Genomic DNA, 72,089 nt, shown 5'->3' with positions numbered 1-72,089 from the left:
AACGTCAAAGCTCACTGTTTTAGTGACAATAGCAGAGTAAGCTCACTGGTGTTAGTGACAATCTTGAGAAAGCTCACTGTTTTAGTGACGATAGCAGACTAGTCTTTTCTTTGCTTCTTGACTATTTATTTCTGATATACTGTGGGTTCGGAGGTCTCGGGAGTGCGTGTAGAGGGGCCTCTGGGGAGTTGCTGGAGGCGGGTGGAGCTCCTTTGGGAATGGGGGCTGCTCGGGCGTTCTTGCGCGCCGTGGGGTCGCGGGGCAAGGCCTGGCGCCTTTGGACTGGAGTGGTCTGGCGCGAGCTTGCTTGTCTGGAGGGCAATATCTTGTGTGGAGGATGGCAGATCAGGATGGCTGTGTAGAGGCTGCTCGCCATAATGAGGGAGCTGGGAATGGAGCTTGGAATTTAGAAATGCTGACTGGTACAGGACAGTTTTCGGGAAATCAAAATCAGATCAATTTTCCACCTGCAGTGTATTTGCAAACTGCTACTGCTGTCACTAGGGCGTGGAAAACCATACAAGGCACAGGTGATTTACAGGGTCAATTGTCAAAAGTTATCCAGCTGCTACTTACCCCGCACTCTTAACTACTAATTTATTATGTAACTCCTCTTAAAAGCACAACTTTTCCCAAATGTTTGAAAGTGCAAACTTGTTCTAAAAATATCACGTTTTTGCCTACTCCTGTTTGTATTCACCCCCCTTTTACGTTTCTTGTACATCTTCCAATGCCCTCATGGGGTGTTAACCCTAAAGGCCTGCTCCCCAATTATTTGTGGCAGATGGATGTGACACATGTTCTATCCTTTGGACTTCAGAGATACCTGCATCTGTCCATAGATACTTGCTCAGGAGTAGTAACGGCCACACCACTAAGAGGAGAAAATGTTTAAAATGTAATAACCCATTGTTTACGAAGCTTTGCATGCTGGGGTGTACCTAAAAGTTTAAAAACAGATAATGGGCCTGCTTATACGTCTAAAACATTCAAGAGCTTTTTAGCCTGCTATGGTATTCAACATAGCACAGGAATCCCTTATAATCCACAAGGGCAAGGAATAGTGGAGAGAGCCCACTTAACCTTAAAGACCACATTACAAAAAATAAAAAGAGGGGGAGTAGGGGAAGAATACACCACCCCCAGAGATCTCACCAATTTAGTAACATTTATTTTAAATTTTCTGACGCTAGATACGATGGCCTGTCTGCCGTAGAAAGGCACTGGGGCCAGCATAAGCAGTCACAGATGATGGTTAAATGGAAAGATATCCTTACTGGGATATGGAAAGGCCCGGACCTGGTGCTCTGGTGGCACCGAGGATCTCTCTGTGTTTTTCCACAGGATGCTGCAACTCCAGTGTGGGTTCCTGAGAGGCTCACGAGGATGGTGGCAATGGAGCCTGTGGATGATGATGGTGATGATCCTGAGCCAGGACAGCACTATAGAGGCGAGCCAACGACAGATGTGGGCGCTGGTGAAGGCCTGGCCTGTCCCGATGCCACTGACAAATGAGTCGGAGATCCTCCCTCCTATCTTCGCCACCAGTGCTACTACCGGCGTGCCTTGGGTGACAGGTGCTGGTTGTCTGAATGTTGGAACAGCTCGACAGGGGACTCTGCTTTGATAACAAGAATATCCCAAATTGTAAGCTTAAATGCCACCAAAGTGTCCCTGGCTTCTGTAGGAGACTGGGTAAAATTTTTCCAAAGCTCATTGTCCTTCTTGAAGGAATGGGCAGGCATAGGGGTATTTTGTGCCCTTATGGTGGGAGCGTCTATATTTATGCTAAGATACCTCGGCCGTCTAGGCCGCCAACAATGACAACAACGAGAAATGATTGTACAAGCTATGATGGCCCTCGAGGCTGGTACCTCCCCCCAAATATGGCTTAGCATGCTGGACCGGTAGTCAAAGACGGGTAAGACTGGTCCCACATCCATAGCAACCTAAGACGGGGCTCCTCGACCAGGGGGAGTACCCGATGACGGGTAAGCATGGAAGGTGAGGATCGGCAACCTAAGACAGGCACGGTCCCTGCCATATATATAAAAGAAAAGGGGGAGCTGTCGGGGGCAGCTGTGTACATAGCAGACAATATGGCGCTTGCGCCTGCGGCTAAACAGAGGACCTGTGCACCACCTGAAAGATGGTTGGCTATGCCCAGATCAGGTAGCCCAAGGACACTGCGTGCTTTTTATCATGCTATCAGGCTTCCTTTCACATGTACAGTCTGCTGATGGGAGGAGAGGGGATACAAATAGGGGTAAAGATCCACGTAAGAGGAGAACAATAAAGATTCACAAGCTTGTCACTCCGTGTCTCCTGGTCGTTCTTGCTGGCGAGAGCAACAGTAACTAAAAAAAAAAAAAAAAAAAAAAAAAAACACCTCACAAAGTAAAGCTGAGGCCCAGATGGCTTTATTGCTGAACTCTACCAAACTTTAAAGAACTCATACAAGTTTTTCACAAACTCTTCTCAAAAAATAAAAGGGGGCTAGACACTTTCCAGCCCCTTTTATGAGGCTAGTATTATCCTGAAAACAAACCAAACAAATATTTCACAAGAGAACTACAGATCAATATCTCTTTTGGTCCACAGATAAAAGACCCTCCAAACCATACTCACAAATTGGACACTATAACATTATACACACACACACACACACACACACACACACGTACAACATGACTAACTAGATTTACCCCAGGAATGCAAGGTTGATTTAACATCTGAAAATCAATTGGTGTAATTCATTATGTCAATAGAATAAAATCAATAATGATATGATCATCTCAATAAACAGAGAAAAATCATTTGACAAAATAGAGTATCCATTCGTGATAAATGCAAACAAACAAACGAATAAAAACACCCAACAAACTAGAAAGGGAATTTCCTAAATCTGGTAAAAATCCTCTACGAAAACCCTACATCTAACATCATAATTAATTGTGAAAGACTGGATATCTTTCTCCTAAGATAAGGACAATGGCAAGTCTGTCTGCTCTTACCACTTCCATACACCAGTGTATTGCAGGTTCTAAATAGGGCAATTCGGCAAGAAAAAGAAATGAAAGTCATCCAGACTGAACTAGAAGATGTAAAACTATCTCTATTTGCAGATGACATGATCTTATACATAGGAAATCCTAAGAAATCCACTAAAAAGCTTTTAAAACTGATAAATGAATTCAGCCAAGTTTCAGGACACAAAAATCAACAGCTAAAAATCAATTTTACTTTCATATATTTGCAATGAACAATCCAAAATGAAATTAAGAAAATGATTCCATTCACAATTATGTAAAAAAAAAATACTAAGGAAAAACAAGAAGTGCAAAAATTATACTCTCTAAACTATAGAATGTTGTTGAGAGAAATTAAAGAACTAAGTAGGTGGAAAAATATCCTATGTTCATGGATTGGAAGACTTAACATTGTTAAGATGGAATAGAACTGAAAATCAAGAAATAATACACCTACAGTCAACTGAATGACAAAGATGCCAAGACCATACAACAGGGAAAGACAAAAGACAAATGGAGTTCCAAAAGCAGAAGAATAAAGTTGGGCACCTACTGCATATTATATACAAAAATTAACTTGAAATGGACTAAAAGCATAAATATGAGAGCTAAAACCATAAACTCTTACATAAGAAAACATAGGGGATTATCTTCATGACCTCAGATTTGACAAAGGATTCTTAGATGTAATATCAAAAGCACAGGTAACAAGAAAAAGAATAAATTGGATTTTATCAAAACTAAAAAGTCTTACTTTTATTTAAAAAATGCTTCAAAGGACAGCATTGGTAAGATGAAAACACAATGCATAGAATGAGAAAAAATACTTCCAAATCATATGTCTGTTAAGGGACTTGTATTTACAATATATAGAGGGCTCTCACAACTCAACAACAAAAAGTCAAGTAACCCAGTTACAAAGTAGGGCAGTGTTTTGAATAGACATTTCTTTAAGGAAGCTGTACAAATATATATTTCTTGGTACATGAAAAGAGGTTCACCAGCATTAGTCATCAGGAAAATGCAAATCAAAGCCACAATGGTATACTACTTCATAATTACTAGGATGGCTAGAATCAAGAAGTCACATAATAACAATATTGGCAGACATATGAAAAAATTGAAACCTTTACATGCTGCTTGTGGGAATGTGAAATGGTGCAGCCATTTTGGAAAACAGAGTGGCTGTTCCTTAAATAATTAAATGTAACATTATCATGTGCCCCAGTATTCCACTTTTAGGTACATACTCACAGAAAATAAAAATATACAAATGTAAATGTTCATAGCACACTTGTTTATACTAGGCAAAATGTGGAAACAACCCAATGTCCATCAGTAAACAAAAAATAAACAAAGCGATCTATCCATACAATGGAATATTATTTGATCATAAAAATGAAGTATATGCTACATCATAGATGAACCTTGAAAACATTATGCCAAGAGAAGGAAGTCAGTCATGAAAGACTTCTTATTGTATAGTATAACAGGTATTCTGTGATTCCATTCATATGAAAGTCCAGAATGGCTAAATTTACAGAGTCCAAAAGTAGACTAGTTGTTGCTTAGGGCTAGGGTGGGTGTTGGCAGATTGGGGAGTAGAGGGTGATAGCTAAAGCATATGGAGTTCCTTTTTGAGATGATGAAAATATTATAAATATCAACTGAGGTGATGGTTGTCATATGCTAAAAACTATTGAATCATATGCTTTAAATGGCTGAATTGTGTGTTGTGTGAATTATATCTCGATAAAGTTGTTAAAATGCAAAAAAAAAAAAAGGATGAGTACTTAGCATCTTTTCGTATGTTTGAGGACCATTAATAAATACATTTAGAGAACTCTTTATTCATACCTATGACCATTTTTCATTTTTTGTTGTTTCCACCACCCCTTTCCCCTTCTAAGAACTCCTTTTATATCTGGGAGAGTAACCCTATATGGATATGAGCTGCAAAATTTTTCTGTTTGTCATGACTTTTGACTTTATGTTTTCCCCTTCAGGCAAGAGCCTGTAATTTTATATAGGTATATTAATCTATTGCTACTTTTATGTCTTCTAGATTAAAATCATAGAAAGGCCTTTCCCATTCCTACTTAATAAAATAATTCAATGATTACTCCGGGTTCATTTGCGGTTACGTTTCAAATTTGGCTTTATATCTTTAATGTATTTAGTGTTTCCCTAACAAAAGTACGATGTATGCATCCAGCATTCTTTTTCTTTTTCTTTTTTTTCTTTTAGGCAGCCAGCCTTTACCACAAATTTCAACTTTGTTCTCCTGACTTGAAATGCTATTTTCATTATATAGTAAATGTCCTAAAATATTTGGCTTTTTTTTCTTGGCTATCTATTTTATAGCATTGTTCTGTTTCATCACTTACCAGAGCACACCTTTTTAAATATAAATATATAAAATATATATTAATATCTGTCAACAGAGACACTCTTTATTACTTTCTTTTAAAGGGCTCTATTATTGCTTGTTTATTTATGAACTTTAAATTAGCTTTATAGTCCCAATACACAAACAAAAACACGCAAACTGTTAAAATAAGATACTATCAACACAAAAACATAAACAACAAAAGTTTGTTAGTTATTTTTTAAATATCATGTACAGTATAAAAAACTTAGGGGACTTGATATCTTTGTGATGTTAGTTCTTCCTATTTAAGACAGGATCTCTTCTAATTTGTTCAGTCCTTTTGAAACCCTCAGTAGTGTTCTAAAGTTTTCCTTGTATGAGATATGAAAATTTAAGCCTTTCACAAGAATTGTATTGTATCTTATTTATTTATTTATTGCTGTTATTATAAAAATGTGTTTTCCCTGCACTTAATCTTCTAGCTTATTTTCTGTGTACAGGGGTTCTTTCAATTTCTGAGTCATAGCTTGGTAACCTGCTACATTACTGAATTCTCTGGCTTTCAAGTTACTTGGGTCAAAGAATATAATCATATCATTTTCAAGTATCATGTATTTTGGTGGAAGAAGATATGGAAAGGGCATGACCACTGGCAGACCTCCAAGCTGATCCCAAGAACTGAAGGCTTTACGCCCATCTCTGTCCTTGGAATGTACAGTCGCCCCCCATTTCAACAGTGGGAGCTGTTTGAAGACCATAGCCTTGAAGTGGCTAAGTCTTGAGGGGGTGAGGTGATGTTGAAATCCTCTGAACCCTGTATGTAATTGAACTCCATTAAGGCCTCTTTTTCAACTTGTAAGTTTTCTGGCGGTGAATGTGGCAATCTATGTATGTCTTGCTTCTCCAGAAAGGAGCCTGGTATGTAAGTGCCTGCTTGTTAAAGCTGTCACCTACCAAGTAAAGCTGTCGCCTACTAAAAAGGCAAGTGGCTTGCCTCTTTCTTCAGTCTCTCCTTGTCCTATGAGAGAGAGGCTGATGTGCAAACCAGCACATGTTCTCATTTCCAAATTTTAGTCTTATAATTTATTTTTCTTTTTTGTGTTAATATAATGTTAAGTGAAAATATCTCTGCCAAGAATGTTTGTTTTGCCTTGAGTTTAATACAAATTCCTTTTGTGTGACACTCTTAAGCATGATGGTGGCTTTTGTGCTGAAATCTATATCCCTCATAATTATGGTTATGCAATGCTATGTCATCTTACCTTACATTATGTGACATTATATTACGTTATATTAGATCCTATTAGATGCACCAATTCATCTTTTATTTAGTGTTTTTTAATTAACATATAATGTATTATTTGCCCCAGGGGTACAGGTCTGTGAATCATCAGGCTCACACACTTCACAGCACTCTATTTAGTGTTTTTTAATGAATTTGTTCAAATGTTTAACTAAATATCATCAATTGATCTTTTTTCTTAGATCTATCAACATGATATTAAGATAGCTGTTGATAATTAAAGATCTTTGTATTTCTGGAATAAATCCTCTTTGATAATGATATGTTATATTTTTTAATGTACAGGTAATTAAAATAAATTTTTTACAGCTATTCTCTTGAATTATTATACTGAAATTAGAAAATGTGCTTTGAATTATTTCTGCTTTGAAGAATTACTGACATTCTCTATATGTCTTCTTAGTTTCCTTGAATAAAACCTGAACAATTAAAGTTTTAGCCTTATTTTTTAGGAACAAAGTTTAGTATATATCGATCAGATACCCCTTTGATTATGTTACTTAGGTCTTCAATACTCATCTGTCTTGGATTAAAAAACAGAAATTAAAGTCTCTTACTTTAAGTGTGTTTTAATCCAATTCTGTATTATCTGCAATTTCCACTTTATGAAAGCTATAATATTATTTGACCTATGGATATTCATAACTGAATTCATAGTAATTTTTACTCTTTAGCATCACATACTGATCTGCTATGACAAGTTTTCTACTCTTTGACCTAAAATCACCTTTGTCTGATGTAAACCCATATTTTTCTTCTCTGCTTTCGTTCAATATACCTTTGTGCCTTCATTATTTTAAACTTTCTGAATCACTTTCTTTAGGCGTGACTCTGTATGTGCATGTGCTCACAGGCTTCAGTGTGAAATCTTTTTATTTAAATGGGTGAATAAGCTTATTTACATTCATTGGTATTACAGATATATTTGGTTTTAGTTTTGTAATAATTTTATATTATGTTTTGTTACATATTTTTAAGTCTTCTGAACTGTTTCTTGTTTTTTAATTATAACTCTCCTATTTAAGATGGTTGTGATTATTTTTCTCATAATTGCCTTTGTAACTATATACTGTAAAACACTCCTAGTTCTTTAAGTGTCTACAAAGTATATATTATAGTTTGCATTCTCTTTCTCCCAACTATAGTCAATAAAGAAAGTGAACTTTTCCAATACAAAGTTTTTGACTTTGTATTGGAAAAGATGCCTATTCTCTTGCTTTTCTTGTCACTTTATTTTTATGATTATTATTTTTTTAGATAGATAGATAGAGAGAGAGAGAGAGATAGGTTGGGGTCGGGGGAGGCAGAGGGAGAAGGAGAGAGAATCCTAAGTAAGCTCCATGTCCAGCATGGAGCCCAAGGCAGGCTCGATCTCATAATCCAGAGATCATGACCTGAGCCAAAATCAAGAGTTGGATGTTTAATTGAATGAGCCACCCTGTGTCACTTTAGTTGTTCTCTCTTGAGTCCCAGCTGCTGCTGGAGAGGCCACCTCCTATCTTTGCTCAAATTCTATTTTCCTTCCTACCTTCCTCCTCTCAAGTTATGTCATTGCATTTTTTTTTCCCTACATCATCAGCTTTTATAATGATCTTCTGCTACCAACTCCTAACACTTTAAAACTGTCTTCGTTTTGCAGTCAAATATCTTCTGTTTCACTGACACTCCTTTTACATTTCTCTTGCCCTCTCTTGGTCACCTAAAGGTTTTCCTTCAGTTGTTTTGTTCTGTTCTGTTTTGTTTTGCTTTGTTCCTGTTTCCCCTAGGAAGTCTCTTGGGATCAGCTGTTAGTCTGTTTCCTTTATACGCTTAGTCGGATGGACTGAAATTCCTTTGGTCACATTTCATTTCCTTGCATTAGAATGTTTCTTCATCTTCTGCTCTTGAATGTAGCTATGGAGTAATCTGAGACCATCGTTTCTTTTTCACTTTATTAGCAACTTGAGCTTTTTGCCTGACTGCCCAAATGTTTAAAGTCAGATAGTTTCTTTAGGAAATAGCTCAGTGTGGTGGACTCTCTGAGTCACTTTTCCTTGGAACATGATTTACTCTCTTAATATGTAAATTGAAGCCCTCTTTTATGCCAGAAAAATGTCCTTCCATTGTATTTTAAAATTTTTGTTCTGTGTCATTGTTTCAATTTTTCCTTTGGAGACTAAGTTATTTTTATATTGAATTTACTTTACCAGTCTTCTAAATCTGTTATTTTTACTCTGTTCCATGTTTCTTTATTCCATCCTCATCCCATTCTATACCTATCATTTTTCACTCATTATTTTAATCCCATTTCTTGATTTGATTTTCTTCTATTCACAATTTCTCTACTGTGTTTTCCACAGTGTCCTTGTTCCTTGTGCTTCTGCCCATCTGGCAGCTTCTATTTCCCTTCTTCCTCTTATCTTGCATCTTTCCTTAATTCTTCTATTTCCATTTTGTGATCTTCCTTAGTAGCCACAATTGCTTTATTAAAGTTTTGAATTTATTGATAGATTTTGGTTATAATTTTCATATGTTACATGACTATATACCTTCCGTGTGCCTCCTTTATTTATTTATTTATTTATTTATTTATTTATTTATTTATTTTCTGACATTATAGTATCTTTTATCAAGGCTCTGTCAGATCCTCTTCTTAGGATATATGGTTGAATGAGTTGAAATTTCCTGGTGTAGCTCTTTGCAAAGGTTTGGGAAGGGAGAAAGAGAATACTGCAACCTTCCATGATTTGTCTCTCAAACTCTCCATCCTCAACTGCAAATGATACCAACTGTTTTCTTCAGGTGGAGCTCCCTGCGGTTTTGCTGCGAGGCTATAGCTCCTTGACTTCTCTTAAACAAACTGGTGGGCCGAGGAGGGCTTCTTCCTGTCCTGGGCCCCCCAGCTCCCTTGCTGGTTAATGCAACCAGGGGACACAGTTTTTGTCTAAGGGACATGACTGACCCACCTACTGTAAGAAGCTGTGTTTTTGTGGATCTTTCTGAATTATAAAGGCTAAACTGTTATTATCCCTTTACCTTTTTCCACTTTATCACTGCATTTCACCCCATATGTAGGTTCAGTCTGATCAATTTCATCTCATCCCTGCTTAAAATATTTACCTCTCCAAATCTTTCCCATGGGCTTCTGACCACCAGGAAATGCATTTTCTTCTGACTCTCTCTGCTAATTTCCAGCCCATCTGGAAACTTGGTTTCTCTTTAATGTCCCACGGCTCCTTATGCCACTCTGTCCCATGGAGCTAAGGACAGTTTCAGCTGCTTTAGACTATATTTTTGAATTTGTCCATGTTTTCTGTGTCCTAGTTAAACTAAAAATGGGATTTGCTTGATTTCCTTCTTCCTCTGTCCCTCCCTGACTTTATCTTCCTTCCTCCTTTCCTTTCTTCCTTCTTTCTTCCTTCCTTTGTTCCTCCCCTCCTTTCCTCCTTCTCTCTCTCTCTTGTTCTTTCTTGAAATAGGTTTAAGATGAGAAGGGAGAAATATTCAGGTTAAAGCTAGCTCCATATTCGTAGTTTGGTGTCCAGTGATTCAGTATAAACGCAAATTAAATCTGGAAGTTTTAAATGGCCTTTCACTATTCAGCACATGCAAATGTAGCCTTTACATCAACCCTAGAGATTTATTACTATTTTTAGAAGGGCTTCATAAGCCTGCAACTAGTGCAGCTGCACAGGGTCCTGTGCTCAGAAAGCCCTGCCCTTAATGTTTAATGTTCTGAAGTTGGTTCCCATCTTGAAATTCTTGATAATTTGATATTTGTATTTGTGTTTGGGACAATGGAACCTATGCAGCGGGATTGGGGTCTGGACACATGCACTGCCCTGCTCCCCAGCACTTCCCCAGCCTCTCTAGGGCAGGTTCTTGGCTGCTTCCTTCTGCCTCAGACAAACCACTGCCCTTTGCCCAAAGACCCCCTGTTGCTCGGGGGGCTGCATTCCACCATTGCTTGCCACTAATAGAGCATTGGACAGGCAACTTATTAAATTCATCCCAATGTAAAAGTTTCGGTTCTTTTGGGGATCAGCCATTCACCACAGGTTGAGTAACAAGTCCATGGGAAGAAGAGACAAATCAGCCCCTCCCTCCAACCTAAGGATCTTGCAGTTGCATTTTGTGCCAACCTTCCAAACGATGTAGCCAGCCCTATTTATCTTTTGCAGCTCAGAACGCACATCCAATAAGGTCCTGGGCTAGGATTCTGCAGCTCTTAGCCTCTGTACTCGACTTCTCTCTAAAGCTACCAGACAGTTTACACAATCGTGATAGAGCACTTGCAAGACAAGTGCAGAAATTTCATTGAATTTGCTCACTGCAAATGATGTGTTTTAGATCTGTCAATGTTTATTGATCTACAATTGTGTACTTGGTGATATATCACCAAGGTATATATTGGTGCTTGAAACACAGTTGCCTTTTGTTCTTGAAAAAGAGACTAGATATTGTGTATGTGGAGGGCTGAAGGAGGTAGAGGTGTGGCAGATGGTTAGGGAAGAAGAGTTGGTGAAGGTAGTAGAGATGAGGTTAACTCTACTACTGGAAAAGTTAAGTTAATACAAAGTGCTAATCAAAGTTCAAAAAAAGTAGAATTAAATCTTTTAAAGAAATTAGATATGGCATCCTTCAGACATTTGACCTAGCTTTTTACAGATAGCGAAGATTTTGACATACAGAGAAGGAAAGCATAAGAACCAGCAGCGAGAAGAGTGTGCATATGGATGCAGGAATAAGACATTCTGGAATGTGTTCAGTTACAATGTCTTTCTGATCAAGTGAAGAAGGTACCTTTAGCTAGAACAATTGTATTTTCATTGAAGCATCATGAGGTATCATCAGCTGAATAAAATTTACAGCACATTATAGTCATAAGAAAAACATGAGCAGAACTCTTGGGTGATTCTCAGAAATACTGACGTAAAAAAGACTCTCTGCAGGGCATGGAATTTCCTGTAGATATTAGATCCTCAGAACTAATAAGATTCAGTTATTACATAATAGGATCTTGGTTTTACCAGAAACATGGTGAAAACTGAGACAGTCAGTACCATTTAAATTTAATAATCTATACCCATTCATTTGACACATATTAATTAGTATGTGCCAGATTTTTTGGAAAATACTATAATGACCACATCTTGCCATCAAACGACTATAATCTAAAAAGGCAGATAAGAAAGGTACATAAGCATCAAGAAGAAAAGTTTTAAGTCCCTTCTAAGATATGGATAAATAGCTACATAATTCTAGAGAATGAAGACATTCAAGACTTCAAGAACATCAAAGAAATCTTCATCCAGTGTTTGGCACTTAAATTGGACTTTGAAGGATGGAGATTTCACCATACAACTATTGAAGGAAAGGATCCTGATGTGCAGGAACATCATGAGCAGAAATAGATAAGTGAGGGACAATACAGTGGATGTGAGAAATTCAGTTTGATTAGGATAGCAGTAGAGATTATATATAGGGAAGAGTTTTGTATGGCAAGAGAAATCTCAGGGGAGGTGTTTTTACAAAGAGTATTCATCATAGAAATCTTTTCTAGTGATGTCAAATTTATAAACATGAACAATGGCAGAAGGACAGAACAATGGAGAGCCCTACATAAGGAAGCATGAAGCTGCTTCAGAATGGCTGTGAGCTCTGGAGAGAAAATACCACTTCTTTTCTCAGAAGACACTAGTGTGACACTGCTCTGAAGAAAAAAGGAAAGGCACTGATTCCGATGACTAAAATTGCATCTTGTCACTTTTCCTTTATTTCAGTGGCCATACTGCTGGCTTTAGATACAGACTTAGGGGATAACTGATCTAAATTCTCAACTATTCATGTTCTTGTCTAGAAAGAAAATTCCTGAGAGATAACATGTCCATATGGGTAAAGAAATAAGAAATAGTCAATCAATCCAAACAAATTAGGTTATAATTACAACCTCTATCTCTAATATTTGGTTAGAGGTTAAAAATACTATCTTGGGCAAATGAAGTCAATAGTGTTTTTTTAAAAAAGTATTATTATGCAACTATATGAATTAATAAGACGCATATATTTTGTTAGTCTTTTATGGTTTTCAAAGTAGGTTCACATCCATATGCTCAATTACATCCTCAAAGCTTCTGAGATTATCAGGACCTGGAATTTCAGCATCCCCCCCCTTTTTTTTTTAATATGAGGAGACTGAGAATGAAATATTAAATAGCTTTTTAAGGAATCAAAGGCTTTTGAAGAGACCAAACAGCTAGTCCTATCTTTTCTGTTGCAGATACAGAAAGAGATCTATAGAGGTGGTTGACCCTCCCAAAGACTCTGAGCTGGAAGTGATGAAGTTGGGTCTCATCCCTGCCTTCTAACTCTTAGACCAGGAAGCTTCCTGCCACACGTTACTGCTTCTTAAGTAAGAGCTTTTCTTTTGATCATTGCCTCCATATGACTCAGCAAATACTCAGGTTCTATTTCACAAGAATGTAGTCCATTCTATTAAACTTCCTGTAGCCAGCGTGCATCTGCACGGTTTGTTCCATTCTGCACTCTCCTAAATGAATAAATTCTTCACCTACAGAGGAGTGACATTTAAAATAAAGCCAAATAATTTTCTGTTTTTGAAAATGTCAAAGATGATCAGGGATCACTTCCAGGCTTGGAGCTATGGTAGCAGTTTTTTCTCGAATGACTCTGCAATTTAAACACATACGGGTTGATACAATCTCTGGGCCTCTTCTGGTCAGTTGCAGTTTTGAAATTCAGTTACTCCATTGCTATCTTAGAATCAGTATCATGCCCTAGATGGGCTATCCAAAGTTTAGTGTTTATGGATATATATATATATATATAAATCATTGCAGGCTACAAATCAGCAGTGTACCCAAGTGCTATCTAACTGCTGGGAGAATTATTTCACAGGATGAAAGAAACAAGGGAAAAGAACACTTTGGTGCTTTACAGGCTTTAGATAGTCCAGATAATTTTGAAAATTCTTCCAACAGGGTAAAATAACATTCAGTTACAGACTTAAAGAAAGGGCTTATGACTAATTATTTATGATACACAAAATGTTCTATTTCCTAATAGGCATCACATGTAGACTATAATTTGGATATAGAAAAGATATGTTCTGTATTTCTGCCTTCCAGAGAAGATAGTAAGTGCCTTAAGGGCAATTGGAGCCATAGTTTCTTTTTCCACCCTCATTTTGTGTGCTTTTGGTAAAATAGATAAATAAGTAAATAATCTTTATGGTGCTTCAGTTTACCATCTTTTTAAAAAGGTTTATTTATTTATTTAGAGAGAGACCAAGCAAGCATGTGAGCAGAGGGAAGGGCAGAAAGAAAGAGAAAATCCCCCAAGCCAACTCCCTGTTGAGCACAGCACCTGACCCCAGGGCTCATTCCAGGACCCTGAGATCCCAGGAGACCTGAGCTGAAATCAAGGGTTGTACATTCAGCTGACTGAGCCAGTCAGGTGACCCTTAGCATTTTTTATTGTCTTTATATATATATATGTATATACATACACACACACACACATACACACATACATATGCATATATACATACATATATAATATATATAATTTTATTGTATAATTTATTGTATAATTGTATAAAATAACATATTTTTATTGTGTAATTTCTGTTTTCAACAAAAGTTTCTTCAGGACCTGCCAGATGTTGTGTTATAAAAACTTTACATCTACTCTTTGGTTAACAAACACTTGCCTTATGATTTTGGAAGATAGCAAGTTTTCTCTTTTATACTGTTTTATATATGTGCACAACTGCTCCGAAATGCAAGTCAGTCCTCTAAGTGACAAGATAAGTTTGTAGGCAGGGCTCACATAGTACAGGACTAAAAGCCAGTCAGCAGAAAATGGTTGAAGGCAGCACCCTTTCCTCAAACCCAATGTTTGCATATTCCCTCATCAGGCTTATAATGTATTTTAGCTTATCGGTTTATGAAATTTTCTTTTGTGGGGAGCATGGGATTTTGCCTTCATTTCATGAAAGTATATCTATAAATAATTGAGAAACTTCAGTATTTAGAAATCACAAGCTTTCTTCAAAGGACCTGGCATCAGGGTCTGGCCTATAGATAGCATGGCTCACAGAGGCAGAGGACTATCGTGGCAAAGTCCAAGTCAGACAAGGATTTGTTTCTTTGAGGTTTTAGGACCCTCATAGTGGCAAGTGATTGGCCCTTATCTAGAAGACAGCTGGAGTGAGAAAACTTTTGGGGGTCATTTGTAATAGGCTGGTGCTCTTCAACTTATAGTTCATGGATATTCCTTAGAGCAGATGAATTCCATGGAATGTTAAAAAAAGAAATCTATTCAAGTAAATTCAAAGACTTGATCTCTCAAATAGTCTCATACTATGGCAGAGCATAGCATAAAAATAAAATTTCCTCACCTCACCTCACCTCCTCCCTGCAAATCCACAGCAAGAGGCAATCTCTTTTACCTTTCTTTGATTTACAGTTTTCTGGTGGATACCTGGTATCTACCCATAACCACAGTAACTCATATAGTAACATAACGTAGTAACCATAACGTTAAGTGACCATAAACATAGTAATTCCATTTTTTTTGATTCATCAATGTTTAACAGTAGCAGTTGATTCCAAAAACAAAAGATGCATTTGGCTCATATATAAATTATTCTTAACTGTCTCCCCTTCTTCTATCCCCATTTTCTAAGGAGTTTGCCATAACTTTCCATGGTTTATACACTTGAAAACTGTATGATTTGTTTATAAAGTTGTAAAAAATAAAAATAGTGTTTACATTATTAGGATTATGTAAATATTACTACTGCAGAACTAAGTTATGTGATTGGATCTGTAGAGAAAAGGGAATGTAATCCTAAAACAAATCTGAGTCACTTTCAAGAGAATTTTCTGCAAGTCAAAGCCAAATGAGTTCTCTTTTCTCACAGCCCATTAATTGCTCAAAGTCATGCCATATTTTAGATCAATTCATGTCTGAACCATGAGAAAATAAGTCTTTCAGAAATCTGCCTGGGAGACTGAGGAACCTTTTTCAGATTTAAGGGGAAAGTGAATAGGTCAGCACAGTTTGAGCAATGAGGTTTTAGATGTCGGAGCAAAGAGGTCTCCTATAGACTTCATCTAGCTCCTAGAGAGGATGTGTACAAGTAAAATCTAAGATAATTATTTTTACAATTTCTTTAAGACAGTGTATAGGGGAGCATTGCTTTGTTAGTTTGATAACTGAATAATATACAAAAAGAGTACTGAATATTTATAGAACTCTGACCCAAAGTGAAATCTCTAGGACTTTAATAATACTTAGTAATATTGGCAATAAAACCTAATGGAAATTGTGTGATTTGATGGACATCACAGTCTGTAAAAATAGTTGGTACATGACAGAATGTAGTGAAAACAGCTACAACATAAGCTGCAGATGTGGACCCAGCAAAGGTGGTGGTGATCAGAAAGAGCTATAGCATCTACTAAAAGCAATTCATGCCGGGAGAAATGGGTAGCACTCACTAAAGTGGTTGTGCTCAACAGATAGTAACAGTTCCCAGAAAAGACACTTTAGTTTACAGGATGGAGAAGAAATGGTGGGATTTGTATGGAAGATGAACAGTTTGCTCATGAAATCTACCTGAGGACATAATTAAGAAAGAGGAGGTAGGGAAAAAGGCTAGTCAAAAATCAGTTATGTTCATTTGTTGTCTTTTATAGGCTCTTGATAAATATCATAACATCTGAATTTATATTTATACGAAGATATTTACCTATAGCAATGTGACATCATGGAGAATATTTGGTCAAAAAAAACTATATTTGAGGGGATCTTGCACAATCTCTGTAAGATGATCAGAGCTTCATGTATTACTTTATAGTCCACACTGTCTTGGCAGAATGTTCTGCGGTGAGAGTTCAAACCCCTCACTCTCAACCCCTAAGTGAATGTAGATAACCTAGATTCGTTAATAAGCCTCTGGGAATTGTTGAGAAGTTTGAAAGGAAATTCGTGTTTGTTACTCTGAATTATCATTTGTATTTTTCCAATATTTTCTTATTGGGCTTTTGTGGGGTTATAAATGTGAGTTATTAATGCAAGGAAAAGCACTAGAGTAGCATTCATAAAAAGAGGAGCTCTTTCTCTTTCTGTCTGCATAATTTTGAGGACCCATCTGCCCCTCTGTGAGCCTTAGATAGCATCTCAAATAAATTATTTTCTGTTTCTACTAAGGACCTGTGGTATGGGGGACAGATGCAACTAAGTGGCAAGATTGCAGCATCGTGAGTCAGGATCTAAGCTTGCCGTTTCCTCTGGGGTTTTGGGCAAAACTTTCATCCTTTCTGAATATCAGGATTTTGTTTGTTTGTTTCAATTGCATAAGGAGGGGATCTTTGTACTCATTCTAGAATACTTGGTGTTTTTATATTTTAACTAATGTGAGCATCTGTGCTGGGTAGAGGAATGGTGCCCCAGAGATACCTGTCTTAATCCCCGGAATCTGCAACTATGTACTTTTTAGGGCAAAGGTAACTTTACAGGTGTATTAAAGACTTTGAGATGGGGATATTATCTGTGTTTATCCAAGTCAACTCAATCTAATCACATAGGTCCTTAAAATCAGAGCACCTTTCCCAGCTGAGTCAGAATGAAAAGGGGTGCTTATGGAAGAAAGACACAGACAAAGAACATGGATTCTCTCCTAGAGGCTCCAGAAAAGAATACCACTCTGCTGACATCTTGGTTTTTGCCCAGCGAAACCTGGGTTAGACTTCCCATCTACAGATCTGTAAAATAATAAATTTATGTTTTATGCCACCTATTTTCCCATAATTTGAAAAGGCAGCTATAGAAAATGAACACAGCATATGTATCACTCATGTTATTAGCATCTATTTAGCTCCAATATGTACTAGGTGCTGTAGAGGACCTGGTGAAGGTTCAGACATGCCCAAGGATCTTTAGTTAAGCAGAAGACATGCATATTATGCAAAACTGTGATTCAAGGGTAGGGGGAAATCCAAGTTGAAAAGATAGCAAATGAAAGCTCCTTGGAAATTCGGAGAAAGGGGAAGAGATCCCTGTCTGGGGGAGGGCAGAAGAAGAGATGATTAGAAAAACTTCCACTGAAGTCATACTTTTAGAACTCAACCTTTAAGAATACATAGAATTTGAACATGCAAAGATGGGGCTACATTTGAAGTCACAGGAATAGCAGATGCAAAGATTCTGAGGCCAAAAATCACGGCCTGGGTGTAAGAAATGGTGAATAAGTACCATTTGGCTTAGTTTAAGCCTGAGAAATTGAATGTTAAGCGGCCATTTTACATTATAATGACTATGAGGCAGAATGAGAAATGTTTCCTATTATGCAATGTAAAAAAGCCAAATGTAAAATTATATCGGAGCTGCAACTTCAGCTTTGTAAATTATGTCTGCACATGAACAAAGGCTGGAAAGAAATACCAACCACACCAACATTTATTAATAGGTGATATTAGGGTAAAAATGTTCCAGTTAATTTTTCTTCTTTTTTAATTATTATTATGTGAGCAATACTTAGAAATGCATGCAAGTAGTTTGTGGAGGGTTATATTTTGCAAATGTAAGGGTTTGGGATGCATATACATAGCTTAAAATAGAAATAACTTCCACATTAAACTTGGTGGTCATTGTGCCATCTTTAATTTCTAGGAACTCTGCAAAACAAAGACAGTCAACAGCTCTCTTTTCCCTTCTCATAATTATTAGCATTTGAAAGGAGGCATGAAATATATGTGCAAGGTGTTCCTACCCACAGATAAAGACTTATCTAAGAGGCAACCATCTGATAGGAAGGACTGATTTTGCAGCAGGACATTGTGATGACAAAGCTTAGCTATCTGCAGAATAAGTAAAATATGGGTTATTATTTAAATTAAAGGGATGAAATGCAAAGATTAAATAACATTTCATACAAGCCAACTTGTACTCAAGGGACTCACTTATTAGGCAGTCTTGTGATAGAAAGTAAAATATATCCATCTCTCTGAAAAGCAATTTATTGCCCACCTCACTGTCTTGCCAACCTCAGCATTCTCTCAAGGTAGCTGGAAGCAGAATTAGTTGCAATAATACCCATAGGTGTATCCACCTCTATCTTATTGCCAAGATGAACTAGATCTGTTTGCCTAAAAAAAAGGAGATGTTGTTAGTTGGCATGATTTATTCTAAAGCTACGTACTCATTTGGAGTTTTTATTAAATTAGCTTTTCTAATCATCAAAATGTGTGTGTGTGTGTGTTTGTGTATTAATATCTACTGTAATGTGTTTGACTTCACAGATGCCACAAACATTAATTAGAGTGCCTTACTTGACTAAAACATTAAATCCTACATCAGAATGAGAAAGATACTCACAATCATTTATCAAACCACCTTATTTTATGGACTGGAAACTGGGGACCAGAAAGGGCAATGTTTTCATGAAATTTCATAGGAAAAGTTAGTGGTAATGCAAGACTAGCAATAAGTCTTCCAATTCCTTGTTTCATAGGATTTCTAAGTAACATACCACATTCCCTTTGGAAACATAAGATTGGGTTAAAGGAAAACGATTATAATCATGTTCTAGAATGTTCAAATGGGAAACTAAGTTTGACTTTGGCGGGGGAAGAAATTAGGTTTACCTCCCTTTTAGGTGGGTGGTAATTAGCATCTTGCCAGATGGTGGAAACAGGGGGCACTGTTGGAGAGTGATATTTGGCTGGTGGCGTCTTTCTTTTTCTTATGGTGCTTAGAACAAACCATAGCACGTGGAAGTTACTCACTTATGTTTACTGAAATGATGGAGTCAATTAATAGTTAATACTGAAATCATCTATTGCCTTTCTAAGGACACTGAGCCTGGCCAGAGGCTCTGATGGGCTATGACACCATGGCAGGTCCTTATCCTTCCAGAAATTGATATCTAGTTGGAAGAATAGAATTTATAAATCAGCAACAGATACTGCTGAGAAGAATTCACTTAATTGCAAGCTTATCTGGGATAGTTACTAAGAAAAGGGATCAGAGACAAGAATGATGGTAATGACCAAGAGTCATGATTTCAAAGAAAATGGGAGAGCTGAGCTGGATTTTAAAGACAAGAAGGCCTGGGGGTGGGGTGGGTGGGTGTTGAATCAAAGAAGATAATGAATCTCTTGGAGTTTTTTATACCATTTACTTCTGGGGTTCTTTTTACATTATTGCCTGTTTTCTTGTTTCCTTTCGGGCCCCTTAAATGTTGGTGTTAATAGGATCTCATTTTTCTAGAGGTTCTATAAATTCCCTTATTTCTTTAGTTTGATTTAGGTTAACTGTCATTTGTAACAGAACAATTGCTAACTCATCCATTGAGTTTGTCTTTCTCTTTCTCTCTCTCTCTTTTCTTTTTTCTTTTGTAACTTTAAACATGGTTTTCCACTGTTAAGATTTTACAATTACCTAAAAAGTGATCCCCAAATCTATTTCTTGAGTCTGTACTTTATTCCTAGACATTTGGCTATGTCTAGAGACATTTTTGGTGAGCAGGAGAGGGGGATGCTATGGCATCTAGTGGGTTGAGGACAGAGATGCTGCTAAGCTTCCCTCAAGACACAGGATACCCCCTTATCTACCACTTCCAACACAGAATGAGGCAGTCCAAGCCATCACTAGTGATGAGGTAGGAAAACACTGTCGTAGAGCCTTTGACTGCTACAGCTCCACCATACTACACCTTGGAGATCATCAACTAACCCGTTATGTTCTATAGTTGAGAAGCTAGAAACTTGAGAGACCTGGAGTAGCTAAGCTGAAGTCACATGGGAAACTTATGCCAGGGCCAGAACAAAATCCCACATCATGAAATTCCCATTTCAGTACTGCTTTATTTGTAGAAAAAGACCCAGAACCTGGCCATGGTGTGCTGGAGTGGCCTTATACTGATTTGTGAGAGTCAATTTTAAATATTCAGAAAGTGTTCCCCTCATCAATCACAATGACTCCCTGTGCAAGCATCAAATACTGATACTATCAGGAAAATGTAGTAAAAATTTAAAATTGAATTGCTATAAATGAGTTTTCTTTTTCTATCAGTTTTGTCTATTACAGATTCAATTTTGAGTCTGCATTCTTCTCTGAAACAACTGTTAAGTTGGGTTGAAACAATTCCTCGTTTTTACTAGTTTGTTTTTTCCTTCATCATTTGTGCTTTCTCCAGTAAATAAAACATTCTTGTACCACTAATTTTTATATAATTAATCCGTTTCTAAAAAAAATGACCAATTTTTTCTTGATTTGATCTCTGTGGTATTTTGGCAATGCAGCATGAGTTTGATGATGTCACATCTGTGAGATTTCATGAAGTGGCAATCAGTGTAGGAAGTGAAGAATGTACTTTTTTATGCTGTTTTATCTAAATAGACATATGCTCCTATTCTTTATGCCATAAATAATTTGCTGGCATCTGTGACATTCAGATATTACCCTAAAGCCTTTTTTTTTGGGTGAAGTATAATGAAGCCAAAGGAATAAGCCAACTATATGTTCCCTCTTTCTGGTCTAATATAAATTTTCTGCTTAAAAGACAATTTTTCAGGAGAGACCCCGAATTGCTAAGGAAATGTTGAAAAACAAAAATAAAGCTGGGGGCACCACGTTATCTGATTTCAAGCTTTATTACAAAGCTGTGATCACCAAGACAGCATGGTACTGGCATAAAAACAGACACATAGACCAGTGGAACAGAGTAGAGAGCCCAGATATGGACCCTCAACTCTATGGTCAATTAATCTTCGACAAAACAGGAAAAAATATACAGTGGAAAAAAGTCTCTTCAATAAACGGTGCTGAGAAAACTGGACAGCTGTAAGTAGAAGAATGAAACTCGACCATTCTCTTACACCATACACAAAGATAAACTCAAAATGGATAAAAGACCTCAACATGAGACAGGAATCCATCAGAATCCTAGAGGAGAACATAGGCAGTAATCTCTTCGATATCAGCCACAGCAACTTCTTTCAAGATATGTCTCCAAAGGCAAAGGAAACAAAAGCGAAAATAAACTTTTGGGACTTCATCAAAATCAAAAGCTTCTGCACAGCAAAGGAAACAGTCAAGAAAACAAAGAGGCAACCCACGGAATGGGAGAAGATATTTGCAAATGACAGTACAGACAAAAGGTTGATATCCAGGATCTATAATGAACTCCTCAAACTCAACACACACGAAACAGGCAAACATATCAAAAAATGGGCAGAAGATATGAACAGACACTTCTCCCATCAAGACATACAAATGGCTATCAGACACATGAAAAAATGTTCATCATCATTAGCCCTCAGGGAGATTCAAATTAAAACCACACTGAGATATCACCTTACACCAGTTAGAATGGCCAAAACTAACAAAACTGGAAACAACATGTGTTGGAGAGGATGTGGAGAAAGGGGAACCCTCTTACACTGTTGGTGGGAATGCAAGTTGGTGCAGCCTCTTTGGAGAACAGTGTGGAGATTCCTCAAGAAATTAAAAATAGAACTTCCCTATGACCCTGCAATTGCACTCCTGCCCTGCAATTGCACTCCTGGGTATTTACCCCAAAGATACAGATGTCGTGAAAAGAAGGGCCATCTGTACCCCAATGTTTATAGCAGCAATGGCCATGGTCGCCAAAGTATGGAAAGAACCAAGATGCCCTTCAATGGACGAATGGATACGGAAGATGTGGCCCATATATACTATGGAGTATTATGCCTCCATCAGAAAGGATGAATACCCAACTTTTGTAGAAACATGGACGGACTGGAAGAGATTATGCTGAGTGAAATAAGTCAAGCAGAGAGAGTCAATCATCATATGGTTTCACTTATTTGTGGAGCATAACAAATATCATGGAGGACAAGGGGTGTTAGAGAGGAGAAGGGAGTTGGGGTAAATTGGAAGGGTAGGTGAATCATGAGAGACTATGGACTCTGAAAAACAATCTGAGGGGTTTGAAGTGGCGGGGCTGTGGGAGGTTGGGGTACCAGGGGGTGGGTTTTGTAGAGGGCACGGATTGCATGGAGCACTGGGTGTGGTGAAAAAATAATGAATACTGTTTTTCTGAAAATAAATAAATTTAAAAAATTAAAAAAAATAAAAGACAAATTTTCCATTATCAAAAGATGAATGAAATGGGCCCGCCTGGGTGGCTCAGTGGGTTAAGCCGCTGCCTTCGGCTTGGGTCAAGATCTCAGGGTCCTGGGATCGAGCCCCGCATCGGGCTCTCTGCTCAGTGGGGAGCCTGCTTCCTCCTCTCTCTCTGCCTGCCTCTCTGCCTACTTGTGATCTCTCTCTGTCAAATAAATAAATAAAATCTTTTAAAAAAAAAAAGATGAATGAAATGGCATTGGATTTCATTTTGTTCCTTCTTTTTTAAAAGTAGGAAATAATGTAACAATATGCAATGGGCCATTTTCCTTGATTATGAATTTGACACTCACAAAAGTTAAAATGAATTAATTTAACTAAAACTATCTGTTTCTTCTTAATTTCCTTTGTCGTGTAGCCCATGACAGAACCATACTTATGCATCCTAGAAGGCCAGAGCTGAGTCACCTTTTAGGTGTTAGAAATGAATTTTTTGATTAAGTATTTGGAAAAACAGACTCAAAGCTAGCAAACGACTTGACCAAAATAGTATAGGAAGGGTCATGCTGCTCTTCCCACTCTGTCCCTGGACCTTTTCGGACTTATAGTATTGGCTTTTTTGATAACAGCAACATAAAACTAAAAAGCATTCTCATCCACCTTGCATACCCCATATGCCTTACTTTTTTGTTTTTTTTACCTGTTTATACTGAAGAGCCACCTGTCTCACCTTTTCTTCTCAGCAAACTTCATGTGAAAATTTGATCACACTCCTCTCTGCTTAGATTTAAATGACTTAAGATATAAGTGACTGGTAAAAGATAAAGGAATACACCTTCTAAGAAGCATTTGGATTTTCACAGATATTTGAGAGACCTTTAGATTTTACTAATAAACTTTTTATTTTAGAAGGGTTTTAGATTTACAGATACATTATGAAGATAATAGAGAGTTCTCATACCTCCACACCCACTCCCTTCTATTGTTAGTCCCTTCCATTGGTATAGTGCATTTATCAAAATTAATAAATCAATACCAATATGTTATTATAAACTGAAGTCTATTCTTTATTTTTATTTGCTTAGTTTTTACCTAATCACAAAATTCCATGCTGGATAATATGCTACACTTCTGTGACATGTCTTCTTAAATTCTTATTGGTTAAGAGTTTCTCAAACTTTGTTTTTGAGGGCTATTATAGTTTTGAGGATTAGTAGTCAGGTACTTTCTAAAACATCTCTTAATTGCTGTTTGTCATGTTGTTTTTCTCAAGATTAGACTGAAGTAATGGGTTTTGGGAGGAAGAATGCAGAGGTAAAGTGTCATCCTCATCACATCATAGCAAGGATATATATTCTTAATTTGACATCACCATTGACATTAAACTTGAGCACTTGCTAAAGTAGTTTTTATCAGGTTCCTCCACTGTATTGTTACCCTTTGTTTCCACACAGTACCCTTTGCAAGGAAATCACTATGTGCAATGCACATTTAAGTAATAGGCACATGCCTCATCTCCCTTAAGATAGAATATCAGCATAAGTCTGCACACAGATTTCTTCATTCACTCATTCATTATTCATTTATTGTGTCATATAGACTCATGGGGTATAATTGAACTTCACTAATTTTGTTGTTCAGATTATCCCAGAATTGGCCACTGGGAGTTCTGTTGGCTTCTGGGTACATTTGACATTCTCCCATTATTGTGTATTTTGAGCATTTCCTTATTTTCTGGCAAAAGTAGTTGCTCCAAGTTCATCTTATGTATCCCCCTTCCCAGTCCTAGAATCAGTGATTTCTTGAAGGAACCCTGGTATCTTTTATTGGAAAATGGCATTTAAAACCTTTTAAATTTGTCATTTAAATAATATTTAAGACCATTTAAATTATTTAAAATTTTATATTTATTTACTTATTTATGTATTCATTTATTTATTTACTTTTAAGTAGATTCTGTGCCCAACATGAGGCTTGAATTCATGACCTTAAGATCAAGAGTCACATGCTCTGTTGACTGAGCCAGCCAGACACCCATAAGACTTGATATTAAAACCAAGGTCTGTGCACTAATTGTGTTTATTGCTACGAGGCCATCATTGATTCTAGGTTCTCTTACCTGACAAAGCAAGGAAATATGTATGTGTGTGCTAACCAATATACATCTTTATAAATATTACTGTGTATAACCAGCTGTGTCTATATAAAGCTAAACATGAGTTCATAGCATTGTCTCCAACTCTATTCTACTTTCAATGGATCATTCTAGCCTCCTACTCCTGATTATCTATAACTTCCTACTCTAAGAGTAAGACACTTGGCTCTCACCATCCATTATCCATATACTTAATTGTTAAATTGCAGTATATATGTGCAATGGTTTCAGAACTGCTAATTCAACCCATGTAAGAAATGACTTTTGGAATAGAGTACAGTGCTTATGGACAGTTCCTTCTGACTTTCTCTTACAGAGCACACTCATTTCCAGAGTTACTCAGGTCAGCACCTTTCCTCCAGCCCCTTCAGTGAGGTTATTTCATAAATTTGTAGCCCAGTTAGATTTTAGTCAGAGTCTGCACTCTGTCTTGGGATTTTTCAACCTCAAAAATGCTTTTCTTGAAATTTCACACATTGATTCACACTTTCTAAATTTCCTTTGGGTTTGACAAATGCATAATGCCATGTATCCACCATTACAATATCCTACAGAATATTTTCATTACCTTAAAAAATTGCTTCTGCTTTACCTACTCAATCTTCTTCATCTTGCCACTCTACAAAACCCTGTCAACCACTGATCTTTTACAAATATCTTCTAGTTTTACTTTTTTTTTTTTTCCAGAATGTCATGTAGTTAGAATCATAAAAAATGTAGACTTTTCAGACTGGCTTCTCCCACTTAGAAATAGACATTTTAAATTCATCTGTGTTTTTGCATGGCTTGATAGGTCATTTTTTTTTATCATTCTGTAGTATTCCATTGTATGGATGTACCACAGTTTGTTTATTCTTTTGCCTTTTGAAGGACATCTTAGTTGTTTCCAACTCTTGGCAATTACAAATAATGCTGCTATAAACATTTGTGTGCAGGTCTTTGTATGAGCATAAGTTTTTAAATCAGTTGGGTAAATGCTTCAGAGTGAAATTGCTGAATAATATCTTAAGACTATATTTAGCTCTGTAGGAAACTGACAAACTGTCTTACAAAGTGGCTGTACCCTTTTGCATTCCTATCAGCAATGAATGAGAGTTCCTATTACTTTGCCAGCAATTGGCATTGTAATTTTTTAGGTGTTAGCTATTTTAATAGGATGTAGTTGTATCTCTTAGTTGTTTTTTTTTTTTTTATTTTAAAGATTTTATTTATTTATTTGACAGAGAGAGATCACAAGTAGGCAGAGAGGCAGGCAGAGAGAGAGGAAGGGAAGCAGGCTCCCTGCTGAGCAGAGAGCCCGATGCGGGACTCGATCCCAGGACCCTGAGATCATGACCTGAGCCGAAGGCAGCGGCTTAACCCACTGAGCCACCCAGGCGCCCTCTTAGTTGTTTTAATTTGCATTTCCCTGAGGAGGAATTATTTATGCAGCTCTTTATATGTATAATTTCCATGTGTATATCCTCTTTGGTGAGGTATCTGCTGAAGCTTTTGCCCAGTTTTTTAATTGGGTTGTTTGTTATTGTTGAGTTTTAAGAGTTCTTTGCATGTTTTGGATAATAGCCCTTTATCAAATGTGTCTATTACAAATATTTTCTCCCAGTCAGTGACTAGTTTTCTCATTATCTTGACATTGTCTTTCATAGAGCAGGAGATTTTGTTTTAATGAAGTTCTAATTTATCAATTGTTTTCTTCATGGATCATGCCGTTGGTGCTCTATCTAAAAACTCATTGCCATAACCAAAGTCAAATAACTGTTTCCTCTATTATCTTCTAGAAGTTCTGTAGTTTTGCATTTTTACTAAGTCTATGATCCATTTTGTGCTAATTTTTGTGAAGGGTGTAATATCTAGATTCATTTTTTTACATGTGATTGTCCAGTTGTTCTGGCACCTTTGTCAAAGAGAGTCTGTGCTTCAGTGGTGCCTTTGGTGCCTCTGTCAAAGATCAGTCAACTGTATTTATGGGGGTCTATTTCTGGGCTCTCTATTCTCTTCCAATGATCTCATTTTCTATTCTTTGGCCAGTACTACATTGTCTTGATTACGGTAGCTTTATAGTAAGCCTTAAAATCCAGGATGGGGAGCCTGGGTGGCTCAGTGGGTTAAGCCTCTGTCTTTAGCTCAGGTCATGATCTCAGGGTCCTGAAATGGAGGCCCGCATCAGACTCTCTGCTCAGCAGGGAGTTTGCTTTTCCCCTCTCTCTCTGCCTGCCTCTTGCCTACTTGTTATCTCTTTCTCTGTCAAATAAATAAATAGAGTCTTAAAAAAAAAAAAAAATCCAGGAGTGTCAGTCCTCCAGCTTTGTTCTCTAATATTGTGCTAGCTCTCCCGGGTCTTTTGCTTCTTCAGAGTCAGTTTGTTGATATCTAGAACTCCATTAATCTGTGAGGATTAGTTCACAGATTAGTATGAGGATTTATTTAAAACTGGCCAGGAGTTGAGCTGTGTTTAATGTTTGTTTTTGTTGTAGGTACCAGAGGTTTCAAATGCCTCATGTGTCCTTGTGTTTGTCTCTCCTCCTTACTTTGTGGTTTCCCCGTGCACTCCTCTAAAGGGAGAGCTTGTGTTTCATAGGTTTTTCTGTTGTGACCAGTATTATTATACAGAGCCCTGTTGGTGTGGCAGTAAGGTATGGTGGTGGGGGAGTGTCCTATAATGATCCAATTTAGATACACTTTTTTAGTTGGCCTATGCACTTGGTTATGACCTCTATAGGTGATTTTTCAGTTGGGCTTTTTTTTCCTCCAACTTCAACTCCTTTCCTTGGCTGCAGAGTTTACAATCTATTCCTTTGAAGCCTGTGCATTACTGACTGATTTCTGCCCCCCTTGGATTGGGTAGGAATTCTAGAGAGGATTTGAGTGGAGAGAAAGTCCATTTCCCCAGCTTGGATATGGTTTCAGAACTGTGCTTAGGCAAAATAAATTCTCCTGACATGTAGGACTCTGTTACAGAGATAACTCTGGGTATGGTTCCTAATGGTTCTTCTCCCTTTCCCCTACCAAGACCCAATATTTTCTGGAATCCTCACTGTTGGAACTTTCTGGCTTTCCTGGAGGAAAAGCCCAAGACAGCATGGAGCTCCCATAGGACTGCATTCCTCAGATTTCCTCACTGTCATGTTGGTTCACAGTCAGCTTCCAGTCGTTTATCAACATGACCATTTAGGGCTTTCTACCAGCTTAAGGTCCAGTGGCTTTGGTTCCAAGTAAGCAGAATTGGTTGCTATTACTTTATGGATTTGCCATCTCTCCAGATTTTAGGGGTAGCAATTTGCTCTACAACATCAGTTATCTGATAAATTTCAAAAGAAGTCATTTTTTTTTTTTCAGTTTGTCCAGCTTTTTTCTTATTGACAGCTTCTAAAGGCTTAACATGTCAAAGCTGATCCCAGATGATCTCTCTAGTATATTTTTGGAACTCTTGGTCATGAACTAATAGAGTTTCTATTTGAGAGTGAGCAGGGCTTTAGGGTATGCCAATGATTAATGTTACTGATCCATTCGTGTTTAAATTATTCTCAGAAGGAAAACAATGTCTCTGAGTCCTCATTTCCACAAGTTAGAATGAGAGTTGCAATTTTCTACCATTAAGGGGGCTCTTGTCTTATATATTAAATCCTCAGATTCAGAATTCTCCTCTGAGGACTTAAAGTCATATGATAATTCATTGTTTCTCTCTAATGTTTGGTTCTGCCCAGAATTTTCAGGTATAGACAGGCCCTATTCTGGTCCTTCACCATCAGGCTTTCTACTGGCCAGGAACAACATCCAGTCCAGCTTCAAGGGACAGGTTTCTATTGCTTTGGAGTCAGACAATGGTATTACATCCCACTGAGCTGGAGGAAGCCTGAACAATCTTCCAGTCCATATTCCTTTGGGAGACTCAAGAACCCTGTCCTTCAAGGATACCACTTGGAAAAGAATCAGCTGCTTTTCCAATCTGGCTCTTATAAATGTTTTATGGCTTTACTACCATGACCGTTACAAGCTATTATTTCTTGAGCTCATGCCATGTATAGAGCAGCATTATATGCTTTACTTACATTAACTCATTTACTCTGCATATCAACCCTCTAAGTTAAATGGATATTTAGTTTATTCATGGGCTGGTTATCATTTTGAGGGAATAACTGGCTCACCTTTCTACTGATTGTATTTAGGTGACCTGGGATTTAGACTCAGGTCTGTGTCACTACCAGGCTTGGGTTCTTTCTCTTTAGTAAGTCATATGTATTTTTCTTGTAGGCTTAAATTTGCATGTTTGATTATTTCCTAACTTCAACCAGACCATTTCTTTTCATGTGATCTTGCATTCACATTTCACAACTCGGAGGATTTGTTTGGTGGAAATATCATCCTTTATAACTAAATAAATAGAATGTCCTTCTGCTGGGTATTGCATGATGATACTGAAATAAAGTGTCAAGAGATATGAGTTGTAGTTTAGATCTTCTAATTAGCTGTGTGACCTTGAGAAAGTCACTTTTTTGTACTACCCACCACTTGCCAGATATTGTTCTAAGTGCTTTATATATTTTAGCTAATTTTCTGTCTCAACAACCCTGTAAGACATATAGTGTTCCTAATGCAATTTTACAGTTGAGAAAACTGAGGTACAGAGAAGTTAAACAACTTGCCCAAGGCACATCACTTGGTGGCATTGCCAGGATGTCACCCTAGCTAGGATGGTTCCAGGATCCAAATTTTTAACCATTGTGTAATGCTGTCTTATTTATGGACCAATTCATTATTTCCACAAAACTTTTTTAAAAACCTACTGCACTGATGTTGTGTTAAATGCTGGGAACATAGCAAAAAAATGAGTCTTGGTCTGCCCTAATGGAGCTGATGGTCTTCTAGACCCTTGCTACTGGAAATGCTGATAACCACCAGCAGCCCAGCTGCACTTGGGAACTTTTCAGAAATGCATACGCTCGGGCCCCACCTCAGACCTACTGAATCTCGTGCTCATTAAAATTGAAGAAACACTGAGGTAGAATCTTTGGACACTCTATAGTAGGCTGTGGCCTTCTGTGTCTTCTTCTGGGCTTTGGTTTTTTCACTTATAAAAGGAGGATGGGCCTGGGCTCTCATATTCCTTCATGACACCCTCCAGGTCATAGGACAGACTGCTGCAAAGAGGCAGTGACCTGGGAGAGGGATGCCAGTCGAGTATCACTCTGTGTGTGTGGGCTTCTACCTGGGCAATGGAGTGGGTGTCTTTTGCAATAGAGATCAAATATTGATCCTGGGTTTCCATCTTTCTCCTTGTTTCTGTAGGCGGATGAGGAGATTAGATTGTGTCCCAGCAAGCTGGGTATGGCCTCCAGACAATTTATATGGCTTTCCTATTTATTTAGAGAGCAGGAAGCCTCGCCCAGCTCCTGCTGTATGAGGCAGTGACATGAGAATTTAGAAGGGCTGTTTCATTAATTTTGGAGGGAATTTATTGCTGACAAAAGACTGCATTATTGATGGTGGGAGGACAGCCCCGCCTGGTCTCCAGCGAGCTGCGGGAAAGCCGCCCCCTCTCCCTCCCGCAGCCTCCCGGCGCTGCAGCCGGCGAGGGAAGCCCTGCGCGGGAGGAGGGAGTCCTGCTGGCGCCCAGCCCACCGGGCTGCGAGGGCACAGCCTCCCTTGGGCTGCACTGCTGCTGTCGCTGAACGGGAAGGACAGTTAGAGGTCGCCCAGCTTCATCCCCGCCCTGCACAGCCCGGGGACGACACCCAGAGAGGGCAAGCTGATTGCCCCACATACCAAGTCAGAACTCAGGTAGAAATCAGGTACAGCTGCATAGCTTTGTCTCTTTGCATTATTTTGTGGAATTAAAACTGCTTCCTAAATGACAGGGACAGGATGTGCGTGGGCAGCTTCCTATGTATTCTTTGCACAGTGCTTAACTTTGTTTCTCAAAGAATGACAATAACATTATATTTTTACATACTTCAAATCATGTAAAATGGGATTTATCTCTCACCCATCTCTTTGAAATTTGAGGAATGGAAAGGGCCTCCTGGACATTTTAACAGTTTCTTGGCACTTGTGATAGTCCATGCTCTGGGGTAGATACTTGGTACCTCATCATCTTTGATAAGGACCCTGCCCACATGTGTGTGGGGTGGGCCTTACAGTCTTCCTTTACAGAGGCTCAGTAAGATTGGAGAGCTTCCTCAAGAGCTTAAAGATGGGAAGTTTGGGAGGGAGAGACTTCTACCAGCTGTATTTTTGTTTGTTTCTTTCTTTCTTTCTTTTTTAAGATTTTATTTATTTACTTGGGAGAAAGAGAGAGGGTAAGAGCATGAAGAAGCAGGGGGACGGGCAGCAGAAGGAGAGGGAGAAGCAGACTCCCCACTGAGCAAGGAGCCTGATGGGGGACTGGGTCCCAGGACCTTGGGATCATGACCTGAGCTGAAGGCAGATGCTGAACCAAATGAGGGACTGACAGGTGCCCCCAACTCTATCTTTCTAACAGACTCATGAGCCTTTGGCAGTTCACCTTCAAGGACGGCAGAATGAGGTGTTGTAACAGGTGTTCATGCTGAGTTCTTGAAGGTGGGATGGTGGGTCTCTGTTGGGAACAGAGCAGGTATGGCAGCAACTGCCGTGACACCAGGGGATGCCCCCGGTGTGTGTGGGAACTAGATCAGCTCTGGAAACATCCAAGCAGTCTTCACTGATCTGGCATCTCGGGCTGAGAATGAGTGTGGGAGATGAGAGGAATAGGCTTGGCTGAGTGAGTAATGACAGAAGCCACCGCCTCCTTCCAACTTTCCGCTGCCAGGACAGAACCTGTCAGGGCTGACTAGCAATGGTCTGGCAGTAGAATTGTGGTTTCATCTTTCCTTGGGTGCAAATCACTTCCTAGCTTTAAGATTTTCTGATTAAATCATTTAGAAAGTGAGTGATTTGCCTACTCTGGGACTTAAGCTCTCTAAGATATTGTGTCTGGAGGGAATCTTAGACCCCCAAATTCAAACATTTGATTTGGAAGATGAGGACTGAGCCCAGAGAAGGAAGAGAACACTGCAAAAGTTAATGGCAGAGTCAAGACCTAGATTCATGTTGCCAAAAACTATTGTAAAGTTCTGGGTACCACAACATGAGTTTTCCTTTTCATATTTTATATGTGTGTATGTATATTGTATATTTATGTACACTTACAATGTATACATACATCGTACATATACATGTGTGTATACACACACACACACACACACACTTATTCCCCTCACCACCCGCACATTTATTTCACAAACTATGGTGATTTTACACCTACCTTGAATGCTTGAATGTGGTAAAAACAAAATTACCACACATACTCTGCAAACGCTCTACTGTAGAAACTTTAATTAGAAAAGTTATAATGATTGTAGTCAATAAAGCTGTGCTTAGAGTGCAGCTGTGCCTGTTTTTTCCCCATTAAGGATTTTACCCAAGGAGATTTCGAAGTTGGAGATAATTAGATTTTGGAGGTTGAAGGTCAGCGAAGAGGAGAGGAGAGATATCAACCCTCAGAACTCCTAAGCATTTTAGGAAAAGCAGTCTGGTTGGAACCGAACATTAGTTACCAACAACAACTAAATTACCATGAGGTTGTTTTGAGAAGACACCAGGATAATCTGCTTTAGTAGTAGGGGGAGAATTTCACTGGGAGTCAGAAGACTTGGGTCTTATTTCCTTAAGTGACTTGTTGGAGGCAGATGCCTTAGAAGGGCTTCTGTGTACCCATCTGTAAAATGAGGAAGTTGGCATCAATGATTTTATGGGCCAATGTCAAGAACTAACTACTAGTATAGTCATTTCAAGCTGAATTTTTTTTCACTGTGTTTATTTGTTTAATAAATATTTATTGACTGTCTAATATGTGGGAGATACTATGCTAGGTCATGGGAATACTGTGGAGGATAGAACATAAAATTCCATTAGGAGCTCAAAAGTCTTGTCAGGATATTCTTAATTGTTATGCTTTTAAGTGTTCCTTTTGTTCTAGACATTAACAGACTGTCCTCTCATCTAAAGTCAGACAGTGGGTAATAAATGAATATTGTACTGAGGTATTCAGAAGACTGAGCAACATACAAATAAAAGAACAGCAGATCCAGGGCCAAGATGTTACAGGGAAAATATGATAAAAGAGGAAAATTAACTGATTAAATGGAGCTGGGTATAACTCATGGAGGCCAAAATACTCAAATGGTAAAATGAAATGGTACAGTCAGGCCAGTGTTCTCAGAGTGTGGCCATAGATTAGCTACTTTAGAATTATCGAGGGGCTGGTTGAAATGCATGTTGCAAGAATCTAGCTTTTCTCTGGAATCAGAATCTGGGGTTGGGAAAGATAATCTGGTTGGTAACAAATAGCAAATACTTAGATGTTTCTCATGCACACTACACTCTGAAAACTGCTGGAGTAGGTAATTGTACATATTGCAAATAATTAGAACAAGAAATGACATTTGGCAGAATATAATTAGCATTGATGAGTCTTACTCCTAAAATTCAGAAAACCAACTTCAAAATAAGTAACACAACATCCGTAAATTTTCCACTTTCAATTTGTAGAACAAGTATTGATTGGGATACTAGATAATACACGAACGATTTATGTTGCTCTGATTTATGCCTGACTATGGGAGACTATTAGAAATGAATTCCCTGACCTTCGTTTTCTCCATTCATTTGCAGAAAAAAATACTATCCTTGTATCTTAGAAGAGGCAAGACAAGAGCTTAAAAGAATACTGAGAGATAGAAAAAGAAGATAAATATTTTGTCTGAATATAAAATTATATTTAAGTATAATACATAGATTTCTGTTTCATGTGGCCTTCATGATTAATATCAAGATGATTTAATTATGCTGAGAGGAAAATATTGAAAATGAGAAGAAAAATTCTCCAAATTGAGTTGCCTATAAACATACATATATATTATGAAGGAACGATCTACTAAAAAGAAATTAATTTTTAAAACAATTTTCTTTAATGAGCTTAGAAAAGCTTGTTTTATGCTTGTTACTTTGGCAAGCCAGTTCCCTATTCTCTCACAAGATGGTGCTGTAAAATATGACTTCCCTTTACTGCTTGAAATACAAGGTGCCTTTGGTAAATTTTGGAATAATTGCAAATTTAGCTGCCAAACCCTCTGGTTACTTGCCAATTAACAATAAAGTATTTGTCGGTGACTTTCTGATCACTTGTTATTGACCACAACAGAATGTGTGGGAAATGAGAAAAATATGACATCTATTTTACTCAAAAGACAGGGAGTGAAATCCTTACTGTCGATGTCTGTGTATCCTGAAGTGACAACTCTCTAGTTACAATTCCCGCAAACACAACAGTGTGGCACAAACATGAGGACAGAAATCCTCACTGTGCTTGACTTATCAGGACCAAAGCCAGATTATTTCTTGTCTTTTTTTCTTCTCCTTTCTATAGTTTTGAATATTATAATAAAAATATATAAAATCTCTCAGAACCGAAGGCTAATATTGTGTTAGATTTGTAAAAATCTAGCTTAATGTGGTGCTTTGGGAATTTGTGTTTGTAGTTGTGACTAAATTGTTGTGATAGTATATCATTATATACTTTTTGCTCATGAATATGTATATATATTTCTGATTGTTTACTTACCTTCAATGCATTTTTGTTAGTCCTCTCAAAAAATATGTTTATTCTATTTATTTGAATTACCCATGGGAAAACATTTGCTATTATTTGCAGTTTAAGATAGAGTAAAATCTACAGAGAAGTCAGAATTAATGAGATTTATAGTTATTTTTTTTTCTATTTCTCTTTCTTTCTACCTAATCTTGGGAAATTGCATTAACATTGAGAATCTTTTCTTTTTGTGATAATGGTAAGGAATGGAGCCTAACCATTTTTACGCCATTTTTGTGTTGAGATTCATATAGCCCTCAAACATCTATACCAAAGTAGTTTTGTATTCAGTGGTACATAACTTGACTTTAAAAACTGAAGTATAAAGGGTGCCTGGGTAGCTCAGTTGTTAAGCATCTGCCTTTGGCTCAGGTCGTGGTCCCAGGGTCTTGGGACCGAGCCCCAGCATTGGGCTCTGTGCTCAGCAGGAAACCCCTCCCGCTTGTGTTCCCTCTCTCACTATCTTTGTCTCAGTTAAATAAATAAGTAAATTCTTCTTTAAAAAGTTACAGAAACTGAAGTATAAATAAAACTTAAGCAATAGCAGAATGTTTAGAACTAAAAGGAACATAGAGATATATCAAATTGATTGCCCTTTCTGATACAACAAAAATACACATATTTATATTTTGTCCCTGGGTCCTGGCACAGAGCTCCTAAAACACTTGGAATTCCCTAGTGATAGGTGTTTCTTATTATGTATAAGGAACAGCTTCTGACCATATCTGAGTTTATGCTGATGAAGTGAGTCTTGGGAGACACTCACAGAGCTTCAGGATGGGGCTGGTTGCTGAAAGAAAAGCCAACCACTAGAATAGAGGATTAGAACTTTGAGGTCCACCTCCATCCTCTCAGGAGGGAAGAGGGGCTAGAGATTGAGTTGAATCATCATTGGCCAATGATTTGATCAATCATGTCTACATAATGAAACTTGGATAAAAACTTTGAAACAACGAGGCTACGGGAACTTCCTAGAGAACACACGGATGTGCTGGAAGGCTGGTATGTTGGAGACAACATGGAAACTCTGCATACCCCTACTTTACTAATACTTTCCCCTTTGCATCTCTTCCTTGTGGCTGGTTCCTGAATTGTAGCCTGCAGTGACTCTTGAAAAATTGCAGGGGTTTGCGGGACCAGCCCTCTGCACAGCTAAGAATTGGCATACAACTTTTGATTCCTCCAAAACTGAACTACTAATAGCCTACTATGGATAGGAAACCTTACCAATAACATAGTCAATCAATCTACCATATTTTCTATGGTAGATGTATTATATACTGTATTTTTACAATAATATAAGCTAGAGAAAAGAATAGGGTAAAAAAATCATAAGGAAGAGGAAAAACATTTATAGTACTGTACTGTTAAAAAAAAAAAAAAAATCTGTGTTCAGATCCACACAGGCCAAACCCAGGTTGTTCAATGACCAAACATATAGTGTTTTCCTAAATTTTGTTGAGTCATTCTAGGAAATTTTTGAACTCTGATGAGTGCATTATAGGAACCCTCCTGAATTTATAGTTAGCTATGGTGAAATGCAGGTAATCTAGGGACCCTCTCTGTAGCTAGCATCTGAAGTGCAGGCAGTGTTTGGGACAAAGTCCTTTACCTGTGGGGTCAGCACTAGCTCCAGGTAGTCAGTTCCAACACTGAACTGGACTGTGGGGCATACAGTTGGTATCAGAGAAATATTTGTTGTTGGAAAACCAAGCACCTTTTTTCTAGTCTCATCAATGATAGTGGAATGCTTCAAACCAAGACATGGTGGGTGGCACCTGAATTCATGCTGCAGACTGCACTGGGAAGTGGCAAAACCAACAGGAGCCTCTAGGTCTGCCACCTGTGGGTGCAGTGATCTTTTCTGTACATCAAACTACCTCTCTCTCCTACACACTTATTTCTGTATCTACTTTGATACATCAGTAGCACCCAGGCTTCTACAGGAGGTAAGAGTTAAGATAATTGGGAAATTTATAAGGCGGAAGGAATTATCTCTACTTTTTAAACTACCTATGACAACAGAGGGTTGAAAGAATCAAATGATTATTCTGGATCCCCAAATTATCAGCAGATCTCCTAGGATTCTCAAAGAAACTTCTAGTGAGTTCTAATTTGGGAGGGGAGGATGCTCTCTTATAAAAAAAGGCAAGTGTTTAAGAAAAGAGAGGAACTGGGTGCCTGGGTGGCTCAGTGGGTTAAGCCGCTGCCTTCGGCCTCAGGTCATGATCTCTGGGTCCTGGGATCGAGTCCCGCATCGGGCTCTCTGCTCGGTGGGGAGCCTGCTTCCCTCTCTCTCTCTCTCTGCCTGCCTCTCCATCTACTTGTGATCTCTCTCTGTCAAATAAATAAATAAAATCTTTAAAAAAAAAAAGAGAGAGGGAGAAGATAGGAACTGACAAAAATGCCTAATGATTCAAGAAATGTAATTTTATGAGGCTCTATGTTATCCATTACCTACTTTGTTATTAAGAAAACCATGAGACGAATGAGTGGCATGTACTTTGAGGAAACTGAGGCCTGGGGGATGTTTAATGAAACAGTCTACCCAAGGTGAAGAGCTTTGAGTCCTCCACCGTAGTATTATAATTCATACCATCAGCATTTCCTGAGTCAGCTCTGCACTGGATGGTGGGGGCTAGGGAGATGAGTAAGATGTAGTCTCATTCTTCAAATGGTTTGTTGTTCAGTGTAGGTCACTGACCCGTATAATAGTAGAATCTCATACAGTGTGATAATTCTGTGGTAGAGGTTCATTCAGAGGGCTGCAGAAACAACGTGATGGTGGCTCTGTTTCAGTTTGATTCAAGCCCCCAGGAGCTGGTACCTGAGCTACTAGCCTAACGTTCTGTCTCTTTCCCCTTCTTTGCTGTGGCTCTGCCACTCTCCATTCTCCTTACAGAAATTGGAGTCATCCTCTAAAATGTAAATTAGATTGTGTCAGTCCTCTATTTAAAATCCTTAAAAGGCTTCCCATTACTGAATTTGGAATAAAATTCAACCCCCTTTCTGGAACCTACAATATCCTGTAATATCTGACCTCTGCTTCTCATTCCAGCTTTCTATATTAGCACTTTCTACTCTGTTCACTATGATCCAGCCACATTGGCTTTCTTTGCACTTGTCAAATATAACAAGCTTATTCCAACTAATTTCCATCTTAGAGCCTCTGTGCCAGAAATATTCTGGGCCATTTGCTTTGGAATGCTCTGGGTTCATATTTTTGCCCAATTGTGTTCTCTCTCTTACTCTGTCTCTCTTCTCTCAATTTATTTTTGTCATTCAGGTCACAATTCAAAAATCCTTTTTTCAGAGAACTCCTCCCCAATGACCTTAATTACAGTACCCTGCAAACCTGAAAGTCTTCTATTGCATCACTTTATTTTCTTTATATCACTTAACATTCTCTAAAATTATCTGCATTATTTATGTTTATTCATTTCTTTCCTCCCCACACTTTACCAACTGGTCCTTGCTCCCTTTACTGAAATAAAAGCTCCACAGGATTTGAGGACAAAACATCTTATATTGACAGTTGTATCCCCAGTGTTTCAAGTTCTGCCTGGCACATAGTAAGCGCTTGATGTGTATTTTATAAATACATATTTTTCCTAGGAGGGTTGGGGGAAAGTTTTAATTAGGAGGTAACATTTTGAAAAGCAAAGCTCCAGCCAGAGAGGCTTCCAAGAAGAGAAAGAGTTCGCCTTGTATATTGAATTTAAAATTAGATATTCTTAGGACATTATTCATCCAATCCCCAAATCTGGGACGGAAATCCCCTTTTCCGGTAAACATGCCACCTAAGTATAAAGTAAGTTTTCCACTTTGGCTTCTCATTATTTTACTTTCTTCTGCTTGAGATGTAAACGAGAGTCTGTTCAAATAGGACATCTGTTAAACCTTTGAAGGAATTGTTGCTGATTTCACAACTAAGTGTTCAGTGGAGGAGTGGGCTTGCTGTGCTCTGTTCTACCTCTGGGTTGCTCTCTCCCAGCTTCCTGATTCTCCCTCCATTCATCTCATCCTGCCCACCCCTCCCACCACAGCTCAGGTTGGCCAGTGACACCTAGAGGCTATCACTCCTGGAAGCTTTCAAGGACTATGCCTTTGTTGCTGTTACTGAAGGAGCCCACACACTGCAATTGTACCTGCCAGGTCACCTAAGTTAAAGCTAAACAGAGGGTAGAGGCTATTATTCAGGCAATTCAAATGAAATAAAGTGTTTTATTGCCAGGCAATTTTGTTTCTTTCACTGCTTTGTTCTGGCTATGGGGACAGTTTGAACTGAGCTTCTGAGAGAGCCCAAGGTACCACTGTGGAACTACCAGCTGTTCTTCCATTTTCTCTCCTATGCCATCTGTGACTTGGTAAAAAGAAAAGAAAAAAAAAAGTCCCTAGGTATATGATGGGGTGGGAATGAGGGTGATGTGAATGAAAGTATTCACTGCACCAAGCTGGCCCATATTTCTGACCTTGCATTAATGAAGTCAGGCAGTTTTATTACTGTAGAAAAGCACTGTAGCATATGCTCCTAAGTGTATTGGTATGAAAATACTGAGGCATCTTCTTAAGGTTTTATAGAGGTTTTGAAGCAACACTTATTGAGTACTTGTTATTATTAAAACCCCATGCTATGAGGAATGTGGAAATGAGTAATTGAATCTAGAAGAGATATGCAGGGCATGTGTATGTGTGTGTGTGTGTGTGAGAGAGAGAAAGAGAAAGAGAGAGAGAGAGAGATACATGATATGGCAATATTTTAAGTAATCTCCTATAAGGAATTTAAAAGAGATAAAGATCTCAATATGGTAGTTGTTGCAAAATAAGAAATCAGCAGCTTCGGGACTGAAGATTCACTTGAGGTGGGTCTTATGTGATTCACTGAAGTTAAATAGGATAACCCTGGATTGGGAAAATCATTGTAGCCTTATGGTAATGGCCTGAAGGTGAGAAAATTTGGGGCATGTTCCAAAAATTGATTGTGGTACCAGTTCAGAATTGTGTGAAACGAGAATGAAAAGATAGAAATGAGATATTGCTGAGTTCTGTAAAATACAAGGAAATGACTATCTTATAGATAATGGGGAATCCAAGAGTTTTTGAGTAGGCAGTTGACATATTCAGAGGGAATGCTAAATAGATTAGTTTAGTACACTCTGCAGGCTGCCCTAGAAATGGAGAAGCCAGAATAAGACAGTGAAACCACAGAGGGTGTTTTACTTATGTAAAAGTAAAGTATTTACTTAGGTAATAATACTTTGGCTCTGGACTGGACATGAGAAAGAGAGTGGATCAGGAGGACCCAACCTTAGAGAGACACTGTCTATCCAGGCTGCCCAATTTATGGTATTTAGAGAGGGAGGGGACTCTCTGGAATCTCTGGATGGTGATAGCAACCAGAGAAAGGCAGAAATCATGACAAGGTGTTCATCTGAGGGTAAAATGGCAAATCCACTAAAAACAAAGACCCCTGGTAACTTGCTGATGTTCCATCTTGTCCTGAGACCCTTTCTACTGAGTAAGTAATTTTAAAAAGACTGTAACCAGTTTTTAAGACACGACCTTGTGTTCTGGGTTGCATAATTAGATCATACTGCAACCCAAATGGTAAATATAGTGAGAAAATTCATTGACTTGGGATGGAATCCATTGTTTGTTCTACCTCTCAGGCAGGTCTTAGTACTAATGAAACTAATAAAAAGTGCATGTGCTTTCGAGTCATGGACCTGAGTTTGAATCTTGGACCTGCTACTCAGTTGTGGTGTGACCATGAGAAAATCAAAGAAAGTATGTGAGCCAAGGCTCTTAAGAGTTTACTGCATATGATGTCTTTCTCCATTTATTTCACAAGATATTGACAATCTTCAGTTTTAAGTACAGTAGACTTTAGGTAGAATGTTTTGTTTTTGTTTTTAGTCAGGCTTTTATTGCATGTGGGCTTTTTTTCCTGCATTTTGTTTCCAAAGGATATGTTCTTGAGATGCCAAGATGGTCTTGCTATAAGACTATCTTCCCTGGAGCAGCCTTATAGCTGATAACTACTTTTACCAAAAGTGACCCATGTGAGAAAACAGTGTCTAATCATGGCACCTAAAGAAATCAGAGTTAATGAAAATCAGGCTGATGGTTTGATACATTTACTAAAATGCTGAAATACTTCATTGAAGCCTTTGTTGTTGGAACCTGGAGATAATGTGTGTGTTGGAGGAATTGGAATGTGGTGCAAAGTTATCACTGACTCATAGACTGCTCTTATGAAATATGGATACTAGGTTCATAATTTAAGAAAGAACCTGGTATTTATAGAGAGCTGGGTATTTGTTCATATCGGTATTTGTTCAAATGAACATTGTTCAGGTACTTGGACTGATGTAATAGCTTTATCACATGAGTGTCACAATTTAAGACTAATAGCAAGAGTTATATCTAACAAATGATGCCTTGATTGGACAAAAAAATCTAACTATGGCAGCTTCCCAGACTTAGAATGAAATGTCTAAAAAGATACTGACTCACATTTAGTTCATTTGCTGGTTTGGTTGTAAAAGAAAGTGTGTATTTAGTAAAAGAAGGACTAATAAACTTCTAAGGACCTTTTCATGAATCGCTTGAGGAAAGTGAGTTGCTAGTAAGACTTGAATGATAGGAAAAGTCTGGTCCTTATCCTTAATCATCTGTTTGTGCTTAAATTTACCTTTAAACTTCAACTAAAAAAAGTTGTTAGGTCTTATGGTTTAACAACTTTAGGAGATAGTCAATAAAATTATCTACTGTTAGGTTAATAAATGCCAATACATCTATTTGCAGTTAATCAGTTCACATTTACTTAATATTCCCTGTCTCATTAGATATAAATTAAATGCATAGTTGGGAAGCTAAGCTGAAAACATTTTCCAGAATTTATACAAAGCATGAATACAAAATATGTTAATGGCAGCTGGAGGCAGAGCAACTTCAATACTGTGATGTTTAGTAAAAAACATGTTGCTATGTTGGTGAGCAAAAACCAGAGTGAAAGACAATTAGACATCTCTATTAAATGTACATTTTGTTATTCTGTGGAGAAAACATCAAAGGCATGTGTGGCATTGTCATGGCAACGATGGGATTTTTTTCCATCTATAATCACTACATGCAGATTTAGTAACATTGATTTCATTTTGTCTATTTCTGGGGCTATAGTTCAGGATATTTCTGCCTGGTTAGTTCAGAGATCATTAATGTAAGTAATTGAAGATACAATATTCAGAACTGAATTGTGGCTAGAAAAAATCCTAAAGCTAAAAAAATATGGTGGCTAATTTTCAGAAAAGGAAAGAACAATCAACACATGTATACCATTTATTTCTAAACTTGGAATTTGAATTTAAGTGAGATGTTTTTTCATGAACATGGCATTTTTGTGACCATAAATAAGTGCAGTCTGTTGGGAATTTATTAGGGTTCTTATTTCATACTAAGTGCCTAGGGTCTGCAAAACAGTCAAGTATGACTTCTTCAACACATGTAAAGATTTTCTTCTAAATTTTCTTTTTAAATAAAGAAACAGTTTAGCAAAATGGTTCCTCCTTACTTGGTCTGCAAGATTTACCCAGTAATTCCCTATGTTTTTGCTACCATGATTCTCTTTTTCTCCCTCCTGGTTTTCCAGGATTCCCAGAGGAGTGGGCGGCAAAACTGATAGCAGGATATTTCCTGCTTTCCTCATAGACATGCTCATCCTTTGTATAAAGGAGTTTTCCTTAGAAATTTTGAGAATTCTTCATTTGAAGAATTGAAGAACACAAAAGATTTAATTTGTCATCAACCTCCCATGTTGAACTCATTATTCAGTAGGTTTTTTTTTTTTTTTTTTTACATTCTATTTACTTATTTTAGAGAGAGAGAGAAAGAAAGCACGTGAGCGAGCTGGGGGCAGGGGAAGTAGCAGAGAGAGAGCAAAGATCAGACTGCACACTGAGCACAAAGCCCGAAGTGGGGCTCAATCCTATGACCCTGAGATCATGAAATCAAGAGTCAGATGGTTAACCTACTGAGCCACCCAGGTGCCCCTATTCAATATGTTTTATATTAGTTTATTTTTTAAAGATTCATGCTATTTATTTTTAGAGAGATAGAGCATGTGAGCATGGGGGCGGAAGGGGGCAGAGTGAGAGAGAAGCCCCAAGCAGGCTCTGTGTTGAGCATAGAGCACAACTTGGGACTCCATCCCATGACCCTGAGATCATGAACTGAGACAAAACCAAGAGTCTGATACTCAACTGACTGTACCACCTAGCACCCCTATTCAGTAACTTTTAGAAACATGCTGGGACAACAGGTAAGAAACAGAATAATTTTAACATTGAAGGATTAATTTCACTTGGGGTTCTTATTTTAAGAATATTGCAGTCATGAATAGGCTACAGAGTCATTGTGAACTAATACAATTTCTGGGACTAAAAATAGGTCCCCAGTAAATTTGACTTAGCATTTATAAATATGATAAAGATTCTGGATTTTAGATCAACTAGAATCATCAGGTGATAATGATCATACCAGTTTCAATGATTAGATGGCATGCCCTTGGTCTTATCACTTGAGAAGATTGTTGCTTATCTATTTTCTAGATTAAAGTCATGACCTGGATTCAAAAAGGAAAACCAAACGAGGGATCAGGATAGAATAATAATAGAGTTCAGAGACTGGGCTTCTCTTCTGAGGGTACAGTCAATATCTTTTAGAAATATTCCTATATGTAGAATTATTGTGGATGTAGGTATTGACTTATGTGAGTAAAGAGTAGTAGATAAGAAATGGCGATAATTTGCAGCATTGAAATCTTTCCCTCATTTTTCCCCTCCTTCATTCCAGTTTAGAGGTCATTTGAAAGTACAAAAGAAGATGAACCAATGTTAGTAAGTATGCACAATGGGGGTTTATGAAGGCAACTTGGGAAAAAAAAGTATTTTGTCAGTAAGTTAGCAATTTGATTTTTAAAAATATTTTATTTATTTATTTTACAAAGGGAAAGAGAGAGATAACACAAGCACAGGTGAGCTGCAGTCAGAAGGAGAGGAAGAAGCAGGCTCCCTACTGTGCAGGGAGCCTGATGTGGGGTTGGATCTGAGGATTCTGAGATCATGACCCAAGCTGAAGGCAGATGCCTAACTGACTGAGCCACCAAGGTGTCCCAGCATTTTGATTTTATCTACCATTTTTATAACAAGAAACTCATACAAGACTATCTTTTAGCATCAGCTTCTCTGAAGGGAAGAGTAGAGCACAGAGACTAAAGCAGCCACCTGGAGGATGTAATACAAATCTCCGAAGTCCTCAGATAGAAGTGTGAACACCTGAGTTTTTGTCCCTTATCTGTTCAGGTTGAGTTATATGAACTTGGGTAAGATCTCTTACCCAAGAGATCTCAACTCAAGTTGAGTTATATGAACTTGGGTAAGAGAGAGAGAAAGAGATCTCTCTCTCTTTCTTTTTAATATTTTATTTATTTATTAGAGTGAGAGAGGGAGAGAGAGAGCACAAGCAGGAGGAGCTGCAAATAGAGGGAGAGGGAGAAGCAGGCTCCCCGCCCTGACACAGGGGCTCAATCCCAGGGCCCTGGGATCATGACCTGAGCAGAAGGCATGATTCTTAACCCACTAAGTCACCCAGTTTCCCCAAATCTCTTTACATTTCTGGTTCTTGGGCTTCATGTGTATGAAATGGTTTAGTTGGAAATGTCAAATGATTTGGTTGGAAGTGTCACCCACTCTGGAAACACAGATGACTATAGTACATAGTACTATAGTACATAGGTTTTGATATGTCTTTGCTTTCTTTCATTTCAAGGGAATTTGTTTGTATTACATTTTATAAAAGTATCAATCTTTGATTCTTGAGAAACCCTTACAAATGCTGGCTTCACTGTAGATTCATTGAGAAGCATTATTCTAGATGATAATGAACCAGCATTATTTTGAGTTCATGTAAATTTAAACAAATGATGTTTCTTCTTAGTAGAGCCTTTCAGGCTTCCCCAAGTCTGGAATGTCAGAGGACACCTGCCATATTTGACTAACGTAATTTATCTTTTTTGTACTCACCAGTCCCTGCTACTGGACCCCAGGTTCCTCAAGGGCAGGATCATCTCTAAATGTCCCCCTTTCAGTAGTGTCGTTCATTAAAGAGACATATAACTTGATGCATAAATCTCTTCTTAGTGATTTATTAGACACTTGCCTTACCTAGAAAAGAATAGGAACGAGGAAGATCTGGGATATCTAGTGCTAGATGAATTGGCAAAGACAATGAGTCATTTAAATTTTTAAATTCCCTCACTGGGGGAAGGCAGCTCCCTTCCACATCCACTTAGCAGATGCTCAGTTGCCCTTCTTTGTGCTCTGACTTTGATGAGGGTTGCATGGTGTCTAAATTTAAATCTCCAATGTGTCAGTTATTTAACTTACAAGGTGGGGGGAAGTATCACTCCCATGACAGAAATATTTTGAGGATCAGCATTTATAAGTGCAAGATTCTGAAGTACTTAACTTGGAAATGCCCTTATTTTGAATGTTCTACTACTTCTTGTTTATTCAGCAGGTGAGTATTTTCTCCCCATTGTGTGGGGGCAGAAGAGACAAACAGGAGAGAATTGGAATAGTTAGTATTGTAGATAGAGAAGATGAGAAGACCCAGAGAGAGCCAGTAATTTTTTTTTAATGATTTTATTTATTTATTTGACAGACAGACATGACAAGTAGGCAGAGAGGCAGGCAGAGAGAGAGAGAGGAGGAAGCAGGCCCCCTGCTGAGCAGAGAGCCCGACGTGGGGCGATCCCAGGACCCTGAGATCATGACCTGAGCCGAAGGCAGAGGCTTTAACCCACTGAGCCACCCAGGCGCCCCGAGAGCTAGTAATTTGCGTGAGGTCATCCACAAAATCAATCATAGAACTGACACCAGCCATAAGGCAGTCTCCTTCCAGTTGTGAAGTTCTTTGCTCTATGCTACCCTATTTATCTGAAGTAGTTTCAAGCCTCTACTTAGCATGCTGTGTCTAGTGTTCACATGATCCTTTTCTTAGAAATAGCTGGGAATAAAGAAATTATTTGATCTATTATCAGAATTGGAACAGTTTGTTTGTGATACAGGGACTGAAGATCACCATATAGATGAGAGCACTGTGTCACGCTCTGGGTAAGCAGCATCAGAACTGAAGAAGCATCTTTGAGAGATAATCACTATCTGTTATAAAGTGATGCATTTATGCCAGCATTATTTTAATTCCTTTACCTACTTTACCTTATCCTCACAACCATCTTATGGCAATTACTATTATTGTCATCATCCCTACTTTGCAAATGAGGAAACTTACCACAGGGGGTAAGTAATCTGGGTAAGGTCACACAGCTGGCAACAGCTTAAACTAGAGTTAGAACCAGGTGATCTGGCCCCAGTAGCTCTGCTCCTTCGCACTATGCCCTGCTGTCTCTCAATAGAAATGTTTTCTCTCTTTCCTTTTTTCTTTCTTTCCTTTTTTCTTTCTTTCCTTTTTTCTTTCTTTCTTTCTTTCTTTCTTTCTTTCTTTCTTTCTTTCTTTCTTTCTTTCTTTCTTTCTTCTTTCTTTCTTCTCTTTCTGTTGTTAGGAAACATTTAAAATACAAAAAAAGTACAAAGAAAATAAAGTTCATTCTATCCTCCCCCCCAGATGTAATTGCTGTTAACAATACTCCACAGCAAATCAAGGGACAGGAAGATATAAGGTAATACATTTCAGCAGCCCTATAATTGAATGCTTGAAGCTCCTTTTGAGTTCTTGTCATTGAATTGTTAATATATCCCGGAGCAAGGCTGCCTCAGATGGGTTTGGGCACCGTAAGGAGCTTCAGTTTGAAGGCTTACTTCCTCTTACCTTAGCCCCACACCGAAGTGCTTCTGGCCCCATTGGTGTGCTGACAGTACAGATGGAAGTGGGCCTCCTAAATGAAGTCCTTACCACTAGATACATGGAAGCTTCCTACTACCTGGTCCCCCTTCAACCATTACTTAGGATAAAGGCAGGTGGGGATTGATGCGTCAGAGCTGGGGACACCCTAAATTAATGTGTCTGATGTTGACAAACATAAAGTTCTCTAGAATTTGTAATCAAAGTGGCTTTCCATACATTAGCAGTAATGTCATTGTTAACTGATATCATGGTGATAGTAAGTCCAAAAGGAAGCATTTAAAACATAGACAGCCTTTTCTAATAATATAACACAAGCAGCTTCAAACACGTTAGGCTCACTCTTCTGAGTTAGCTCAGTAAGGTATCTGTTGATGGGAATCAAAGGAGCTCAGAAAAACATCAATTCTTAGTTATGCGGGAAACAGGCATTTCTAAGATCTGGCTTGAGCATCTGAATGTTAAGTGTGGGCTTCCTTACCAATATTCAGTGGCCTTGCGTCGTTGTGTCACTAAGGAGAAAGTTTTGGGGCACACAAACAAAATTTATTGTGCTTTCTTTTTCTTTTTGTCTCAGGAAAGAATGTAATATAAATATGTATAATCTCATGAGGAAGTAAAAAGGGGAAAGAAAGTTCTGATTTCAAATGCCAAAATCTTTTGGAGTCCAACAAAATACACGTGGCCTAAACATTACAAATCAAATTTCTTTGCTGAAGTTGTGATATTTGTGATTCACACATTGTCTTTTACTAGTTTATTATACAACCTGTTTTTGAGGAGATACTACTGAATTCTGTGGAATAAATTCAGTGTGTGTGTGTATGTGTGTGTAGAATCCTAATATAATCCTTTTCACTTTAGCTTTCTGTAAATTTCTAAATAATCTGAGAGGTAGAATCTTTTGTTTTTTTTTTTAATTATATGCAAGTAGACAAACTTCTGGCATTTATTCTCTAATTAAATCATAATTCTTACAGCCAAGTTATGATGCAGTCATTGTGAGTTACATAAGAAAAAAAGAAAACGAAGTAAAGTAACCACAAATTTAATAAGATATTTCTAAATGGTAATTCTGGCAAGTTAAAAATGCCAAAAAAAAAAAAAAATCTATTAAAATGTTTTTGGAGAAGGCCAGAGCTTGTGCTGGAAGTGGAGAGGAAACAGACTTCCGTGAGGTAACGATTCACCCTCATGGAACTCCTGCCCTGCTTGGGTAATGAAAAATAAACACATAAGAGAGAAGGCTAAACTCACAAATTACAGTTCTCATAAAATATAATTTTATGCATACAAGGTAAATTTCCTTGCTATATGATTTTAATTTTTACTATTGCCTTCAGTTATGAAAGGATCTCAAAGAATTTTATAATTTGAAACTAGTATTCCCATTTTGGGGACTGGGAAATTTCAGGTGTTAACAAATTGAATAACTTGCCTTATCAATGATGAAGAGAAGAAATTTCCTGAGATTTAGGCTTCAAGTTTTCATTCACTTTCCCATCATTTGCCAGTCTAAATAACACACTTTATTTATCACAAAATCACAAGGCCGCAGTCCACCCTACTTGACACCTGTGGAGTCACCTGACCCTTCTTGATAGAGGGAAAGCATTAATGCATGACTCTAAATTAAGGCAATAAAATCATTTCCATACTCTAAAATGAAGGAATATATGATGTAGAGATACTGTAGAACATATTTTCCCTGTGGGGAGCTATACAAAGAGACTATGTAGACTTTTTTTTTTTTTTTTAAAGATTTTATTTATTTATTTGTCAGAGAGAGAGTGAGCGCGAGTGAGCACAGGCAGACAGAGTGGCAGGCAGAGTCAGAGGGAGAAGCAGGCTCCCCACGGAGCAAGGAGCCCGATGTGGGACTCGATCCCATGATGCTGGGATCATGACCTGAGCTAAAGGCAGCTGCCCAACCAACTGAGCCACCCAGGAGTCCTAAGACTATGTAGACTTTTAATGTAGATACAAAATTCACTGGAAGACGGGGAAATGGAACTGGCTGGAAGACATTCAAACCACTTTTCAACCTTACATGTTTGTGGTTTCTTTAAGTCTCCTCTATAGTTCCATGAGTCTGTGAGCTAATAGAATACTACTATGTGGATAGAAACAGAATTTTTTTCCTTGGCAAATCTTTATGAAGGTGAACCTTTGGAAAATGATTTGATTTGTTCACAATATTCTTTGCCAGTGGTTATGACATGTAATGCTGTCTTGCAACAAAGGCCGAATTTCAATCCTGGAAAGGACACAACTAGAATAGAACTTCAGCTGACATTGTTTGATATTCCTGCCCCAAGAGGAATGGTTACCAGTGAGGCTCTGAGTTGGAGGAAGAGGAGAAATATAAAAAGGAAAGTCTTTAGCTATCTTTTTGAAGGCTTATTGTCTACCCACTCTGGTGTAGATGCCCAGTGCTTGAACCAAACTCTTACTTACAGATTTATGCCATCTTCCTTCTTCACTCCCATAATATGTATTCTTATCAAATTCTTAACTTCTTGTCAAAATCTTATCTATTTTAAAGACATTTTCCAAATGTCATCTCCTTTTAAAGTCCATTCTGATTAGGATCCAATCTCCCTTCAGTTGAGCCTGTAAAGCACTCAGTATTTTCTGTATACCTTGCATTTCTCTGACTTGCATTAAAGTCATTTATGTTTGGCTTTCTTCATTCTTCTAGGCCCTGAACTTTATGTGCAGAAGCTATCTCCTACTTCTTCTATGTCTTTCTGTATCTTCTCAGTTGCCTAGCAGAATACCTGGATCCTGGCAGGTGCTCAAAAGTAAAAAGTGAATAAATTTTTTTGCATTGAATTAAGTATAATTCTAATGAAATCTATCTCCATTTTGAACTTAAGGGATGGTTCACTTAACAGGCTAGTAAATATAAGTAAGTATATATTATTTACCACAAAAGATAGTGTTGTATGGTTATTAAGAACTCAGGCTTTGGAATTAGACAAAATACAATAAAAATCTTACCTCTACAACTCAAATTACTTAAATCAATCATGCAGTCTCTCTTTTCCTTAATTTTCTCATTTGTAAAAATGGGATAATGATTTTATCTCTCTCAAAGGTGGTTGTCAGATAATCCTGGTAATATTTAAGGTATAATTTTAAACAAGATAATTCATGGAACAGATTTTATTTTCATTGTGTCACATGCCAGGGATATATTGGTATAAAAATAGCAACTAGTGTCCTCCAGGATCTTGCAGTTTGGTTGAGAGGACAGAGAAGACCAGAGACAGTTGGGTTCCATTGCGACAGGTCTGTGTTTAAGTGGTTTGCTGACAACAAGCATTTTCTCTTTAGCTGCCAGTCTCATATATGCTTGCCAAAATAAGCTGATCAGTCGGATAAGGAAGATACCTGTTTTTCTGCCCATCAATTTAACAGCAGTCTAAACTTTCAAAGAGGAGCTCTGTAGAGGCTCTGAATTTATATTAGCACTAAATGAGTGTAACATATAATCCCATGGTCAGAGAAAACCATTTCCCCTAGACTTTTAATGTATTTTATGAGCAGGGGGGGTCATAAAAGTGTTTTACTTAGCAGTTCAAGAGTCAAACTTCTGTTAAAAATTTTCCTTAAATAAAGCAATCTGAAGGAAAGTGATAGTCATAGAACCATAACAACTTTAAAGCTTAGGGTTAATATTATCCATGTCTCACTCTGCAGATGATGACAGAATAACCTTTAGAAGGAAAGTGACTTGCCCCAAATTCTACAGTTCCTAGCTGGGAGAGCTGAGGCTCTGAGGACAACTTATATGGGCTTTTATAATGTCTTAAGGTAAAATCTATACCTTTAGTTTGTTAAACTCAAGAAAATTGCATTTGTTTAACTTCTTATACAAGAATAAATTACTTCAGGCACCTGTAGTGGATAGCACCTATCTTATGATTTATCACGTACAGTGGAGGGGAACTTACTACTTTTCTAGACCACTTTCACGATTAGACAGCTTTAAATGGTAAAAGTTATTTTTTACTTGTTCAACCCCTTCCCACCTCCATGTACTTAGAAGCAATAAAAATAAAATATTGTACTGTTCAAAATGACACTGGGAGCCTGGCAAGAAAGGGACATTTTCAAGTGTCAGGGAGGAAGATTGAATGCATAGCTCTAAAATGAGTGGGGATAGTAACTTCATTTCACGAAGTATACAGGATCACAACCACGTGACTAGTAGCATATTAAAGTCCACACAGAGACCACAGCCATGCCCATTAGAAAGTTTCAAACTGGGCTCCCTTCATATATCAGGAATCTATAAAAAATGCCTATAATAATAATAATAATAATTATATTGAATTATATTAATATAATTTATATATAATTAAATTATTATAGTAAACATAATAACAATTATTATTATTATTATTACTACTACTACAACTGTTACTAGTGGTATATCATTATTATTTACTGGTACTAGAAAAACTGAGCCAAATGGGCTAAAGATAGATTCCTGCCCTGTCAAATAATAAAGAATAATTATTTGAGGGGTATTTGGAGCCTCAAGCTTGCACTGAATGAAGATACAGGGCAAGAATTCCACTAACTATACATGATGAGAACAACAGAGAGAAAAATAAAAATTGAAAATTTAAAAGATGTTATAGAACTAGGGATGGTTAGAAACAATTACAAACCACCCTTCAATGTGGAAGAGAATGATCACTACAAATAACATTATAGGCAAACATTTTAACATAAAGAGACCATACATAGTTGTGAAAAGCAGCCAGTGTATATAACAGGTATATTAACATGAAAAGGACCAGAGAATATGGATTGATCTGACAGGAATTTTAATTAAGTAGGTTTAAATATTGAAAAATTAAAGAAAAAAAGAAGGGAATCCATGAATCATAAAGATTTCAAGGAGTGAATGGACTTACGAAATAAATTTGAGTAAGCCTAATAGGAATCCTAGGAATGCAAATGTAACTGTCAAAGTAAAGATAAATGGAACAAAGCAAAAAATCCTTATTAATAACTTTGATAATAAAATTACCGAAAGTTAAACAAGCAATAAGAAAAATCCCTTCTATGTAATTCCTGATTATAATAATTCTTGATATATTTGGACCAAAAGATATAGTACATTCATAATTCAAACGTCCTGGGCTCCAAACATTTAGCAATAGAATTGTATATAATAGGTAGATAGATAGATAGGTAGATAGATAAGTGATAGGGACAGAAAGTCATGAGAGAGAGAGACATAGAGATACAGACAGAGAGAGAAGAAAGAAAATAAGACACACAGAACAATGGAAGCAACATCACTATCTCATGGATCAGACTCAGAGATATGCAAAATTAACGGTAGAGCAGCTATAGCAAATATTATCTTATATAAAAGCAAACAGTAACTGAAGGCGTGGTTCCTGAATGGTAAAAAGGAATAAGTCTTCCATGCAAATTGGGAATTTGGAGCCATCTTGCTATTTGGAACCCAGAGATGGGGTGTGATATTCTTTCCTTATCTAAGTATGTTGTATCTAACAATTATCCATGGCTGCCTGGGTCCATATCTTATATGGAATCCAAACTTGGGTGGTGAAGGGTGGGTTACATATATCACTGTGAGAATAGGAACTGAATCAAGCTACTTTGTGTCTGAATGTTATGCAGGGTGCCTATATCCTTGCAGGCTTGGATCTGGGACATGCTATCATAATGTGGTTCTAGACTGATGTGATAGAAGATACAAGAAGAAATTGCTGGATAGTGAGATGTGAGTTCAGAGGGATAATAGGGAAGTCATAGAAAAATAAACCAACCATTTCCCTTAAAATGAACCTGGAGTTTCTAATTGCATTAAGTTATTTAATGCTAAGAATTACAGCAAGGAAATTTTAAAAATTTGATTATTAATTTACTCTACATGAAATTAATTTTATCAAGCATTTTTGACAAAGGCTGACATAAGCATCCTATTTAGTTCTAATAATTCATTATGATAGTACTAATACATTCATTCAAAATAGAGCTGATTAAGAAAGAGGTAAAAAAAAAAGAGTGATTGATGATAGATTGAGAGGATCCAATATATATTTAATCAAAGTTCCAAAAGAATAAAGAAAATATTACTGAAGCCACTTTAAAGAGAGATTGAGATTCTGGCTGAGAATTTCTGAGGATTGAAGAAACCTATGATTCATGAGGTTTAAAGGACAATAATAGCCAAATAAGATAAATAGAAATACAAATAAATATACAAACTAGGTTTTCTGCTCAGGGTCTTATTAGATTGAAATTAAAATATTGACCAGAGCTGAGATTTCATCTGATGCTGAGTTCTCTTCCAAACTCAACAGTCATTGGTAGAATTCAGTTCTTCATAATTATAGGGCCAAGAATTTCCATCTCTTTCTGGTTGTCAACTGAGAGTTGTTGCTCTTAGAAGCCACCATTCACCCTGACAGTTGGCCTTCTCTACAGCTTGGCAGTTTGCTGTTTCCAGGTCAGCATTAAAGTCTCTCATCCTTCCCGTCTCTTTGTTCAGGAAGGGCCCAGTCCCTTTTAAGGATTAGGTCAGGAGAGTCTCAAGTCAGGATAATCCCCCTTTTGATTAACTCAAAGTCAGCTGATTTGGGAACTTAATTACAGCAGTAAAATTCCTTAACCTCTGCATATAACAACCTAATTCTGGACTTGAAATCATCATTCACATAGTCTTGCCCGGATTCTGTTGGTGGTCTAACTCTTAAAAATAATGCTTCTATATATTAGGGACAACCAATTAGAAACCTTCACAGAAAATAAAAGTTACTATTCACCATACCTATAGAAAATATGAAATGCTGTGTTGGTCAGGATTCTAAGATGTCCCCCCGTATTTTCCTACTCCAATATACATGCCCAGACCATGAAAATTTTAAATTTTACTTTTGTAATTAGATAAGGTAATATGGCACAGCTGATCTGGTCTGGGTGGGCTTGATCTAATCCTATGAGCCCCATAAAAGTAGAGTTTTCTCCAGGTGGTAGTGGAAGAGAAAGTTAGAGAATCACACTCTACATGACCTGAAATAATATAAACAAACACACATGCTATGGACTGTCAGTAGAGAGGGGCAGCCTTAAGGAGCTGCAAACTGTCCAGCACCAACAACCAGCAGGAGAATGGAAACATCAGGCCTACAACCCCAAGGAAATGTATTCTACCAACAACCTGTATAATCTTCAAACAATCACAGGTGACTTAATTTAGGGAGTCAGAATTAGAGCATTCTTTCCAAACTTGAAATAACCTGCTTGTTTAACAGAAGACAATCAGGGCACGAGGCTGTAAAGCCACCATTTGCTGGCAGGCTATAGGAGAATCAGGCTATGCATCCCACAATGTTGGCCATTTATTATTTTGAACTTTTGCTATTAATATAGCGTAGAAGCTTGTTTCCATACTTACAAAACAGAGACAGGGATGTGCAGTCTCTCAGAGCACCTCTACTTTAATATCGGAGTTTATAAGGAGTACAAACAAATTATCTGACTTTTCTATAACCGACCAAATCAGTCTGCCTTTTAATATCTGAATCTACAAAGCAGCACTTAGGCTAGGTAGAGGACAAGAAGTGATGTCTAGAAGTAAACAAATAAGATGCACTGTGTAAACAATTCCAGATGGATCTCAGGAAAACAGCTTGAAGGGCAGCCTTATAGAATCACACCTCTGCAGCAGGAACAAGCACTTGATAATGGGACAGGCTTTATTTGCCTGCACACTCTGCATTTGCTTTCAATCAGATGAGAAGGCGAAGTTTCTGTCAGCCCAACAGAACAAAACTCTGCCTCTGTTTATGTTTTAGTCCCCTAGGTAGAAGCTTAACTTTGGGGATGACAGATGAAATGCTTTGGTTTGTCATTTATACCACTGTGCACAGATGGCTCTCAGGCATCTATATGATCTTTCTCCGTACTATTTACTGCTCCTCCATCCGGTCCCAGGAGACCAGGTGTGAAATCCAGCACTAAGCAGTTTTTGCTAGCTGTGAATTGCATTGAGCCAAAGAGGCCATGTGGCTGGACTTTGGAATGTAAAATAACGTCATTACTTATACCATGAAATTAAACTGCATGTTAACCAAACTCCTAAAATATGCTCCAGGGAGAAATTTTGCTCTTTTTTAAAGATGATATCACCAACTTGGCTTATCATGTAAGAAATATGACAATTTACACATTTTAATTCTCTTGGTAGAAATATGAATATTTTAAAAATTTCTTTTTCTTATTTGCTAATGTAATTCTCGAGTAATGTGTTTTATTTCAACCCATTAGATATTTGTGGATATCTCACTATATATAGGTAATGCTTAAAGAACTACTAAGGATTCTGTGATGGGAAAGTTACAGTTACCATTGCCAAGCATCCCACAGTTCTTGGGAAGGAATATGGCATGAATGGAAAAAACTGTATAAGAAATGCATGAAGTGCCTCTTTGGAAGGTAAGAGGATAGAGAGATGGTTAGTTGAGTGATATCAGGAATAGTTTTGGGTGAATTGGTATTAAGTCTGCTCAGCCTTAAAAGATGGTCAGAATTTCAACAGATAGAGATGGGAGAGAAGGTCATTTCATATTCATGAAAGTCAGCTTGACTGGGGAAGGTATAATGTACAGAGCAAGAAATGGCATATAGTTCTATATAGCTGAAATCTTCAAATTGGAAGAGTTTAAAAAAAATTTGTTGCATGGAAACCATTGATCTTTCAAATAGAACTATATTCCCCATTTCACAGAAAGTGGAACTGACAATGCAGATATTAAGAACTGTAATTAACACTTTGCTGGGGCATCATGTGCCAGACACTGTTCTCAGAGGCTTTCCAAGGTTCCTTCACTTAATCTGTAAAACAGCCTTATGAGGTAGTGCTCTAGTAACTTCACTTTACTGCTGGGGAGCTTAGATACAGAGAAGTTAAAAAATTTATCCAGAGTTACAGACCTACTCATCATACACTGAGCACTGGCTTTCCCAGTCTGTATTTACTGTTTACTTCTTATCATTTCTGAGGGAAGAAAGTGGAAAAAAAAAAGTTAGGCTCAGAAACTGGAAATTAATCAGACCATGAATGAGGCATTAACATTTTTGAGCAGAAAGGTGCTCAAAGCTAGGTTCAGGCAAAATTGGAAAAAAAGAGAGAAATAACAATAGAAGAAATGATTTAGAAAGCCATTACAAAAGTCAAGGTTTGTGTGGATGAGATCTGTATTCGAGCTGTTCTAGAAAAACCTCTAGAATGGCCAGGCTATGGATGGCTGACTCCTGAAAGAATCTGAAGGTACCCTCAAGAAGTTTGCTCTTTATTCATCAGGTCCAAGTTGGGCACAGATCCAAGGTTCTTCATGTGATTGATAGAGTTGTGGCATTTTCTGGGTATTTTAATTTGTTTCTATTATTAGTTTTAAAGAGATTTATCGGCATGATTTTGCTTCTGTGGCCAACTGAGTGCATTAACAGATTTACTTTTCCAGAGATAGCAACTACAAAATCTGGAAAAAAATACAAAAATGTGACAACTTAAAGGAGAGTGAGAATGAGGAGAATCAAAACTTGGAGGAAGGGGTTTGCATGTGGTGAGTTTTTGCTAGTTTATCTTGAGAGCAGGGAAGCTGACATTTGGTGTCACACATCAGAAATAAAGCTCTAATAATTTGCAGACTTTCTGACCTGAAGAATTAGAGAAGAGAGTTCAAGGTGATTACTGGTTCAAAACGGTAAGGACTGAACCTTGAAACAGATACAGCCAGAGAAGAGGACCCCAAACTTTGTATAAACTTTTCTCAAATCTTGGGCGCCTGGGTGGCTCAGTGGGTTAAGCCGCTGCCTTCGGCTCAGGTCATGATCCCAGGGTCCTGGGATCGAGTCCCGCATTGGGCTCTCTGCTCAGCAGGAAGCCTGCTTCCCTCTCTCTCTCTCTGCCTGCCTCTCCATCTACTTGTGATTTCTCTCTGTCAAATAAATAAATAAAATCTTAAAAAAAAAAAAAAAAAAAAAAAAAAAATTTTCTCAAATCTCTGGCTGGCCCTGAACTGTTTACATGTGGGAAAACTCTAAGCAACCTCATCTAGATAGGACAAAATAAATAAACAAACAAAAAAACAAACTGAAATTTGACCTACTGGCTAGGAGACAAACTACTGTTTGTAGTCAACAAATTATTGCCTACTAACCAAAAATATTGTCTACTAACCATTCTTTGGAAGAACAAATGTGACCCATTGTCAAGAGAAAAAGCAATGGAGGCCAAATCTGAGAAGACCCGAATGTTATAAGTAGATAAGTCCTTCTGTCAATTAATAAACTATGCTTAATGAAATGTAGGAAAATATACTCATAATAAATGAAAAGATAGGATACCTCAGTTGAGAAAAAGAAGTTCTAAGAAAGGACCAATGGAGATTCTTGAACTAGTCATTATGCACTTCATTCTGTAGTGGGGGACAGACCCAAAATATGATGAGAACAGAGTAGACTGTAGATGAGAACAGAGTGGAGTAGACTTGGGAATTATGTTTTCAGAAATGCCTAGAAGACCTAGTAACTATAAAACCTCTCAGACTTACTCCAGTATGCCTACAAAACAGTGCGGACAAAGTTGTAGCCCAATTTCAATGGTAGAAGAAATTCTTGAGTGTTTCCTAATGAAATCCACTGTTGGAAATTTCACCATTAGCAAAATAATTCTAGGGGCTCCTTTGCCTCAGGTCATGATTTCAGGGTCTTGGGATCTGCCCCTGCATCTGGCTCTCTGCTCAGCAGGGAGCCTGCTTCCCTCTCTCTCTCTGCCTGCCTCTCTGTCTACTTGTGATCTCTCTCTCTCTGTGTCAAATAAATAATAAAATAAAATCTTTAAAAAAAAAAAGTAACTCTAAAAGCTGTTGTCATTTGTACCATATTTTGAAAGCAAAACACATGTCACTAGAATAAAATGAGAATAAGGTAGAACAGGATGGTGTACCACCAAAAACCATGCATATTTTGAGAGCAAAGCACATGTCACTAGAATAAAATGAAAGTATGGGAGAACAGGGAGGTGTACCACCATCAGATAAGGACAATAGAATGAATAATGATTCACTCATTTCTGCCTGTCACCGCCTTTGTCCCTCACCTAGAACAAGCTCCAAGCATGTGATCTTTAGGATATGTCCATTTGCTTGCTTATCTCATTTAATTATATGCATCCTCCATACTTTCAGGGATAATACTTAATTATCTTAATACTTAAATTAGCACATATTAATAAGAATGAGGTATAGATATCAATATAGTTTTCAGAATTCATGCAGAGAAATAAAACAAAATAGTAAATACTCCCATAATCTGTGGTACAGTGGTTTTAAAATTGTATATTATATTTTCTTTTGATTAAAATTTAAGGGCAAGCTTCATGGATAATAATAAATGGTATTAATAAATAATTATTTTTGTCATTAAAATCCTAATTATGAAGACTTTGAAGTAATATGGAAAATGCTTTTGCTATGACTGACATGCAAATTACAAAACAGTTTGTGTACTTTAATTATAACTAAGTTAAGATCATCTTTGTTAGGCAAGATATAGAAAACAAAGAAAAAAGAGGAATTTCAGAACTGAGGAAATAAAATTAGAATAGGTTTTTCCTAATTTCTGTAATAACTATGTATATGTAATAAATAAACTTCAGCTTTGCCCTCTAGAAACTAAGAATATACAGGAAACAGCACTGGTTTTATTTTAATCATTAGGTTAAGTGGCAACCTCTGAATAAAAGAAGCTATTAAAATCGTAAGAGTTAAAACAGCAACAACAATAAAAATATAAGTGTTTTAGAATTCTTCTGGAACAAGAGCATCCTTGAGATTCACAGTGTGTGTATGAAGCTACCCTGAGGTGCTCTGATGACACACAAGGGTTTGGAAGCCCCACATGCCCCTATCCCTTCAGCTTCTGGAGAACTAAAGAAGACCTCAAGATGGATATAGAATACTTGAACTGTTGTGTTGTTGGATGAAGCTAATGAGACCTGGAACTTTTGTTTTGTTTCTTTCAAGATGTTCTTAAAAAAAGATTTCTCATGAAATCATCTCTTGTGAGATGATTCTCATCTCACAAACCACTTCAGCACAAAGGCAATTTAAATAGCATTTTTAATCAATAATGCAAATCAAGTGTTCCTTTTCAAGCTCGAGAGTAGGAAGATAACATACTATAAATGACGTCTCAAGTCTCCGCTGGAATCTGCAGATTTTTGCAGTTCTTGGAGAAAATGAGAGGATGGCAATTCCCACAGTAACTTCTTTTCTTCTCACTAAGTGTGCGTAAGTCCCAAAGGCAGTGCCACACTCATAATTCAATTGGTAATTTGACTAGCATAAGAGAGAGTTTGAGGAGATTGAACAAAAAACCCCTAAGACGCAGGGACTTGATGGTACTTTTATACCATCAAGTATACGATTCTGAGATACTACCTGTTTTTTAAAGACTTATATGAATCTGTACCAAAGAGGTCTCTCTCATCTTGTGATCCAACAGTTCTTAATTTTCCACATTCTTATGGTGCTTGTCATGTTCTGACTGCCATTATTCTTGTGCAAGGCAATAGGGAAGACTTCAACTTTGCTAATAGTTGGATATCATATGGCCTCAATCCTCTGATTAATATTTATATGATGTGAAATCATATAAAATCAGAATATTTCTCATTAATAAAATAGAGATACCAGAACTCCTATGTTTTTATGAGGATTACATAAAACAATATACGGAAAGTGTTTAGCGGAGACCTGAAAAGGAGTACATGCTCAATGAACTGTAAGCATACACTTTTCTTATTTCTTTTACTGACTTTTAGCTTCTTGAGAGTCAATCTTTTTCTGCACAATAATATTGGAGAAAGTGAAGAGATAATACTGACACAGTTTCTGTAAAAGAACATTCCTGAATCATAAGCACACATTATAAAAAGAACTTGTTAACTGCCCTCTATGACATCTAATCTCTCTGTCTCCATGAGTATTATGGTTAAAGATTTTATTTATTTATTTGAGAGAGGGAGCAAGTGAGCACAAGTTGGGGGGGTGCGGGGAGAAGAGCATAGAGAGAAGAAGACTTCCCACTAAGCAGGGAGCCTGACAAGAGGTTTGATCCCAGGTCCACAGGATAGGGACCTGAGCTGAAGGCAGATGTTTAACAGCTGAGCCACCCAGGCACCCTCTATCTCCATGCATGTTGATCATGGAAAAGTTCTTCATCTTTTCTGTTGGATCATTGGTTTGTTTGCTTCCTGGGTTTTGCTCTGGTACATCTGATAGATGAGCCTGTGTGACTACTAGGAAGCAATTTGTCTCCTACACAACAGAATAAGCAGAAAGGCTAGAAAGTGTGACTGGGTTATTGAAAGGAGCACTTGATATCTGTTCCAATTTGGTTTTTTTTTTATATGTATAAAAAAGGAAGCACATCATTAAAGACTACTCATACTTTAAGTATTATTGTGCCTAAATTATTTGTAATGTACTTCACAACTGATCAAAAATCAGGAATGTGTCAAGACTCAGTGGTTGAAAGCTGCTTTAATGGTTTCCTCACTTCCCTCTATTATTCTTTTTAGAACATTCTAGTAATTACTTTGATTATCCAGTAAGATCTCTTTCCTTTTCTAATTCTTATAATCATATTTGAGGATGTTTCCTCCATGGCTAACACACTCGCATTAATTGTGAACTTTTAAAAATTTCCGTATTTTAAATGTTTTGTTTTTTCTACATGTTATTACAACTGCTTAGGTCAACCACCTCTTCTTTATATTCATTCTCCCTATAGGAAGAATCTATTTATTTTATCACTTTTCCTCTTATACTCTCCTACATAGTAACCTTCATTTCATAGTATTCAAAAGTCGGTAGATGGAAGATTATCCAGGAAGGTCAATCAGGCATTGAGAATTTACCAGAGACTCACATCCAGTCAAAGGTATTGTTCCTTACACAAAAGCTGAACCTTTCCCTTTAGTACAGCGGAATGATTCAAAACTCCAGAAAAATTAAAAATTTCATAAATTGGATAGTTTTCATCATTTTGTTAACTTATCTAGCTGTTAAGTTGCCTGTGTATTTACTCACAGTGGAAATTTGGCTCATTCATCCTTCAAGGATAGATCTAGTAGCCCAAATTTCAAGATGTAAAACAATGCAAGAACTGAGCCAGAAAATAATGTCTTTTTCTGTAGTCAGTGCATTCTTCTTCAGGGGCGACAAAACAGTGTACAACGCTGAGAAGGTGACTTTGAAATCCAACTCTGAAGGAAAAAAAAAAAAAAAACTGCTTTAACAGGAAATATATCTAGAGACTGCAGGAACTGCAGCGTCAAAACCCGGCCCACATCCTTTGCCTAACAACTCCAGCCCACGGACAAACTCTGATAACCACACAGGGGGATTTAATGATCCTCACTCTGTGTCCATCTATAGTGTTTCCAAGGAACAGGCTCTCTGCTGAGAGAGAAATCTACCCAGTCCAGATGATGGACAAAACTGTGGGAGGTACAATTAGCTTCACAAATTGTCAGGGGCTTTTAAGACTTATTCACTCTTAAAATACTTTAATGATTAGGTATCTCAGGATTCAGAGCCTTTATGGAGGCAAAAATAAATGTCAGTTTTAATCTCCCAATCAGTGATTTCTCAAAATGAGTCTGGCAAACCACCTCCCATCTATCTTCCGCCCTGCCTGTGAGGAAGAAACTGGAGCAAATAAGATGGAAATCCCAGCAAGGTAGATGAGTAATGATGATTGCCTCTTTCCCATTTATCTTTTCTCTCACAAAATAAGTGCCTGGAATTTGAGATTACCATGGAGCTGTTTGTTAGTGGTGACAGCTGTATGGTCTTGGTGTAGAAAATGTGTTCTGTACTGGCTTGTTGATTCATGTAGGTCACTTGCAGTGTTTTTTTCTTTAAAAAAATATGACAGAATGATCATTTAATTTCTGAAGTCTGATGGCTACCGAGAACTTAATGACCAGTTCTGCCTAGATTTTCCCTTTTGTTGGACAAAAATATCAAGTCATAATTTTTTAAGTTTTTATTTAAATTTCAGTTAGTTAATGTACAGTGTATATTACTTTCAAGTATGCAATCTAGTGATTCAACACTTCCATACAATACCCATTGGTCATCATTTAAGTTCCATCCCCTCACCTACCTGGACTTAGGTGTGACAGCCTTAGGATACCACACAAAAAGCATCTTGCACAGCTAGAAAGAGGGGATAATTAAGCATAGGAATAGAGGATCTATATTGGCAGCAGTGATTACCATAGTTCATAATTATGTATCTATTTCAGTACAGAACCTATCCCTGATTGATGGCTTTTCTCCCTTTTTGAGATGTTTTTCAACAATTGAAAGTTATTTCCTGGCTCTCTCTGCTCAAGTCCCACATTGGACTCCTTGCTCAGTGGGGAGTCCACTTCTCCCTCTACCTCTGCCGGCCTCTCTGCATGCTTGTGCTCTTTCTCTGACAAATAAAATAAAATAAAATAAAATAAAATAAAATAAAATAAAATAAAATAAAATAAATAAAATAAAATAAAATAAAAAAATAAAAAACTGTATTCACTGAGGCAGGGAACAAACAGTCAGCATTCCAGATGGCTGTAAGAGGTAATGGGGGTAGCACCTTAAGTGGTGGTAACTGTGTATTTGTTTCCTTCCCTTCTTGAAATGTTTTGTTTGTTTGTTTTAATTTTCCAGAGAGAGAGAGAGAGAGAGAGAGAGTGAGCAAGCACAAGCAGGGGGAGTGGCAGACAGATGGAGAAGCAGGCTCCCTCCTGAGCAGAGAACCCAATGCGGGACTCTATTTCAGGACCCTGGGATCATGACCTGAGCCAAAGGCAGATGCTTAGCTGACTGAGCCACCCAGGCATCCCTGGAATGGGCTTTTATAGGACATTTATTAACTATTATGTATCAGTGCCCTCTTAAGTAGGTCATCTGTATGCAGATTTAGTGTCTGATATCCAGGAGAATTTCCTGAACTTGGAGAATATCTAATAAAAAAATCTGAAATAAAAGAAAATGGTGAAGCAGAGATTAAGCTTTGTGACAATAGTACACCAAGGTTTAAAAGGTATATTGAAATTCATTGTTGAGCCATTTGATTGAAATTGCTATTGTTCAACCTTGTCTGCATCTTAAAAATACGTAAGAAGATTTAAAAAATTATTGATTCCCAGGTGACATACAAGACTAATTACATCTTTGACAGTGGGATCTAGGCATTGATATTTTATAAGGTAATTTCAGTGTATATCTTGAAACGCTGGTCTAAATGATAACAAAAATGTTGTTAAATCCTCTGACAGTTCAATTGGCAGAGATATTTATGAGTAATTAAAACAAATGAAAAATAAAGGCTTATGGCTAGTGAAAGTTGTATGATAGGTGAAATTTTTCAGTGTCATTGTAACCAATGATTTAGAGGTAGTGAAGTCTTATTTCAAAAACATTTGAAAAGACAAAGTAAGACAGTATGAAACATTTCTATACTAAGAATCTTTATCATTTTAGTCCATGTGTTTCTGGAATCATCAATATAAAAGCTTCCAGAAATATCTTTTTAGCCTTTCATGGGGAGCAGGAACAAAGGATATAGTCATTGGGATTGTCTGGAATATGCAGTCAATAGAGATAAATGTAGATATCAGAAAGACATAAATATATCTGACCTCTTATTCGTAACCTTTAGCTATAGAGACTAAGCTGCTTATTCCCTCCATTCCCTTTGTCCTCCATTCTAAAGTCATCTAATAGGAAATGGAGGGACACTTTTTCAATAGCTTTGACAAAGGCCTGTCATTGCTGGGAAATAACAAAATAGTGTCTACATCTCTATGTCTTTTTCTTTTGGATTTTTCAACATTTATTAAAATGGTATGGAATATCCTAACATATTTATGAAAGGAGTTTTAGAACAACTGATCAGAAGTATCTTTGCAAATAGCCAGTCAACTTTGACATGGTTTCTAATGAATTCTGAGACACTAATTAGTACCATCTGTTACTGCAAGCTCTGCAGCTTTCTTTGTTGTTGTTTCTCATAAACAGAAGCTTCTAAGACTTTGGAGGTGATGAAAGTATTTTTCTAATTACTTCCTCTTTTCTCTTTTATTTCATATTTCTCAAGGAAGAAGAGTAAGATACATTACATTCAAGACCATGATGAATGCAAGTTTTTCCTAGGATAATTTAAATTCAATAAGTACTTTTTTATTTCTTCTATTTCTTTTTTATTTCTCAGATATAACTGATAGTATGCTCCTTAACTTCTTAGTTAATCCACCTGGAGCACAGGAGCCTCCTGAGTAATATGTATTCCAGCCTTTTTGTTGTTATTTTCTTGTTTTCTTCCTGTGATGATGTCTGGTCTCAAATTTTCACCCAATCATCCTGAGGTCATACTGTTGTGATATTCTGATCTTCTGGCCAGGACTTCCATGTTCTCCCTGGAAAGGAAGAAATATTGCTATGTCTACGTAAACATTGAAAGCCTGAATAGTCCTAAATTTATCTTGGATGGCACAGGATTCATTCACTGTTATTAAAAATATCCCATAATGTACACAGACCTGTACCCCTGGGGATAAAAATACACTATATATTTATAAAAAAATTTAAAAAATATAAAATATATCCCATAATGTGTCGTGTAGAGCAAAGAATGCTCATAAGAAGAAGTTCCTTAAAGAAGATGTTTGGGTGCATATGCCTGGGTGGCTCAGTTGGTTAAGCATCTGCCTTCAGCTTGGGACATGATCTCGGGGTCCTGGGACAGACCCAGTGCAGGGCTACTTGCTCAGCAGGAAGCCTGCTTCTCCCTCAGCCTGACTCTCTCTCTCTCTGACAAATAACTAAAATCTTTTTTTTTTTTTTTTTTTTTTAGAAAGGTGGTTGAGTGAATAAAATTCTCAGACCGCCCTCATACATTATCTTTCGTAGAGATTCATAAATCCAAATTCACACTCTGCAAAGACCGCACTGTGAAATGCTAATCCATTCACGGCAGACCTGGTGAGCAAAGTGAAGCAAATGCTTTTTAAGTTCAGAGGGAAAGGCAGATGACACTGTCTGTACTAGAAAACTAGCCTGAATTGGTTAAGCATAAAAAAATTGTCAGGAGAAAGACGAAAAAAGTTCCTACTATACATATAGCTCTGAGAAAGGTAGTGTGAATTTTATGGAAGTGAATTATACATGCAGTCTTTCCTTACATAACTTATCATCTAATAGAAGATATAAAACACGTCTGGAAAGGGACACGAAGTGTGTAAAATGGGCCACAAGAGAGGTACAGGATACTATGGGTATTCTGTGCTAGTAGAGATTATTACTATCTGGGGATAGAATGGAATTACAGAAATCTTCATGGAGCAATGGCCTTAACTGAGCATTAAAGGATGTACTTTAAAATGGAATGTGGGAATGAGTACAGAGGTAGGAGGCTAGAAGGCTTGGACCATGGTTGGGGGTGGGAATAGATGGTGAAGTGTTAGCAAGAAAGTGGTTATATTATTCTCAATTTTATGCAAAGAGTCCTATGTTTGAAGCTCAGGAGTTGGCTTAGGAGAAAGTAATTTAATGAAAATTAGGTCTAAAAAAAAAAAAAAGTTTTTTTTTTTTTTTTTTTCTCTCTGTGTAACAATTAAGCATACATGGTAGGCAATTTACTCTGGTTTTACTCTGGTGCTTTTCACATGAAACTTGAGAGCAATGAAGAAATGAAGAATTGGGGATAGTTAACACTGCCCTCCAGTCTTTAGAAGAGCAATCTACAACTAGGCTCTTCACACTTTGGTGTACATGCTGATTACCTGGGATCTTGTTAAAATGTAGATTTTGGAATGGTATATGTATGGAGTCTGAAACTAAATTTTAGCAAACTTTCAGGTACTAGGATCTGTTCAGTTTTTGTTTGTTTTTGTTTCTTGTGGGGAGGAGGCAACTCTATAGACCACATATCGAGTTGTGAAGATTTCAGACCAGTGAACACCCAAACTGGGCTACACAGCAAAATCATCTGTGGAGCCTTAAAAACTACCCAATTCCTGGGCCCTACTTACAGAGATTCTGATTTAATTGGGTCTTAGGTGGGGTCTTGGCTTCAGTATTGTTAAAAGTCCTCCAGGGAATTTAATGTGAGGCCTCTATTGAGGAGTACTGCTCTAGGCTACATCTTAAGTTAGGGTTTCTCAACCCTGGCTGCACATTAGAATCACCCAAGGAGGTTTTAAAAATCCCAGTATTCAGGCAGCATGCCAGACCAATTAAATCTGACTCTCTGGGGGAGAGACCTGGGCATTGGTACTTTTCCAAAGCTCCCTAGGTGATTCTGAGGTGCACAAGGTTCAGAATCAATGGAATATAGGAATTTCTCTCCTCTATCCCTGGCCAGAAGCCTGAGCCTCTGTTGCTGTTTATAGAGCAAAGAGCACATGATAATCTGTTGTTAAATCTATCAAGTATTTACCATCTGTATGTAGCTCATTAATGCAAATAAGACCAGTTGTCTAGGGATCTTAGTTTGGGGGGTGAAGAAACAAAGCTGATTTTTTATGAAATGAAAAATGTTGAGGAATAAATAGAACAATGAGGAGTTGAGCCCATTGCTTTGTCAAGAGCCAGTGGGCTTAGTGCAGGGGTCTCTGACAGTGCAGGTCTGCATTATTAACATATGGCTCCAGATAATCTCACTGAAAACCCAGAAGAGACACATAAAATCACTGTAAAGTGGTGAAACAAAAGTGGGTGTTTGATTAGCAGGACAGGACTAGGCAGAGAGGGGGAAGGGTAGAAATGTGCAGAAGGGGACTCAGAGGGTTTGGCCCTAGCCCTATTACTGGCTCTGTTATGAGCACCTCAGCTTCACAGTTCACCGACTGGAAAAAACTGACACCTATTTATGGGGTTATTATAAGGCCGTAATAACACAAGTATTTTGCTGTAAACTGAAATGTACAACCAAATGTCAATAATTATCTCCAGAACCACAGGAATGAGGGTAAATAACATTCGTGTTGTTCAATTCTCTTTTTTTTCCCCCTGGAATTATTGCTCTCAAGCATGCAGGTGCTCTGTATTGGCAATTAAAACTCTCAATGTTTGTTTGGGGTTTGATGAACAGTTCTCAACATGAAATGATCATTTGGGAGGAAATGAGAAACAAAAGGAAAGTTGGGGAAAAAATTCCTGTCCTGATCCAACTATATTTTTTAGACAACATAAGATGATGTTATTTTTAGGGCTATAGGACATCATTGTGTCATTAATAATAAAAAATTGAAGTTATTATTCAAACATGGGTTAGCAAGAGCAAATCTGTGCTATTTATACTGAATAGGTAGGTTAAAACTTAAATCCTAAGTTGTTTATGAATGTCGACACAGACTGACTAGGAAATCCATCTGGACTCAGATTTAACAAACATAAGAAGTATTTAACCTTGAAATATCATTATAAAGTCTCAGAGCGACTAAGAGAAATAAAGGTATGCACTTGAATTATCCATGGTAGGTAATTATGTACTAAGTTGTCATTTCAACTGCTTAGTCAGACATAGAAAAGTCACTCATGACATTGAATTCATAGAAAAACAATATAAAATGTGGGAAAGATGCTACAAATTCATGGTGGAGAGTCTTCTTAATTTCTTTTTGCTTTTGATTCAACACTTTTCTTATCTGCTAATTATAAGATTCAAAGAATAGTCAGAATAAGAATGACATACTGTATAGCCCACATTTCCTCAAATGACTGGAATCACTGAGGTGCCCAATCAGGGGTATGAGAAAAGACTTGAATGTTAGACTTCTGATCTACAACCATTTTCTAGATAGAATCAAATGATATAATTTGTGTAAAAATCCATTGCATTGTGCTCGACACTTGTTATGCAACCCATTTTGGGATTCTTTCCCTATAGTAATAGGTCAAGCACTTTTGAGCTTTTATTATGTGCCAGGTAATGCTCTTAGCTCTTCAGAGGTATTGGTTTGTGTGATAGTTATAAAAACTACATGAAGAACATATAATCATTTCCATTTATTTTATGGGGAAATTCAAGTACAGTGTTTAAGCATTTGCCTATAGTCACCTAGCTAACAGGTGACAGAGCTAGGACTTGAGCCCAGGCAGTTGGTCTCTAGAGTCCAGATGCTTTCCAGTAAACACACTATCCTTTCTTGATTCACATATTTTGCTGCCAATCCCTCACCCCATCCCTGGTCCACATGTTACTAATGAGGAAAATAAGGTCCAGAGAGAAAGAAATGTACCAAACGGTAAATTAAACAGAGCTCTAGGAGCTTCTATTAGCTTGAAGTGTTACAGCCACTCACAGAGTCAAGTGTCCTTTGCTCCAAGATCACATCCATGTTCTGTGTTCTAGTGAACTGTATCTGAAATCCCACCTCTTTTGCTGTTTGGATCTCTGAGAATTCCAGATTTCAGAAACTCAAAAGGATTTTGGAACTTCTACTTTTGATACTGTTTTTTATTTTTCAATTTCTTATTCACTTGACTTTTTCTTTAGTCTTGTTTCTGGGAAACCACATATCCTTGGCATCTCTCCTGGTTAGCTTTTGGCATCACATATCTATTTCTTGCTTTTATTATCTATATTTTGTAAACCAAACCTTGTTAACTATTTTCTGAATTACTACTTGGTTAGGTTTAGTGCAAGTTACTGGGGATGAGTGTAGCAGACTGGCATAGTTAACATCCTCACAGGGCTTGTAGTTTAACAAGACACTCAATTAAACAGGAAGCTATCACTTAGGGAGGTAAGTCTATGATGGGGGATGTAGACCCAGGTGAGGTGGATCCAGAGAAGTCTTCATAAGGGAGATCTCTGAGATGAAACATAAAGGAGGAGTAGCAGTCATCCAAGTTCCATAATGTCAGGGACAGACATGTCTAATTGATCTTAACAGAGTGTTGCCATATATTTATAATTCTGTAAATATTTTTGAATGAAGAGATGAATGCAAAGTGAAGAAGTTGAGAGAGACTCCTTCTTTGATCAAACTTGATTCAGGTTCCCTTGAGCCCTCTCTTTTTGGCTAGGCTTCATCCATGGGCCTAGCACTTGGCCTACTGAGTGTAGTTTTAGCAAGAAAAAGCCAGTTTATTGAGAATACACCTATCCTTGGTATCTAATGACCTTAGCTTATCTTTATCAGGAATCCAATTTAGCAGGAATCCTCCTATCCTTGATAAATAATCAAATTCCTCTTAATTTTTCCTTCACTGACCTCTCCTCCTCCCCCTTCTCTGCTCATTGGATATAAATCCCCAGCTGTCTTTGCTGGGTTTGGGGTTAAGTTTAACCTCTGTCCCTCACTGCAACAGTCTCAAGTAAAATGGTTAATGTTTGAACAAGTGTCAGAATAATTTGTCTTTAACAAGAGTAAATATACTATGAAGGCTGAGATACAAGCACCCTTAGTTCATTTACTTTCCTCCTGTTTTTTGCAGTTTTTCTGCAAAAGAAGACATTTTTTAATAACACGGATTATTATGGAGATTAAAGAAAATACTGTATGAAAATGATTATGCAAAATATTAAAATAACGCTAGGCATATAATAGATGTGAAATAAGTAGTAGATACCATCTTTTTTTCTTTAAAGATTTTATTTATTTATTTGACAGAGAGAGATCACAAGTAGGCAGAGAGGCAGGCAGAGAGAGGAGGGGAAGCAGGCTCCCTGTTGAGCAGAGAGCCCGATGCGGGCCTCGATCCCAGGACCCTAAGATCATGACATGAGCCGAAGGCAGAGGCTTTAAGCCACTGAGCCACTCAGGCTTTTTTCTACTGGCATTTCTTCATGCCATTAGTTATCCAAAGTAAGCTTTGCTTCCCTCAATTTAGATAGAATCAATGAAGTCTGAGCATCTCCTAAAATTATGTGCAATATGGTGTATACACTTTCCCCCTTATGTAATACCCCTAATCCTTTCATATCTCCTGTCTCAACACCTGCCCCAAATTGGCTTCTCTTTCTAAAGACTATATTTTTTTCAGTGGTATTATTTTCCCCTTAGTCTTTCAAGGTACACACCTTGTAATAAACTTTGGTGGTTCTCTCTACTTTACCCTTATCCAGTAGTTCTGCAATTAAATGTCAACAGTGTTTCTCTTAAAATGCTATGTTTAGTCATTTTTTTCCTACTCTCACTTTGGGCCATCTTCACTTTATGCTGGGATTTCTGTAAGATCCTTCTAGCTGGTCTCTTGGCCTCTAGCTCTTCTTCACAGTGAGTCCAGCCTTCATGGCATTGCCATATTTTACAATTAATGGATTATTGCTGTACTCTTAACTCCATATTATTTCTTGGGTGAAGCCCCTTACCCACTATGATGGCCCTCTGACACATGCTTTATTGTTCAGTGCATTTGCTATACTCTGTCATCAAGAGTAAAATTAATTTTCCTGATGGATCCTCTTCCCAGTAATTAATAATTATTAATAAGTACTTAATCCAGGCAACAGATGATCCGAGCATATTCTGCTTGTTGCTCCCAAGAACGTCCTTCCACTCTCTCTTCTGCCTCTCTAAATCCTAGCCATCTTTCAGGCTTTAGTTCAAGGCCTGCCTATTTCACAGGAGAAGTCCCTAATTTTCACTCTGACTGCATAGATTGTTAGTTTCATACCATTTAGCCCTTTGTACTTACTGTATAATGTCTGTGCACTTGAGCACGCAGACATATGCACCACTTTCTCTTCCTGTGCTCATGACTGGAACAGGACTTGTTTTATATTTCTCAGTGTTGCCACCACCAGACTACTTTAAAATGGTAAAATGTACCAAATAATTGTAGTAGATAAGCAATTTTAACCATATACATAGATAAAATTTTAAACCTAATTTCTTAAATATTTTCAAAAGTAGAAAAATGTAACCATATAAATTTTAGTTCTTTAGAGTAACAGTGTACTCTGAACATTGCTTAACAAGTAGTCAATTCTCCTAAGTATGAAAAAAGATACATAAATCAATAAGGAATCTGTTATTTTCAAGCTATGTGCTCCTGTAAGACATTGTTTATGAATAAGTTTCACATTAAATCAGAAGTCACATCACTCCTTTTGATTATGTCATAAGTTATTATCTGACTCTGCAGTCTTGGCTGTTATTTCTCCAAAGGCAAGGACCTGAGCTTAGTGCTTTGCAAGGGTCTTTGCCATCTGAAAATGTCTTTATTTTTTTTTTAAGATTTTATATATTTATTTGACAGAAAGAGACACAAGAGAGGGAACACAAGCAGGGGGAGTGAGAGAGGGAGAAGCAGGCTTTGTGCTGAGCAGCAAGCCTGATGTGGGGTTCCATCCCAGGACACTGGGATCATGCCCTGAGCTGAAGGCAGACGCTTAATGACTGAGCCACTCAGGCACCCCTGAAAATTTCTTTAAATAGTTCTACAGAGATACACTTTCACACATGCACTGAAGGTCTTGAAGGTTATTTTCCTTCCTGAAATTTATATGCAAAGTGTACTGTAGGCTAAATGAAACATAGACAAAAATGCACACACTATTTTTCCATTTCCTAATTCAGAGAAATGACTGAGTAAATTTAATTTTAATCTTTAACAACATCTTACCTAAGAGAAATGACAGACAAATAGCTAAAGCAGTGATCATTTTAGACTGTTTGAGAGAAAGAAAGCAATGAGCCAAAGTGAAATAATAATAATAATAATAATAATAATAATAATAATGATAATAATAATAATATAATAAATATTTATTTATTGCTTACTATGTTCCCAGCTTTGGTACACAATTGATATCAACTTTTTGTTCTTCAATTCCAAAGTGAAAGATCTGCTGAGCCCATATAAATAATAAAATGTGAGAACTTTATGGGACCTTAGAGATCACCTAGTCTACCTTTATTTTATGGATAAGGACACTGAAGTGAGGAAACGGGAGTTAAATTGTTCAAGGTCACAGGGCAGTTTAAAGATAGTCTTACTAGAATTAAAAATACAGTTTTCATGGCCTTCTCCCACCTGATAATTTTATCTTAATCCTTCCTGATGTAAAGGGATGAATTTTACAAATATAGACTTACCTCACATTGAAGTCTGATCTCATATCGATAAGGATTCGCTATACAGCCTTGCATCCGCTCTACAACATAGTGTAGGATGCAATGTTGTGCACTTAAGAACTTTTTAAGAGGGTAGATCTCATGTTAAGTATTCTTTAGAAGAAAAAAAAAGGAAAAGGAAAAAGAAGCAAGGAGACATAAATCCTTTGGAGATGATGGTTGCATTTATAACCTTGAGTGTGGTGATGGTATCACAGGTATATGAATACATCCAAACCCATCAAAATGCATATACAGTAAAAAGGTATAATTTTTTGCATATGAAGTATACTTCCATAAAGCTAGGAAATGACATGCTCAAAAAATAAAAAAAATA

At 37.5% G+C, this 72,089-nt stretch overlaps 1 long non-coding RNA gene across 1 annotated transcript; it reads left to right on the top strand.

The window, feature by feature from the left end:
• The first annotated feature begins 30,395 nt into the window (after nt 1–30,395).
• Nucleotides 30,396–64,386, top strand: LOC116587103. The gene is made up of 5 exons (XR_004284324.1): nt 30,396–30,766; nt 49,268–49,477; nt 50,272–50,385; nt 54,917–55,056; nt 63,784–64,386. It is a non-coding gene; the product is annotated as an uncharacterized LOC116587103 (long non-coding RNA).
• The last annotated feature ends 7,703 nt before the right edge of the window (nt 64,387–72,089 follow it).

The sequence above is a fragment of the Mustela erminea genome, chromosome 1 (assembly GCF_009829155.1).
Source record: "Mustela erminea isolate mMusErm1 chromosome 1, mMusErm1.Pri, whole genome shotgun sequence".
NCBI classification, from domain to species: Eukaryota; Metazoa; Chordata; class Mammalia; order Carnivora; family Mustelidae; genus Mustela; species Mustela erminea.
This window is presented reverse-complemented; position numbering and strand designations above follow the sequence as displayed.